We start from the raw sequence: 72,089 nt of genomic DNA, 5'->3' as shown, positions 1-72,089 counted from the left end.
ATGATATTATCGCGTGTATGACCGCGACTGTTATCTTTTCTATCTACGGTGAATTGTCTTGGATTGTTACTTGAATACTGCCATAGCATTATACAATTACAGCTTGCGCAGTGATTATTCTGCTGTTGTTTCAGCGCAACAACGAAGTCATCGTCAAGGTCGAAATCGCGATTATTTTTTTTTTGTCGCTTTGTTTGTAACCAGCGAGTTTTCTTTTTATTATGTCGCTGTTGTTTTCATTATTAATTTTATCAGCTATTGAATCTTCCAAGACAATTCTTCGCAGTTGAGATATTCTTCTGACTCTGGACACAGCCAAGTAGACCAAGTTTGACCATTCGATTCGATCATCAACAATCCAGACAGTTGTATCACTGATATTTATTCCTTGCGATGAATGTATCGTCATTGCGTATCCCAGCGTCCACGGGGATTTATTCATTTTTAGTGCATCTTTGACAGCATTAATATCAACTAACACAATATCATTCAATACTAAATTCTGTTTCTCTGTTTTCCCAGGAATATCAACATCTATATTCTGTAACCGCGTATCAGCTGGTCTATAACATAACGGCACTGACAGCATTGGAAACTTTTCTTGTTGTAACTGAAATAGCTGTTGTTGAAGTGTGTCTCTGACTATCTTTCTACTTGCCACTATCAAATCGTTTGGTTTCCACGCGCTCCAAAAGTCGCTCATTGAAGTTTCAGGAATCATCTCGCGCATAATTTCACATTGAATTTTATTCGGTTGTAATCTGATTAATGTTTTAAATTCCTTCAACGTTGCATCAAGTGCTCTATGATCATCAGACACTTCTTCATAATAATCAACAAAATCTTTTAACCACGAATGTGGAGATACGCCGACAAACGGAGGTGGCTGACCGTGATCGTCGCACATTATCACTGCAGTATTCGCTGTTAGCAGCCAATCAAGAAATGTTTTTAACGTTTCCAACGGCACCGTACATATCTCATCCCAAATTATTTTCTCGGGAATATATTTTGTTCCCATTCGAGATGACGTCCACACACCGCCGCTGTATTTGAAAAAGCTGTGATAAGTACAAAAATTGACTCCTCGTTGTTTCATCTCCCTGGCAAGTCTGTGTGTAGGTGTTAGCACAATCATATCTGAATTTCGAAATAATTCAATCGCTCGAGTTGTCTTACCAGACCCACCCGGCCCGTTTAAATAAACAGTTTTGTGTCTGGTGATTGGATCATGCACAGATGGTGCGTTCGACATTTCTGATAATTCTGATTTCCAATAATTATCCTTAATTGTAACATCAGCGGATTCACAATATTCATGTAATATCTCCGCTTTTATTCTCCACGAACTCCATGATTCATCGTAAAAGTCTTCGACTTTCTTTGTAAAACGAGCCAGTGATTCTAAATATCTTTTATTGATATAAAATGAATCTGTTGCAACTCTAACTGCGGTGTCAGGAAATCGATTTATCATCGATAGTAAATTTATAGAAACATAAGTGAGCATCGAAGATCTTAGATGTGTGTATTGAGGCGATTCTCCGTCGATATAACTTACAATTGTGCCCAACTTTTTCCCGTCGGACAAGTAAGCATCCTCCCGATTACAAAATATATTTCTCGCAACGGCATCAGCAATTATAAAATCCAATTCAGCATCATCGATAATCAGTCGCGAGTGATGTAGTTTATGATCATATCCAGCACCTTGAGTAAATTTACCGATTATTCTTCGTCCGAGATCTTTTGCTATTTTTTCACTATTGCTAAGTTTAATCTTGAGAACTTTAGGAGCCTCACCGATAATGACATCCATGGGAGTATTTGGACTCTCTCGTGCATACTCGCTAATAACTTCATCGAGACTGATACGCTCCGGTGTTGGTAACCAAACTGAGGTCTGCGGTCGATATGATATGATTGCTTCACTGACAGTCAACGAGTTCGTGGGATGCCCAAATCGCTTAAAGTATTCGCGGCACTCGCTCATCCCGAGAAAGCTTCCCGGATAACACGAGATCATATCCACGGAAATCATATCCCGGTAGTCATACCGGGTATTCCACAGCCCGCCATGTCCATACTCGACACAACTTAATTGTATATCCGAGAGAAACTGACTTCTGGTTGGTCTCCATGAATTTCTTTCTCTTGCAGCGTGAGCGGCAACACTTGGAATTGTAAAACAATTAACCAATAACTGCTCGGTGTTTTCTTCGATTTTCACATATTTCTCTGCGAGTTTTTTCATTTGTTGTTGCAACGACTCCGTCCGGTATAATTCACCGTTGGGTTTGACAAATTGATCATACTCGGAATCTTCGGAACTTTTAAACAACCACATCGACACAGGGTCGGTTTTGCTTATCTGCTTGATAGCATCAAATATATTTCCCTGATAATATTTCACAACACGATCCCGCGGAAATATCGTAAGTGCGTTAGTCCAAGCATGAGTGTTATGATCAATGATATTTATTGGAGCCCCGTATCGATTATATTTCGATTTGTATAATACTTCCTTTGTTATCGTTGTTACGGTTATGGGAAATCTTAATGCGCTTTCTAGCTTGGCAACATCGTTTATTGACGCTCCTGTGTGTTTGACCCGCTCAGCCCACGCTGTTATCTTGGACTGTCTTAACGCAGTCAAACCGTTTCCGCGCATCGCATTTTTAAAATGTTCCATTACTCGCTCGGCTACACAATTCAGCGTCAACGACGATTCCATAAATGACTGCGGTCACAGGATACGCTAGAGCGTAATATGGTTTATCAATCCCGATCAGCATTCCTGGTTTGGAATCTTTATTTACCAGAACGGTTTTTCCATTATCAAGAACAGGGTCGGGTTTGTCACGGATAATCCATATATCAGAATCTGCTTGCACAATAAATTTTATTCTGAAAAAATATTTCCGACCACCCTCATCAGCGATGAGATAATCAATAATTGTTTTTGCTCGTGCATCATTCATTGTAGCATCGATGACTTTGTCAACAACATTGACAGAATCGTCGCGGATAATTCGAAATGTCGACCACACGTGAGATGCGCCGTCGTCGCGGAATTCTTTTTTGGCATTCCTGATAATATCAAACACATCAGTCAGGAATTGTCGTCGTAAGTCCCGGGTTAGTCTGTCAAGATCGAATCTCCAGGCGCCAACTGCAGATAACCTCGAAAACTCCTCCATATTATATTTAAGACAAATATTTAAATAAGAAATATTATATATACAAATGAATCATTGCAAGTGGTTAAAAGTTGGATCTGTAACAGTCTGTAATAAGTCCTGCAGGAAGGAATTCTGCGGTGAACACCTACAAAGCATCAAACGAGGAAGCACAGGACCTATACCATGCGTTCGATGTGGTATTGGGGTCAGAGGTAAAACGCAGTTGTGTGCGGGTGGCGGAGGAAAGCGATACCGTGAACTCTAGCGATATTACAATAAAAAAAATAATGGAGATGCGCTGAAATCCGAGCGTGATTATATAACTAAGTTTTCAGACAAGTTATAAATTAGACAAATATATTATTATATAAATGAGCCAAGAATTTGTTCCACATCCAACCATTAAACATTATGAAGCATCTCGCGAGGGAATAGTCAGACACTGCAGATTGAAAAAACCAGTTGGTGTTGTTAATAATTCTGGTTATCTTAGATTTACTGCTGGGAAAAAGAGATATTATAATCACAGGGCCGTGTACGAGTGTTTCCATGAAGAGATCAAAGACAATCTTATAATCGATCACACCAACAAAGATAGACTTGATAATTCTTTATCCAATCTGAGAGTTGTCACACAGCGCGAGAACTGTCAATTCGGAAACGCTGGTTGTTATAGTAAATACGCCAAGAAGGTTGTTTCCATAAATTTAAATACAAAAGAACAAAAAACATTTCATTCAATGAATGCAGCCAGTAAGCATTTTGATATTTGTGTGGCTTCAGTACGAAAAGTCGCAGAAAAAATATATAAATCAGCTCTGTCAAAAAAATAGAATAATCAGAAAATTGTTTTTCATTATCACTAAAATTCTCGGATTTTCAAACGGAGATAACTCCGTTAGGCATATCTCATGCAATTAGTTCCCTCCCTTTGTGAAATACTCCTTGAGATGTCATTGTGGGTACATTTATCCAGCGCGACTTAGTGGTATACAATTATTATTTATAACACTTCCGCGTTCACGGGTATTTTTCAATTCAGAACTTAAATTCAATTCAGAATTTGTTAACTGTCTGTTACCACTACAGAGGTAAATCGTTTACAGGTAACACAACGAGCAGACGGTTTTCTGTGCACAAGGAAGTAAATAACTTCCCTTTATTCCTTAACAAAGTCAAGAATGATTTTATCCTTGACAAAGGCGTAATTGTCTATTTATCTTTTTTTGCGGATAAAATCTATATTTTATTACACTTGTTCGGGGTTATGGTTCATCTGTATTTTCCACATGATCATATTTAAGAAAAAAACAAATAAAACATTTTAAACAAGTCACGCCCATCGCGTGAGCTATTTTTGAGCTTCCAAGTATCAGTCGGTTTATATACGATACGATCCTATTAGAAGACGGAGTCTTCGAAGTTCAACAGCAATCAATACCATCCCGTCATATCCGCCCATGGCGGATGCTTTTTGCGTCCATCCAGGGGTTGATTTTTGGGATGGTATTGTCCCGCTGTTGAGTGTAGAAAATGACTCCGTTAGGATAAGTCGTCTTACTATATGTTGTGCTGTCCTTAGTTACTACTATATGTCTGTACAATACTACTGTAAGCTTGCTAAAATGCGGTGGCAATTTAGAAGCTTTACAGATGTAAATACTATATGTCTACAATGCTACTGTGTAAGCTTGCTAAAATGCGGTGGCAATTTAGAAGCTTTACAGTCCTAGGATAAGTTAGAATTAAGTTATATAGTGTAAAATACTACTGTAAGCTTGCTAAAATGCGGTGGCAATTTAGAAGCTTTACAGATGTAAATACTACATGTTGTGTGTTGTCCCTATATGAACCTTGCTAGCATATCATTAGGTAAGCTAGGGGGTTCAATACGGGGAATGTCTCGTCTCTCTCGCAAACACACCCTCTGGGCTCTCTAGACTGTTATTTGACAGGTTAGGGGCTCACATGGGGGTCGTGTTTCCGCTCCTGAGTTTGGTAGGATGTTATAAGACACCCTAGAGGCTCAAGGAGATGTGATGTTTTTTCTTTTAAATATATAATATTATATATATATGAATTACGAAAATATCAATAATGTGATTGATACTATTAAAAATTTAAAACAACAAGGATTTAATTTATCACTAAATCCTGAAACAATTATGTCCGATTTTGAATCATTGCATGAAGCTAAACGCGCAGGGCGTTATATTCTTCCTTCTCAATATCGATTCATAAAAAAAATCAAAATAATTTGTATAAATCGCTGGTTACAGTAGAAGAAGAAGCACAAATAAATGAATTTGTTTCACTATCTCGTGCAATTGAAAAGATTAGGTTAGCACTGGCAGTCGAGTATGAAACAAAAAAGATAATAAATACTCGCGTTAGAAAATTGAAACATTGTATGTCCCTTGACGAAGTCAAGGATGACAAAGTCAATGACGAAGTCAAGGATGAAATTAAGGACGACGAGGAAGTAAATACCTCACCCTGATGAAATCAGGTACTTGGAAATGAAATCGAAAGTAAAAAAAAGTAATATATTTTTTTTACTTCCTTGATTTCATCAAGGTGACAAAGTCAAGGATTTTATCCTTGATTTCATCAAGGATGACAACAAAGTCCCGGGACAACAAAATCAAGGAGATGAAATTAGCGCGATAAGTCGGTCGGGTTCAATACAGGAGTGTGCATAATTGAGAATTTGATCTCTGTCACATACTATTGCGGTAATACGCCCGCGTCTGAGATTATCTAACTGTTGCTGTGTTAGTAAGAAATCTTCTTCTCCGTATTCATCAATGAGCAATTTAACGTTAGTTTCTTCTTGTGCAAATGCAGCCTTGGCTGCTTGCTCGAGTGCTTGTTTGTCATACACAAAAACATCTGTGTGGTGGTACATATTTAAGGCATATATAAATCCAATCTACGATCTAAATACGTGTATATACTCGAGGATTTGATGTATATCGCAATGCGCGATCACAACATGATCTTTTATCAATATTTGCAGTTGTGCATCAGTCAGTATAAAATCGTCATGACCGTATATATCAACAATTATTTTTTCCGGGGTAACTTTTCCGGTTTTGACAGCGCTATCAAGAAGTTCTTTATTATGTATGAAACATTTCACGCGGTGATACATTATATGATACTTGCTTGATTATTTGTGAAATCGTGAACGATTTTCAATCCTAAAAATCTTCGATTTTCAAGTCGAAGACTTCCGCGATTTTCAATATATTTTTTTATTGTTTAAAATAATTTATTGAAATATTTTTATGTTGACGGTGACATTACTGCTCTCGTCGTCAGTGACATCACTGCTATCACTGATATCATCAATGAAATCATCATCACTGTCGTCGTCGTCGGTGACATCACTGCTATCACTGCTATCATCAATGAAATCATCATCACATTTTTTCTTCAAGGGCATTATTATAATATAATATTATTAATTGGAAATCGTTTCACGATTGAAAGTCCTTAGGACTTGGAAATCCTAGGACTTTACCAGGAGACTAATATGTAGTGTTTCATTTCGCAAATCAAGGGGATTCCCAGACTGGTCTGTCAGCGCGAAATTTATTCTGGTCAGCCATGGATTATGACATCGTAGATAGACCTGATTGATTGGCTCTTGCACAATCTGAAATCCAGGTGGTTCTTTCTTAGTAAATGAATAAAGAATAAATCCTTGCTGGGCTTGATTTGATAATGTCGTGTCTGTGCTGTAACTGCCATCGATGACATCACACACAAGATTGACCGCGACCACTGAAGTTATATTTATGATGCCCGGGGATACATGACGGCCTTGCCCTTCGGTGTTATTGTGTTATTGTTGTGCCTCAGGACAGCTGGTTCCGGTAGTGTTTTTCTGTGTTGTGCGAGTATGTCATCGAAGGACTCATTGATGAGGTCGGTGACGGATTATCTTAGCTCGGGCACGTTATACCAAGGAAGTTTAAAATTTGGTAGATTCGCCTCTGGTATTCTAAAGAAGTTTAAAATTTTTTGCTTACTACGATGTATGTCGGTATCAGTGTGATCAATTGTTGCCTGAATTACTCGCTGGTTAAGATATTCCATGTCATATGCGAGCTGATTTAATATTTCAATCCGCTTAATAATTTCGCTACGTAGCGCTATATCAAAAAGATGTTCTTGGAAGAACCACCGCAGCTGTGTTAGTTGTGTTTTATGTTCTTGATTAATTTCTTTAAAATATTCAATAATACTGTTTAGGGTAATAATCAAAGTTTCAGGGCCCCGGGTAAAACCCCATTGAACAGTGTCCTTGTCGGTGAAGTAAAAATGACGACTAGACGTTGACCCTTTTATGTGATCCAGAGTTTCTTTGCATTCTGGTGTAATTTCATGATATGATTGTTTGTCAGTGACATAATCAGACTTTTTAGGTTCTGGTGGTATTGGTTGTGCTGGTGGAGCGACTTCAGGCCATCCTAATACTGTTCGGATTGAACTAATATATATATCCATGTCGTAGTCTGGGGTGTTTATTTCGATCGCGGATGGCAGAGTTGGCTCATGAACATTTATTGCTATTTTGGATTCCTTTGTTGTAATATTTTTTATTCGACGTTGTAATTCCTCATTGATTTCTTCGATTTGATAAGACCCGGTTGGTAACCCAATGACATTCCAGTCTGGCGTGCCATCGGGTTTATTTTTATATGCAAACACAAACGAATTATTTGCTGGCAATCCACCAAACGATTTTGATCTGATATTGGGCCAGCTGTGATATACTCGTAATTGCGCTAACGCGATTTCGCTTACTGGAATCGCAGTTGGAAAATTAATACTGAATTCTGGCTTAGTTGATGTTACTGTTAACAAAGATGTTCGCGCCGGGCTTGTATTTGCGACTATCTGCTGAAGTAATTCCGTCATTATTTATCTGCCGTCGTTTCAAATCGAAGTTCTTTGTGTAATCGTTGTACGTGGCTGCCATCTGAGCGAATTCGGAATCTGATATTGTTGTATCGTCAAGGCTGGATGATATCAACGACGACAATTTCGAGTAGGTGCTTGTGGCCGCGCTGTTTAACTTTTCATATTCGTGCAATTTTGTTAGCGCACACGAGGATATTTTTTTCGCAATTATATTAGTAACTCCTGCAATGGTCGCCGATGTTGAAATTGTGATTGTAATCGCGATTGCAGTTGTCACCGGAGTTAACGCTGATAATAGCACCCCAGTAGATGCAACTACCGCGGATACCGAATACACTATTGTGTCTAACATGGTTACACGCCGTTTGTATTTTTTTATCTTTGTTGTGCACTTGTCAATAGTATCTTTTAACTCTGAATGCCATTCGCGTACTTGATCATATCTATATTGCTGCGCACTTAATGACTCTGTCATTAGAGTTGTCGTTGATGCCATTTTATTATTTTACGCGGTAACCAATTGAGGCGTTTCAGCTACAAATTTCGAACACCACCAGTAAGATGTTGCGGTTAATTTCTTGTCGGCGGCTTCCAGTATAAATGTTTCTTCGGTTTCCTTGTTTAATATGATAGTCACAACCCCGGAATACTTATCGGTGGAATGTCTCCAGGGATATGTTGTGAAGATTTCAAATTTAGCGGCACTGAACACAGACAGTCTATACACTCCAGTGGCTGTTGCTGTATATTTGATAGTATTATTTTGTTTGGACCATGTTGCGAATCCCGATGATACCGTGTATAATATGTTGGTGATATGCCCGGGAGTAACTCCAGTGGGGACTTTAATCAAACTGGTTTTGCTAACGATCTCAGGAATCCCCGCTACGATGTTTTGCTGTGTTTGTTTGACCGTGTCAATGTTATTTTGTATCAACGCGATTTGATCTGAAATACTTCTATCTGTTCTGACTACACCTAACCGGGCATTAATCGCGTTGACTTCGCTGGCCTTACCAGTAAGTTTTTCTTTGATATCAGAAAGTTTCATGTCAATGATGGGAGGAGTTCCAAAGAACTTATCCGTGGCATCATCGGTTTTTTGAAAGTTTCTTCGAAGTCTTGTGAACGCGTTTACATGAACATCATACTCTGCCCGTAACGTGGTTAGTTTACCGTCAACGGCGCTAGCGCTTGCATCAACATATTGTTTGTTAGTGGCATCTTCCGGCGAGGTTGGAATCGCTAACGCGGTTATTTTGTTACCACTGAGATTGAGATCACCTGTCATTGTATCACCGGTCTTCGCTACACGTTCCCCTACACCTTTTTGTGTGTCATCTCGAAGCGCCGCGATTGATATCAGCGAAACTCTGATTTTTCCGCTGTCAGTGAACACAGGAATGTTACCCGGAGTAGCTCCAATAACCCTACGAATTATTTCATGCCATTTGATATCGATGGCTTTTAGTTTTCCGTGCCGGTCCTGAAAAATAACAACCTCATCTGGGTCTATCCCGGTCAGACTTAAAAGATTATCGATTTCATCTTTGGTCGCATATTTTGATAAATCCACATCGGCGCGTTTTTTTTGTTTTTGTTTCGAGAAGAGATCTTCCGTAAATATCAACCATTATTTGATAGGAAACTGTTTAAATCGACCCATGGTATACTCGTGCACGATTTTGTGAGGAGAAATCTTTGATTTCGAGATCGCATCAAGAACATTTAATACTTCACGGCCACATATCGGAGGATCGGTCAGTGTTTGTGTTGGTAACGTTGAATACCAAACCTTTGTCTTTGACAAAGTCCCTGTCAGGGGAATGTTTTTTGTATATCGAAGAAATTCAACTGGCGGTGCTAACCCATACGAATCAAAATAGATAATTCCACGTGGATCGATCGCGTAAGCAACCCAGTGAGTTCCTGGACCATAGCTGTTATCAAGATTAATAATTCCTGTTTCTGGATTGCGTGGTTGTTGTGGTAATTGATCTCGTATAAAGACGCCTCTGAAATTTTGTATATTTAATTGTTTAACAGCATCAAGCAAGTCAAAATTTGACATCGGTGTGAAAACACTTTGTGTTTTTAAAACCTCTTTGGGTACCATGATGGCGGAGTTCCTGGGAGTCTTAGCCCTCGTCCCTTTTTTTGTACCCTTTTCCTGTGGCTTTCTTTAGTGCCATTCCAGCAGCGGTTCCAACTGCTCCTAACGCGGCGGCTTTAGCGACTGCAGGGGCATCAGCAGCTATCAACGCTGGTATTGCTGCGAGAAGTGGAAATATACCACCGATTTTAACCATATCTTTGACCGCGGATGGAGAGAAATCATGTCGAACTCCAGTCGCTGCTTGTTTTGCTTTATTAAAATGTTTTAGTTGAGTTTTAGTCAACGATAACTTGTTTGAACCGCCAGTAATCTGATCATTTTTTAGTGTTATCGTTGTCCCACATGTGCTCGCGTTTTTCGATTGTAATTTCTTAGCCTGACCAGGAGTCAAAGTAACACTAACTTGATTGTATGACATTTTATTTAATACGAGATTGATCTAACTGTTTACATCTTTTGTACTGGTGCATCAGCGAATATCATTCGGCCGCCAGCACCTTCAAGCAACATTGCTTTGTCGGAAAGTATGACCGCGATTGCTCTGTAATTAGCTATAGCTCCCACGTCTCTATTCACGGTAGCCCGAAAGTGTATATCAACGACAGACTGTCTGGTTAAATCAAGATGCTCTAACGAGAAGTAAAAGATTGGATAATGAGATATAACATCCAATTGTGATATTTGCAAACCAGTATCGATATTTAGATCACACGCTAGATATTTCGTCAATCGTTGATATGCACGTGCAACATGATTATTACCAAAATCTAACAGTATGTTCTCAGACGGTTCTTGATGCCCGTTTATTCTCAGAGAAACGTCAGTGATACCAAGTTGATCAAATATCATATGCGAACGTGTTTCACTACCCACTCGTGCAACATCCTGAAGAGCAATGAAAATATGTCGCGGCGCGGCAACCCCCTGCTGTGATGCTATATGCCATGTGAATAAACCGTTATTGGTACTTTGAGCACTATCTGTGGTTGTTGTAAGCCACGATAACAACACTTTACCACCTTGATCCACAAAAGAAAGCAGTCGCTGTTCTTCAGTAATTGCAGGAGTCATTACCGGCATCCACAGTGATAGTTTTGTTATGTTTACCTTACCAGCGTCACCTAGAGGTCGCCTTATAGCATCATTGTCGTTGGCTTTTCTAACAAGCACGACCGTATGTTTTGCTCCAAAAATTACCTTTCTGACATCTCTGCAAAATCCAAAGATGTGCGACAGCTGAATGGCACATGAAAAATTTCTACGATTACCTTTTAGCATTTGTCTACGTGCAGCGAAACCTAAATTAAATTCTGTATTAGCACCATGAATCACCGGATTCACATCAACGTCAGCTGCGTTGGTAAAGTTTCTTGGTCGTCTAATATCGTACTGATCACTGTTAGGAAAATTAGAAGTATCCTTGGCAAACATCATTGATGGACCAGATGATCTTGTATAATCATCAGAATATCTTGCTAGACCAATTATTGTTGTAGCAACATCGACATCCTTCTGAATCGATTCGATATTTTTTCCATCAATCATTTAGATAGCACTATCAAACAAGGCCATAATTCCGTTATTGACAAAACCGATTTTAACATTGGGTCCGTATTCTGTATCATCTGTTTTTATAATTTCTCCTTCTACTTCAATAAATGCTTCAGCGGGCAGGAAATATCTACTTGTATCTTGAACCTGAAGTTCAATTCGTCCTCGTTTATTTGGCTCTCGTGCGTCATAAGAATAATACTGATAATCACGCACTGATTCATTTTTAAGAACCGGTTCGTCTATGTCGAATGCTGGGTCAGATTCCCGTTTAAACATTGTATTATAAAAGTTATCGTCTAAAACGAAGACCACTTCCCGCCATCAAACTTGTGTTTATTTGTTCAGTCCCTTGATTTATCAGCGCTGCTAGCTTTTGATTTGCGGCTTCATTTATTACTTTACTAACATTTGCAGGCATGTCTGCGGTGGCTGATAATTTTACCGGTGGTGGACCCCGTTTGGTTCTGCGCATTAATCATGCTAGTCTGTCCTTGATTGCCAGGAATGCTTTACTGGCAGCGCTACCAACAGCGCCAGTAGCTTTATCTTTAATAACATCAATGGCTTTCATCGATAATTGTTTTGCGATTGGTATTGCTTTAGGAGCCATCCTCGCGAATAAACCCCGAACAACATCGCCTAACCCGTTTCCATAAGTCATCCTGTATACGGGTACTCGTGAATTTACCACCCTGACCATGACTGGTCTACGATGAGAATTGTGTACGATCATTTTATTTAATTAGTTATTTATTTAACTAGTCGCTGTCCACGAGTTCATCAATAAGTTCTCGGTAGATGTGAGCATCCATGATGCCGCCGCGAAATAATCGCTGACAGATATCAGCTGCTTCATTAATTATTTCTGGCGAGTTATTTCCGGCACGTCTTCCTCCGATGAGAACTTCTAACCGCGATACGTCATTGATAATATTATCAGAGCAGGGAATAAAATCACCCCCCAAACCACTGCCAGTTGCACCAATGTCGGAGACATCGTAAAATTCTTCTAGAGATTGTGGTCGTTTTTTCTCCTCTACATCTTTTACAAATTTTTTATACCGGAATCTTTTGCATTAATAGGTAAATTTTTAGAAGCAAAATATAATAAAGGAGCCCATTCTTCGGGTTTTATTTTTTTAACGTATTGAGATTTTAGATAATTTTTTCTAGAATCATAATCATGTGCAGCAATATCGAGTAATTTATCCCGGTCAGTAAAAACACTAACAGCTTTACTGGTAAATAATCCTACAGGTGTGGACTGTTGCCGCATCGATGAAGCTTGTTCAGGCGGTGAATAGGGAGGTGGAAGCCCTTGTTGTCTACTTTTGTCAATCTCCTGCATTGCCTTTATAAGTTTTGCAAATCATTCGTCGTTAAATTTGACCTTTTCTTTGCCGTAGCGTACACGATACGCCCATTTAATAAAATTGTCATCAGTCGTGGACTTATATTTCATGTTTAAATTTTTATGTTTGTCATATAAACCCTCTAATATCAATTCAGGTAATTTTTCTTCTGGTGTGTTCTTAAGGAGTTTAATAAAACCCGGATCAAATTTTGCAGTCAGTTCAACAATTTGTTTTACTGCTTTGGGCGCAGCAGTTTCGACGACTTCAGTGCCTTTTTCAGCGGTGGGTGGAGGTTGAGCTGCAACTATATCAGTTGGAAGTTTTTGTAAAATCTTTTTTGTTTGGTTGGTTCTTTTTGCAATCTTTTCAGTTTGCTCAGCGGTTTGTTTTAGCACTGGAAGAATACGTAGTTTTGTTATATCATCTGGATCTCCCAGTAAAGCTCTTTCAGTGACCACCGCAGCTTTCTCAGTAGCTGTTGTAACGTGTTTAAATAATTCTTCTGCACCTGTTGCAAATTCAACTTGTGCTTGCTGCCGTGCTTGTAATTTTTGTCTTACACTATCTCGTACAGGAAGAAATTTTTCAATTGCGGCTAGTCGCTCTCGAGTTAGTCTAGCAGAATGTGCTTCTCCGATGTTGGCCATTATTGTTAACTTGAATTTTTAATTCACAGCAGCAGAAACGGCGACGACAAGCAAACTCTGCCAGGGACTTTCACAGAGCAGCAAAGGGGGTAAACACCGCCGAGTGTTTTCGCAAGATAGACCCTTGTACCAAGAAATAGTTGTATAGGTAGATATTTTCAAGAGATAACACTTATAGTCAGCGGAGAAAGCCTATTTTGTCATGTTTTTCTGACTAGAAGGGTTTATTTTGTGAAAAATAATATCTCTATCTAAAATGTCTTCGATAGAAGGTTCTGTTAAGCGAAATACTTTGTGGGATTCGCCCTCTCTGCTGCTTGAACTCTCAAGTACACGCAACTTATTAACGATGAGACGTCCACAGATTGGGCATTTCACCTGAGTTTGCAAAGGCAGCGATCAATAAAACAGCGGTCATCGTAGAGTGGCAACTCCACCATGTAAATAAATAGTAAACAACTTCGGGTATTAGTGCAAGCCCGTACAAGTATAACTGATGTCGACGCTTTACCACGTATGCGACCGAATAGGTCCCAGGTTCTGTTGATAAATACTGGTTGATGATGCCGTTTTTCCGCGTGCGGGAAATCATTGATGAAAGTTCATCCTGCATAAAGCCACCTCGGAAATGCTTGACTGACTTTGCCATAGCAGCTAAGTCAAAAATGAACAACGGGGAGGCCATTTGTCAGTCGTTTCGATAGGTCGATGCTGACTCCAAGCGTCATATTCAGGGCCATTCCGGATGCAGTTCTGACTAATTCTAACGCAGCCGCTTTTACAACTGCAAGAACCGTAGCCACTAACGGAATGGTTGCGTCACCTCTGATTTGGATAACCTTAACGTCGCCAAGATGTTCTTTTGTTTGGCTGCATTAAGCTGATATAGTTGTGACTGGGGCAACCACACGTGGACATTTCCGTTGAATTTTGTCGGAGAAATTCGTAATTTGGCCCGGCAATCGGTTCGTATTGAGCTTTTAATTTTTGCAAGTGTTTGGGACTAAGAAAGCCTTAACTTCGTGATAGGACGTTATTATTTGAAAACGTAATATATTCAATTACTACGAACGATTCTTTGTGGTTTCCACAGGCGCACCAAGGACCTTCATTCGGCCACCTGCCTCCTCTAACAAAAGGGTCTTGTCGAAGTGGATCAGAGGAAAGCAACTGTAACCGCAGCCACACCCACGCGTACAAGAAGTACGTGTCGATTATGAACTGCCTAACAGCTGCAGGTGCTCCAGTGATAGTAATAAAGCATGTACAACGTACTGACGTTGTGCAGGGAAATATGCAGAACTGTGTCAACGTTTTGATGCCATTGCATATAAAACCTCAGATTGTGATATAGACGTGCAATTTTGATTGTCTGTGAAATTAAGCAAACCTTCTTCAGAGGGTTACTGACCGTCGTTTAACCGCAAAGAAATTTTGGTCACTTCTATGTTGGTCATTATATCGGTTCGCATTTTGAAATGCCACAAACACATGTTTTGATGCTGTAAGACCCTGTTTGGAAGGTATTTTCCATGTAAACTGTGACTGAATATGGGTTACGGAAGCAAATCTTTTGTATGAGTGACAGAAACGACAGCGTTGACGCGGTTCCATACTAAATAAACGACAAGAAACTATTTTATATGGTCAGCGAATGAGTTACCAGAGGCATCCATAAAGCAATATTGATAATTCAACTATACCAACTGCGGAAGCTGCCCCTCCCTTAACTGTATCATTGGTGGTTCTCTTGCGGTATAACAGCAATATGTATTTGACTCACAAAAAAAACCTGCGCACATTTCTCCAGAATCAAAATACGTGACTGACAGGATCGTACACATAAACTTCAATGAGTCGTCATGAAATTGTAGTCGACGCTGTATACATCTAAAGTTGAAATTCGGTTTGATGTTAATGACCAGGTCTTCTAAATCTACGTTTGTAGGACCTGCATGATTTTGAAGTCGACTAAGTGTATACATTCTATGATCTGCATTATCGGCTGTATCCTTTATAAACATCATAGCTGGGCCACATATTTCGCTTAATTCATCACTACATCTGGCTAGTCCAACAATCGTCCTGGCAATATCAACATTACCATACATTGCTTAGAGTTCCTTTCCATTAATTTTATAACGAGCGATATTGAACAACGCCATGAAAACATTGTTAACAAATCCAACTCGGGTGTTTTTCTGTATTACTTTTCCTTTAATTTCCAAGAATGCCGCACACGGAAGAAAAAACCTAGACGTATCCTGCGCTTGTAATTCTAGTTTTTATTGAATCGTTGAATTTTGCTATCGTTTTTACATTATTTTTTCGTATAATACCTGGGTTGCCATCCAGGTCAGGTCCGCAACCATAATACGATTCTCATTGTCAATTTTGCAATCGCTAAATCAGCTATGCGTTGTTGAGTGGCTTCACTTTTTATGTTACTATACTGGACTGGCATTGTCGATGTGGATGGGAGTATATCTTAAATCTTTCATGGTGATCAAGTCACTAATTGTCGTTTTCAGTACAGAATCGATCAAAATGCTTGCAATCCCAGAATTTGTAACCGATATGCAATAGCATTTATGATGCTATCAACGACTCGCATTACTTGTTTACATAATGGTGAAGCGCTTCTAGAAAAAGCCCAAAGCACATTTGGCGCGCCTATGGACAATATCGCCAAGGCCAGTTTCGCAATATCTCATGTAAACGGAATTTCATGAGTTAACAACACGCACCGGTATCACACGACCGCGAACTACTGTCATTGTATTTAAATATCAAGTCGATCTCTAATGAACATCATGTTTTGTGAAGGTCTCGTCGCGCAGGATCAATATGTGTGAATCGTTGAGGTACTCCTAACAATGTCGGATGAGATATATTATCAAGAGCTTTTGGGTCCAGCACGTAAGATTCAATTATCCTCAGGAATTTCCCTAATTTCTTCAGGCCAACCAAGAACGGTTCTCAGCGACGAATGTACAATGACAACCGCTTACTGTGTAGATTCAATCAGACCACAAAGCTGTGAATGTGTTCTTCTTCGTATATATATGTTTTAGTCTTGCCACTCACCAACGAACTACTCTGTAGAATCTCTTCATATATCGTAAAGTTCAATCGACGTATTCATGAGTACGCACCATATTAAGAAATGTTAAGGCTATAACTAGAAGAATTTTCGTTCGAACACATAACAGTGTCCGTTTATATGCCTTTTCGTGACTTTACCTTATCCAGATGTAATATTTCTTCTTCAGAACTAAGTCAAAGTTCTTCTTGACAACTCAGATGTGATACATTCGAAACGGAAGTAAACTCAGCTTCGCATATAAATTTATATTATAAGGTCACGTGACAAAACTACAGCGCCACGAAAGGACTGAATAAATCAAGAACATTACCAGTAAAACGCTTTTTCTAAGAACGCTAACGCTCACAAAACAATCTTACATGTTAATCAGTCCATAACATTAGCATGGTACGAAATTGCTGGGCTACAACGTATCCTCACAAATGCGATTTCCCTTCGAGTGTTCGATTTTTTCCAAGTAGTATAGCATACCAGTCTGAGTTAGTATCACACAACAATGGTATCCTCTTTGCAGCGGTAAGAAAAATATGACTGGCAACAGCTTGGTAATAACTCAAAAGTAAGACTTTATTACATACGCCGTACAGGTGTTACCTCCCACATTCAACAGCCTAGTTGAAGTCACATACACGCGATGTATTTGCATCATTTAATGGGGTCGAAATAGTGTATATCTTAAAAGTAAAGCATTTGATCTGAATATGACCCTATACTCTAAATTGAAATATTAATTTGTAATTCACGGACGCTAAAATCAGAACATGGTGTCGTCTTGCTCCAAAGATTAGCCCTAATAAGATAATGGTAAAAAAATTAAACACGAATTTACGAAGTGTTACACGTTCAATAAATTATAGTGCGAGTTAGAAGCCTGCATTTGAAATTGTAAATTTGATAACTAAACTCTAGCAATCATGCTCCTTTATTTATAGAAAAACATTTACAAACTTCAACGATGACAATGAACTATATGCATATAGTCTCCAGCGGCAAACTAAACCGTTTTCGCATTGAACTTTGTACCTTTTTTTGTGGATTGTTTTCTATCTCCTTCCCCGGCTATATTGTTCCGTGAGAACGAAAGTAGTTCACCAATTGGTTCTCCATGGCGACGAATTGCATCTAAGGTCGACTTGTGGGAAAAGGCAGAGGATGCTCAGATTGATTACATCTACTTAAAACGTACTTGTTAAAAAACAGTAATTCTGCTCTTTTCGGAAAAAAATGTTCTGAATGCATGATATCAAATATTTGGGGTGGATCTTTTTTTTTTTTTGTCTTGAAAATAACAAGGCCTCGAATGTGATGGTCCCAATAGGTCGTTGTTATTTTCGTGAGGTGAAATTCACTGAATATCGACCTTTTCTTCCAGTGAATATAGTTTGGTTATCACAGTTTAATTCTAAGATATATGTTATTTTCATGTGCATGACAAATCGTCTTGAAATGATGCATTATGTACAGCACATCGTTACCAGCTGGTATCGACCTAAACTGGTAAACGAATGTCGAAGGCAGGTAACTATGACAATTTCTGTCTTCCAGTTGGTTAATCGGTAAACGTCATGCACCCAACAGCAACGTCATTCCAATAAATGCTAGTTTTGAACTTCCCCCGTGAACTGCAGGGAGTAGTTGGCAACTTTACATTGACGAGATGCGTATGGAATAAAAGTATGAAATTTGTGTACTTTTGATTGCAGATGAGTGTTGATACTTACATCTGGTGTTAAAAACACAGGACGTGTGACGCAGTTACGAGAGATGAAATTGTTACTGACGTTGCGTCATGAAGCGGTCATTATTTAGATTTATAATATCAAAGCTGCATTCGATGTTCTGTTTTTACTTTCATTCATATTGTTAAACACTATATTTTTTAAAATTCATGACTTTTAGTATAACAAGTTGTTGTGGTTCACTTGTCACAATGAGTTCTTGTTGACATATGTTCCTTATGTATACGCCATTGACTGTGATCAGGTGGTCACATTTGCACGTCCTATTTGGATTCTGGTCACAGCAGAAAACCCCGAGTTATTCCGATTGGAAACAACAAATGACGTAATGCATGGAAAACGTATAACAGAGGCATCCGAGTGCATTTTTAAAAGTGTTTTTCAATACACTGTTCTGCTCATTAATCAATTACAATAGCATGTTTCTGTGAAATAATCTTATATTTGTGCTCATTGCAAAGTAAATTTATGAAGCTCATCGAATAATTTGAATCTTTTGTTCTTTGAGGCTCACAAAAATAGATATTGTTTCGCTGATTTAATAAAGTTTGTCTTAAATAAGAACTCATGTAACATTCTCTATTTGGTTGGTTTTTGATGACACCAGTGTCAGTTAATTTTTAGAACGTAGGATATTATTTTTAGGCAAAATTTCTCATATACTTAAATTGCAAGCGTTGTTAACGTCTTATGAAGATTAAATGTGTTTCAGCCCAAAATTTAGTCTGGAAATGTACAATAATCATATCTAGTCCTGATGCAAACTCAATCTCAAAGAAATATGCGTTTGATTTAGGTTATTATTCTGATCTTTACTAAATTTTGAAAATAAGATGCTTGTTTGATTCCATTCCGGCTTCAAATCTGTAACATAACCAAGTTTCTTTGCGTAACGTAATTCGCAATTTTAATATCGCCCGATCCTTTGTACTACGAACCTATAAACAGTTGTGAAAAAGATCTAAAATTGTTTAAAGGCGGCTTTAATATTTTCCTGCTCTAAACTACATGCGTTCCATCAGGAAGAACAAACTTTTTCATGAGAGAGAGAGAGAGAGAGGAAATAACAAACTCACCTCGAACTGCTGTTTCAGTATTTAGATCCTGTTTCTACTGCCTTTCACTCTATTTACGATCGGTTTGTGATTCCGTGTCCAATTATGTCATAATTTTTAGGTTGCTTTAGTACCCAAGAACATCTAGCCCTTGGCGCAGTTAAAGTGGGCCGGAGTGAATGTGTCGGAGGCAATATAAATAGACGGGTTATAGTAATAACAAAGACTTTATTAATTGCAGCTGGTAAAATCGATCTAGGTTTGAGTATCATTCTGAACTTTGCATCCGCAATAAATTGGATCGTAAATTAATTTAACACATTACAGATGGTTAGTACTTCTGTCTGCAGTGACACAGCTCTCGACCAAAACTAACTTGACCGATATGAGAAATGTTTCGATAACGCCATTATTGCGCGACCAACTGCCCCAGGAAAGCTAAACATTACTTCAGCAGTATGAATCATAAATCAAGAACAGCTCAGAATCTCTCAGAAAGGCGTAAAATTAAAAATTAATTTCTTTCGAATAAATAAAATGTGTTGTCACAGAAATCGAAAATATGGAATTTGTTCCTATGAGGGAAATCAAATCTAAAACGAGATTGTGATTATGGATAACTTAAACTTAATGAAATTTTAATTCACAGTTTCTTAAAGTGCTTTGCAAATCTTAGGAAGGATACTAAAAATATTTGAAAAGAAAAACTTGTTTCTTTCACGAGTCGTCGAATATTTACTACGTACAGAACAATTTAATGCATGAACAAGGAAAGAGACTTCATTAACGTTCGTGCAACAATATTTCCGACAGCATTCTTAGTGCCATTTCAAAGTCTATTTGAATATTTGCCGTGTAAGAAAGAAATTGTTTGACTCCTACTGAATTTGTGCGACTATAAAAGTGTGTGCTGAGAGTTTTAAGTTCACTTTAGCGAAAAACAATATTTAATTCTTTTTCGTTTCTCTATATTGATTGCACATTAGCCTGAAATGAAGGACATTTTGAAAATTCGCATTCATTATTGCCATTTCAATATCTTCTCAGAAAGATAGTACGGACGTATATACTTTCTTACGTCACATTATGGATATATATATGTGTATGTGTGTGTGTGTGTGTGTGTGTGTTCTTCAGAACACAAATAAGCATGTGTTAGTATGACACAACAGAAAAATAAAACCAAGTAATTTTATTGACACTGTTTGCACAATATCCGTGGTTTAAAGTTACACTAAAAGAACACCATCAATAACAGCCATTAAATTTGTTTCAATTATGACTTTTTTCCGTTGGTCAGGGGATGCTCAGATAGCCTAGTAAGAGCTATCTTCCTTATTATTTCTATTTCATTATACCGTCTTATTCGATTTCAATAAATCGTTGCGTATTTCAAAATTATGAAGGATTTTAAAAATATTTACACTGTAATTGCTTCTGTTTATTTTACTTCGTTTTTCCTTCGAAATAAATATGACTAGGTATTGCATCTTTACAGCTAATCCAACTTCAATACATTTTCAATACAAAATAGACAAAAATAAAGGGCAATACCCAGTCATACAAGTCAAGTTGTATACTCCCTCCCTCTCTCTCTCTCTCTCTCACACACACACACACACACACACACACACATATGCATACCTTAAGGATTACGTTGGAGAGACGGTCTGCTACAAACTAATACTCTGTTTACCTTTTATACTGATTCCCGTGGTTCGGTGGTTCTTACCTGCAGAGGCGTAGCTGGGGAGGGCGGGAGGGGGGTACATATGTCCCCGGGCGCCAAGGTACAGGGGCGCCAAAATGAGGCTTACAACGTTACATTATAATAATTAAACAAGGGTAATATTCAAAAATGTGATTAAACGGGGAGGGGGCTGGGGCGCCAATTTTATAGTTCGTCCCCGGGCGCAAAATATCATAGCTACGCCTCTGCTTACCTGGGTTTAATTGAGTTAATCCCCACCAGTTTTTCAGGCCGCCATGTATAGCCTGTCGTGTGCTGAAAAATGGCGTTAAGCCTACAGTTAAAACAATCTTTTATACCACAGTATTCATAGATGCTATTTTATACATATATATGAACAGGTATGAGGCCACAATCTACTAATGAGCCTCGTTGACTGAGTGGTTAGCTTGTCAGACTCGCAACCGAAAGGGTACAGGTTATAATCCTACCATCCGAACAGCCTGGGTCAGCTACTTTGATGTGTACTTGAGCAAGAAACTTTACTGCAATTCTCTCCGGATCAGTCCAAAACCAAGCAAAGCACAACACTAACAAGAAATGATTGTACATCATTAATAAGGGTCCAACTCTACACTGTATTGAATTAAATTGTTTTCAGACACGTGATAGAAATATGAAATGAGTTAAGCATGAAAGCAGCAATATCACGGGAAATAATTATGGAGCAGGTTGTGTTTGCAAGCTGAATTGATTGAAAGTGTAGTAAGAGCTAATTGTGTTACAAACTACCATGGTAGACAATACAAATGATGGCTTTGAATATTGCAAACATTAAAATGATATACTACTGCTTATAACAGTTGCAGATTTACGTCTTACATTTCATGATGGTGATATCAAGAGCAACATCATCAACCTTGATATGACGATTTTTAAAACAGTACGGTAGTCGTAGGGAACAAATGACGATTTTAGAACAGTACGGTATTTGGAGGGGACAAATGACGATTGTTATAATAGTACGGTATTCGGAGGGAACAAATGAAGATTATTAAAACAGTAGGGCATTCGAAGGGAACAAATGACGATTTTTATAACAGTACGGTATTTAGAGGGGACATATGACGATTGTCATAACAGTACAGTATTCGGAGGGAACAAATGAAGATTATTAAAGCAATATGGTATTCGGAAGGAAAAAAAATACTATTTTTATATGAAGAAGTACATCACTATGTTGTCATCAAAATTTGCAGCATAAATTGAAGATCTCATAGACTCCACAATGTCAGTCTACAATGATTCAACGCAGAGACAACATTTATTGAAAAACAATTTTTTATCTAAAAACTACGTAATTATTCAATGTATGAACTGCTTTTTAAATCCAACCATTTTAAGGAAAAATAGGACTTAAATTTGAAACCATTCATACCTTTAAAAGAACTAAAAACGTTGTAAATTGCTGTAAAGAAAAAATCCGGGTGTATATGTTCTTCATTTTGGTCTTTCATTTTTTAATCAAGAAAGCAGCAATATGATTGGACAACGTGTTTACAGGTTTGAATGGGTTAGAAGTGGAATAAGAGCTAGTCGTGTTACAAACTAACATGCAAGAGAATGCAAATTCGGTGTCTAAAGATAAATTAACAAAAATTCGGTATCTATAGATAAATTAAAAATATAAAGTATTTCCTTGACGTTTTTGTGTCTTTTTTAAATCAACAACGTCAGAGATGCGCAGAGCACACTCGAAGAGCACCAACCCACCAAAGTTGAATTTGCAGAGTAGGACAGCGAACATTTTTTATGAAATCTTTGCTACAATCCTGACAAGTCAGTGGCTACTCAAATGTCAATCAGTAGCTCAAATAGCTTAAAAGGTTACAAAAAGAAAAGAAAATACACTGAATTAAAAGAAGGGTTAACTGATCAACCTTCTTATAAAATCAAATTATACGGATTGGACGTAGTCCAAACGTCCCCACCGCAGAATCAACCGGAAGTGCAATTAGTTGTAAAATGTTACAAATGCAACAGAAAAAACTGACCGAGAACATGAAAGAACGAAAAGCATAAGATATAGATAGAAAATATATTTAAATCAAGTAAAATAAAATGGTAGTACAGTTGGTGAAATGGGCGGCTTATAATAAGAAATAAACAAAGAGTTATTTTTTAATGCGGATAGACAGAAGCGGAAGCTCGATGTGTTGCAAAATAAAAAGCCAATTCCATACTAAGACTTCATTTTAAATAATTGAATTTAGATTTTAAAAATACAAATGAGTACAACAGCATATCATACCATGTCCTGTGATTGAATTTAATGAATTAAATTGGTTACACAAGTTAACAATGCAAACGCATGTAGCCAGCCAGAGAATTACTGCGCTGAGACTTGGTTATTCAAATGCAAGTCATTCAGCATCTTTGACAACTACTTCAAAATCCGTCGTTGGTGACTTTGAACACATACAAGTCACATGAGCTTTTACCCAACCAGCTAAGTAGATGATTGCAGCGCTTCCTACTAGCATGTACTGTATGAGAACGTACCAGAATTAATCAAACCATGATTATCTCAATATACTAAAATTGCCGCTCGAATGTAAAATATTTCTATCTCATGATAATATATTCAGTCAAGAAACAACAGCATACATACGAGAAAAAAATGAATCTCATCATCACTACTTTCTAAATAATACTACAGTATGACCGGTGATACCTCAAGGGAAGAAAACAAACATTTGATCGATAATGAACCAGATAATAATAAAAATATACACCAGGTTTATGGGGCTCCATCACCTATTGACCCGCTGATGTGTTAGCGGTTTATATACAGGCGGAAATAATTATGGAGCAGGTTGTGTTAAATATTTGAGATATTACGATTCCATCGTTTTAACTAAGTAACAGAAAGAATAAAAACCAACACGTTTTCTAAAACGTAACAGAATAATTTAATTCGTTAGTTATAAAATGAAAATTTAAGAGGAACTTACAGTATTATGAATTAAGTCCAAAATAAACCTAAAGGTTTTACACATGTCCAAAAGAACCGAGTGTCCCGAATGAATACCAGGTCCTCAAATGTCCTGATGTCCCAACAATCATGATGTATCCTAATGGCATTGTTTATAACTCGTTTGAATGAACTCACAATAGTCCCACAATAATATTTTAATCCAAACAATAATATGAGCATTTTGTAATTCGAATACTAATCAAAACAAATGTTTTCCTCTAAAATTCTATCTTAATACAACATTAATCACATCTGTAGGCTGATATTAGATGAAGAACAAAGGAAATAAAGTATGAACTAATCGATCAACTCTCGCTTTATATACAATAGTCCCACAATAATATATTTGCCCAAACAGTAATATGAGCACTTTGTAATTTTAATAACTTTCCAATAATTCCAATAATGTTTTCCTCTCAAATTCTATCTTAATACAGCATTAAACACACCTGCAGACTGATATTAAAACAAGAACATAGGAAATAAGAATGAACTAATCGATCAAATCTCGCTTTATTTTCACACTGCAGCAGTCTTACAAGTCTAAGTCGCAATACCTCCAACGTGATCTATGTTAAAACAAAAACACGTCGCAACAGAACACACTTTACTAAGCCGTCCAATGGGAAATTACCAGAAACTTATAATCAGGTTCCTTATTACGATTGATTTAAAAAAAAAAATTCAGCACCTATTTATAGCTCACATGGAATCTAGAGATACGTGCCTAAAGTGAAACACACATTATAGACATGCATAGCAGAGAACATTGTCAGATGAAATGAATTATAGGAAAAAGATGACCCTACTGGCTATACTTACTTCTTTCTGCAAGATAACTGATTGACAGATGTGGGAACAGCTAGATTGAAAAGAATTGTCTTATGTAATCTACATATTAGGTGCACATGTACAAAATAGATCATCTATTACACAGCCTGTTTGGGCATAGGCATAAACTGTTAAGAAGTTATTAGATTTATTTCAAGACATCCTGAGTACGATTGAAAACAATTTTGTAAAGTTTCAACAATAAGTAACAGATTTAAAAGTGAGATTAGACTATGCTATTGGTGGTGGTGATGGCATTATCTAACCGAGTGACATAGATATGGAAATTGTTAGTATCGTCTGAAACAACACTAATTTGCACAAATTCAGTAATGTGTTTAAATTGGATTAAGCCCTACCATAATTACCGTCATCTAGATCTCAAGGTCTACATTTTTCTCAATGTCAGAAGTCAATGGATCACCTATTACAAAATGTCTATGTAGCAAAAAACACTGAATGTTGTTGCCGCGAGATATCGTAATCATGTGACTAATAAATACTTTGATACTTTCAGATTATGTCTTGATCGTTATTTCTGAGCATATAAATATTATACACATGAGGTATATAGAACCTTCCACGTTGTTCCTTGATTTGCCTGTCCTTGATGAAAGGGACTCACTATGCTACAACCGAGTGATTTCGGCGAATTGCGTCTTTTTGATAGGGAATTCGCGCCTACCCTCATCCCAGGTACAACCGTCTAAAAATCCAAAATGTATGGAAGGTTCAGAAGAAAATCATGCTTTTCTACTATTTGACAAGCGTTGTCGCTGCTGTTTTAATAAATCTGGTTTATTTAGTTACAAAGTGAAGTTGTTTACTAAATCAAGGCCCGCACAAAGCAAGTCTATTGGAACAATGCAAATGATCACAGCTAAAACTAAAACATCACAACACCTAATCCGATCCCTGAAATGCTTTAATATGTTTAGTTACTAAATAGCAAATACCTAAAGTAAAATACGTCATCAAGACAGTTTTCTGTGAAACATGAAGCGTTTGCTATTACTATTGCTTATGTTATGTTCTTGGAAAGGTTATTGAAGTTTACAATTGATCTATCATCAACTATTTGCTCTCTTAGTGCCTTCGGCATGCTTTGAAAGCTATTGAGGTTTACAAACGATCCAATATCAGCTGTAGATATTGATGATGATGTATAGGGTAAAAAGTTTAGTTTCTATCAGCCAGTTCATAATCAACGTTGTTCTTTGCATACGCTACCTTTAAATATTTAGAGGAAACCCGATATACTTAACACTTGGCAGAACAAAAGCAGCCGATAAAGGACTAATCTACAGATCAAATTCATCCTCAATAGCTATTTGGCAATAGCTCTAGTAACAGCACACGCTGGCTATCAAAATCATGGATTTCATTTTCAATAGGATCAACACTGTGATCCAAACAAAGCTTGTAAGTGGATTAATCACAACTTTACCTCCAGCTAAGTCACTGCCTAACAATAAATGAACACCCTCAGTGGGCAAAGAATACACAGGTCTGTTAGTCACCGGTCGTAAGACTAAGTCTGATAACAAATTTACAATCTGAAGTGGAATTTGAAGAAAGCCGCACTCTAATCCCTAAATAAGAACACTTTCAGAAGAAGATGATTTCTCGGATAAAGCCGGAGTACCTGATACTGAAAGACTCTTAGAAGTTCCTTTGTCCCTTATTATTTTAATAGCGACAAGATTCGCAATAATCACCAATACGTTACATAGAACCATTCGACATGGATGATTCATAATTCTCCATAATTAGATCAGAATATAGTTTGTTTGGCCCAAGAAATACAGTTTCCAATGTGTATATGTGACCTTGACCTCTCAAGATAAGAGCAATTGAAATAGCTCTGTCTATATTCTAGTGTTTATATTTTAATTTGCAGCAATCATAAATAACGCGACATATTTCCTTGCCATAAGTACGTAGGAAGAGAAAAAGTTTTCTGATCAGCCTTATCAGAAGTTTGATTCCTATAAGTTGTGCCAGACTAAGAATTGTAAGTACTCGTATGAGACTAACTTGATTCCTTACTTTAAAAAAGCAAAAACCTGCTAGCAGGAAGACTTGTTGACGCATGAAATTTTGTCAATGGATAGTTGTCAGCTTTACGAACATCTTCTTCCAAAGTTCCTACGTTTTGCTCATGTAGATAGGTCTTGACGTCACTATTGATGGAATTCTTGAACTTTTCAACTAATTTGAGTTGTCGTAGGTTGTCATAATCTTTATCGACCTTTATAAAAGAGCACCATCTGTCAAACTGGTTTTTTGTCTTATGCAAATTCATCCTAGGTTGGGTTATTTTTTTTTATTATAATACCTAAACCTCTGTCTATGTCTCAGGTACCAAATGATAACCCTTCAAAATACGTTCCTTAACCACGTCATAATTACCACTTGCTTCTACTGACAGTGAAGTGTAGACTTCACGAGCTTCTTTGCCCAAAAAAATGAAGTCCAAAGTTCACTTGGACATTGAAAAATTTCAGCAATCTTTTCGAAATGAGAAAAATATATATCTACCTTTTTCTCACGTTAAAGGTGGGTACTAACTTAATATTTTGAGCAACATCAAAATCTGAACTTGAGGATGGGAAGGGAGTGATTTCTATTTACCATTGCTAAATCTTTTAATTTAAAGTTTATTTCCATTTCCATTTCTTCTTCTTCTTCTTCTTCTTCTTCTTCTCTCTCTCTCTCTCTCTCTCTCTCTCTCTCTCTCTCTCTCTCTGAATATGAAGTTATCTCTTCTTTCATTATTTACATTTCTCTTTCTTCTTTCTCCCATCGATTTACATTCCTCTTCTCTTTCTCTTTCTTATTTGGTCATTCTCCTTTTCGATTTGCGTTGCATTTGCCTCTCTCTCTCTCTCTCTCTCTCTCTCAAATTGGAAGTTGTGAGAAAATTTCTACAAATGAGCTTACAGCTGACATTTTAGATGTGTTGTATTTAATAACATCATTTATTTATATCTTCTAACTTGTTCGAGTCGCTTTGTGAAACGCAACACTTGCAGTCCAACTTTTAGTAGTCGGACAATAATCAATAGGCCTTATCCAGTTAATAATCAGTATGACTAGTTACAGTCGCTTTGTGACACACAACGATGGCAGTCCATCATTAGTAGTCAGACAATCAATAGACAATATCCAATCAGCATGAACCCGGGGAATTCAGATAAAAATATACCGTGATCATGGTAAAAACGGTGTTTTAATAATTTCTATCTCGATTTAAATGTTTTAATATTCTTAATGTAAATATGTGGTTTATGGGGAAAATTTCGGATGAAATTATAGGAAATGAATTTAATAGATAAATTAAATGCCACTTTCGTATTGGTGCATACACATTCTGCATATCGTGAAAACTGAGTCGATTGTGTGGTGGCTGTAATTCGGTGTCAATGATGACGTTGATGATGATGACGATAAAGTCAATAACTTTCTTCAGGCTGTACAGATATTATGATGATTACTTGGAATAGTGTGATGTTTATAATTTCGTTCTTTTACTTTCATCTGCCACGACTCGCAAGGTCTCGGATGCCCTGCATCAGAGGTTTTATCCAACATTCTGGATAATGTCAGCTACTCACGTGAAGATCGAGACAAAAAGGTCAGGATTGCCACTGAAACTGCGGTGTCATTATACACAGATAATATTTTGAGGAAATATTTATCCAGAACGTACATGTTTGTCAGTAGAGGAGAGGGTCCCATTGGACCTGGACTACATTCAGATATAGACCTGGACTACATTCAGATATAGACTTTATGTATCAGATTGAAATGCCTAAAGTAGTCACTGATATAACTGACCGTCAGCTCAGTAGCGTACTAACGGGGAGAGGGCAGGGGCGGACGGGGCTGTTGCATCATCGTCGACCAGAATCCATTTACTCTCGGTACGCCATTGTGTCTGCCAGACAAGTGCAGTTATCTTATGGCGAAGGATATCCTGGCTATGTAAAATTGCAGTATGTATCCATATCACCAGACTACACTACTGTTCCTGTATACTATACAAAAGGAATGACTCTTGATCCATTAAATAGGTCTGTATTGCAAAGCACATTACTTCATCAGTTCGGTCCTGTATCAAAGTGGTCACGAGAAGGATAGGAATGGTTTCATCGTCGCAAAATGCATGGATGGCCTACACCGAAACATGGGGATATGGTTGTTTTGCTGTTGTTGTTGCAGGGTTAAACGCCATTTTCAGCACAAGATAGGACAGTATAACTGGTGGAGGAAGAATACGGGAAAACCCCAGAAAGAACCACCGACTCACGAGAAGCTATTGGCAAGCTTTCTCTCATACTCACTTTGGCCGAACCAGAGGCTCGAACCCACTCAGACAGAGGTGAGATGGCAGTGATCTGTAACGGTGAGCGCTTTAGACCACTCGGCCATTGGATGTTTTTCCACAGTCGTTGGACATCCACACATCTACGAAAAACACGTGAAATGGATGTTATCATTTTCATTACCTCAGAATACCCTTATAGGGTCTTCTGAAGACACGGGAATGAAAGTTTACATACTACTGAAAATAATTTCTTTTTTTTTAAAAAAACGTGTATTGAACCTGTTGTAGTTGATGTAGTTTCAAGCTACCATTGCAAAGAATGCATGTTGTTGATGTGTGAAAGAACACCACGTGACCTGTAGATTAACGTAAAGCTTCTACAATGTCTCATCCTTTGCATCAGACACCTATATGAATGAGCAAGTAGAGGGTTTTGTCCTGACTACTTCATTGTCACAAATAATATCTACGACTGAAAGTTAATTGGGGAAAACAACCTCATTTAGTCAGGATACTTAGATGTCCTCGCTGATTGCAGATTTCTACTTTGGATAGAATGCTCTTATCATGGGGATCAACTGGCAAATGGGATGGTTTTCACAATACCTTGACTAGACTGCTTATCTTTAATGAGGGTCTTGCTAACCGGAGTTTCTATATTAGGAGTGTACGTGTTGTTAGGGAGTCGATAACTGAGTACATTCCACAATATTATCCGACACTGATTGATCAACCTAAAAAGACTCATGCAGGCTTCTAAGTATTTGCCGTGCATTATGCAATATCCTCTAAAGATTGCAGTGATGGTTCTATGGCCTCAGCTAGAATTCCATATTGCCTCAGTATGTATAATGAATACACTGTTTTGTCCCTTGAGCAAGTTGATTATCTCGTGGCTATAGCATCCGGTTGCCAGTCTCTTGGCATCAACAGTGATGCTACTTCAGTAAGACTAAGACTGTGTGGATTGGGAAATGAGCTTGGGTATTATGATTTAATGGCTGTTTGTCTTCAGCACTTTGGAATGCTATCTTGACCTCCATTCACATCACATGATGTTTACCTGGATTTGATAGTCAGCCTTGAAACCTATGAATGATTATAAGAATGGCCTCTTCTAAGCGTGCAAACTTACAATCAATAGGAATAACAGATTTCAAAATATTAACTAAATGACCCTTACAAACTGTAATCATAATAAATACAATAGACACTGTGTAGTAAACTTCAACAATAATCGTATTAACTATCAGCAGATATGGTACATAAATTTGTTGCAGCTGATAAAAATGTTTTAGAACAAAGATTTGGTACTCAAATACGTAAGACTTGGGGGGGGGGAAGGATTTGAAAGATATTAAAACGCGGAAAGAACAGATTTGTAGTTTGAAATAAAGAATTCTTATCTTATCTTAATAATAAGCTATTGAACTAGTTCGTACTCAAAAAGTAATAAAATGTCAGTATTACAAAAACAGATGGATGACAACAGAACAAAGTTTTCACATGCACGAGAACTGTCCACACAAAGATTCAAAACCTCACCTACTCCTCTACAAACATACCCAACAGTAAGATACAAGGAAAGATAAGTGCCTATTAGTCAAAAATACATATAGCCTATTGAGTTCGAGAGAAAGATGCTTTGAAGACTGACATGGAGAATATTTTTAAATATCACTGGGAGACTCAAACACCTTGCAATCAATGAGAATATTTGCGGCAGATTTGAATAACAAAATTCAACAAAGTGACCAAGAAATTAAAAAGGTAAATGATTGTAAGATAGAAAAATTACATCAGCAAGATCACTGCTAACGGTATTAATCTACCCGGGTTGCAAATGAACAGTGATTTACCTGTATGAACCAACTGGAGGGTGTCAGAAAAATAACATAAATATTAGCGAAGGCACTAATGCATCTATACTTATAACGTAATGTTTCTCTATTACCGATTTGAATGAAAAGATCCAAACGAAAAAAATATTGTTACATTCACTGATCATTGCAGCTCTTTAAATATGGCAGAAGTAGGGTTAATTATTGGAAATACAGTCGCTAGCAGTCTAGCATTCATAACTTACAATTTTGCGTTTAAACTATTGGATCATAACGGTGCTGAGGAAGAAAGAATTTGACACGATATATTGTTTTCTTTCGTTTCTGCGGTTTCCTCACAAGTTTATGACCTTGTCCCAGTATATTTAGTAATTCTCACGTCTCTCTTGACCACTTTATTCAAGGCTGGGTCACTCATTGACGTGAGCAATGCAATAAAACAAGACATTAATTGCGCTTTCAACAAGTACCTTATCATACTAATCAGATTGCTGTTTACACTGGATGGCGAATGTCCATGACACGTCCAATTTGCCTGGTAACAATTAAAAATTTTGAAATTCATAGACCAGATGAAAATGGTCGATCAATGTTGTACAAGTCTTTTACAGATCAAGTACATCGAAGAAAGTATTTTAATTGATACTTGTTCCTTCGTCAGCTCACAGAAGCATATGTTCACACCCACACGTGTGAAACTAAATCGATTGTACCTTAGTGCCCACCAACCCCTTCTCTCTCGTACATTATTTTAGTGGTAGCTAGTTTGTTTATAGAATGTTTCGTACGTAGTGTAGTTTAAATGTGCTGCGCAGAACTCGAGGGAAGGCAAAGTTCGAGGATTAAATTCTCTAAAGACGGCCTAGGCGATGATTGTAATGTTATTTTTGTTTTTTGTTTTTTTAATCATGTATGATCAGTGCTTATACACAATCAGACATTTTTTCAATAAATTATAAACACACACACACACACACACACACACACACACTGCACAATATTGATGTTTGGAGTAAATCTAAAATCTTTTTCTATACAAATGTACTCATCGGTTCTGTGTTTAATACACACGTGCAACTCGACCTTGCTGTTTATTCGTGTTTGTTTATAAATAGATTGTCTGCTGTTTGACTAACATAATATCACACCAATCTGTATATATCCAATGCTGTGTTCATATGGCACGTAAAGTTATACATATTTAGTACAGTATAGAGAATAAAGACGCATATAACTAACTCCGGCCTACTCAAAAGTCGCAAGAATCCGTCTAAAATAGTAGCAGCCGACAATTAGTCTCAATGTATACTCATTTGGCCACAAACGATGTCCAGGCATTAGTGAGACGGTGTGTGTGTGTGTGTGTGTGTGAGAGAGAGAGAGAGAGAGAGAGAGAGAGAGAGAGAGAGGTGGGGGGAGGAGGAGAGCGAGAGTAAAATAGTGAGTGTTAACACAAAATGCACATAGGTGTCAACTCTGGTGGCACATAACATAGTTCCTACAGTAAATTTCGCTTAAAACACACGCTAAAATCTCCTTAATTCGACCACTCCGGTGGCCTAAGTGGTTAGAGCATCCGCCTCGGATGCGGGAGGTAGCGGGTTCCAACCCCAGCCGAAATACCAAAGACTTATAAAAATTGTACTTTCCACTGCGTCGCTTGGCGCTCAGCATTAATAGGTTAGTGTTAGGACTGGTCGGCCAGGTGTCAGGATAATGTGACTGGGTGGGACATCATGCTACATGTCTGCGGCATGATGCCCCGGTGCTAGACATCGCCATAAACTGCCACACTGCAGACTGGAAAAAAAATGTTAAAGCAACGTTAAAAATTCCAAATTACACACACAGACACACAGACACAGACACACACACACACACACACACACACCTTAATTCATTCTTACCTGGAATTTATGTTGTGATCGGTTAATATTATTGACGTACATGTGGTCTTCATCTTGATAAGCTACGTGCTACATCAGAACGAGATTTTTTGCAACATTTACAAGAATTCAAGGAAAAAAATGTGTCAGTACTAATTTTGAAAAGTTTTCAATTTGGTTTTTTAAGATTAGGCATTTGTGATCAATATTTGTGTTAACCAATTTTAGTATTTGGATGTTGTTATGTATATTTGATTTACTTGTATCTGATTTAATATATATTTATTTCAATTTAATTGTTTGTCAGTTTTAATTTTTTTATTTCCTATTACATGATATTGTAATGTAAATTTATTCACTAGGGATGATGCTTTTTTCAGAAAATAGTTTGACCATGACTGTTAGTTTATAAACACCAGGTGTTGATCTAAATCCTGACCTTGTTTCAAAATTAGTAGCAACCATCGTAAACAAGTTCTATTTTATTTTAAAATGATTGATTGTTGTCGAGGTCATAATGGGACTTTGGGTTTAAGATGTAAACAATTTTTTTTTGCTAGAGTAAAATGATTGGTTTTCGTCAGGGTCACACTGGGTAGACGTAATCTTTATCAAGTAGTTAGCTTTTATAAACTTCCAGAAGATGATCACGTGACCCCTTGTTTACGTTTTACAAGACCATATAACCCATGTTTTGGGGAATTAATCTCAGTAGAAGCTGGATGTTAAACTGTTAGTTGTATGTTGTGCTGTTTGGAATTATTTCAAATTACTTGGTTTGGAGTTTTTTCAAATTACTTGGATTCAGAAGGATTAATTCTGTTATTTTTCTGGAAAATTCGTGTGCTCGTGTAATATTGTGGAACAAGAACAGTTTTTTTTTTTAATAAAAATTTATTCAGCTAAATGAAACCAGAGTTATAATTCTTGTTTCTACAAGGAACTGTGGACTTCAACACTACAGATTACAGCATACGCCATCGTCTTCCATCTTGGATTTTTCGTCGGGATTCGAACGTGAAATCAGTAAAACATTTTGTTATTAGGACTACTAAAATTTTATTATTGGATTATTCTTGGATTATTTCTGGATTAGATTCTATAAAACCGTAAGCTCATATTTGTTCATTTTTACAGAATTTTGCCATGGAAATAAATCATTGTATTTTTTCAAAGTTTGTTGTTTTCACTCTTTCTTGTGTTACTGTTTATCTGAGCCTAAACAAGTGACATAAGAATGTTTTGGAGGAAACGCAGAATTTGTCACCATCAGTTCGTTCGTATGTTATCAAGTATATTCTTCTTGATTTCTACTCGTTCTTTGGTTAATTTTTCTAAATTATGGCAGGATAATTTTGCTTTCTTTTTATTTACTTTTTATAAAAAAAATATGTTTATCTGTTTATCAGTCTATGCTTTCTTAATGGTTTCCGGGGCAGCTTTCTAAATACTGAGTAAATACTTCCTGGGGTATAATCATAATTGAATGTAACAAACCTGGCTACTCGCTTTTGGATTTTCTCATTTTCATCGTCTAAAACTTTGCAAATAGTGACTGTACAAGCATATTCTAAAATAAGTCGAACTAAACCCTTGCAAGCTGATTAGTTCGCATTTTGTGGGCCAGATAACAAATTACATCTTAATAGGGCTAGAGTATGATTTGGTACACAAGTCTTGAACTTGAAGGTAGCATTTCAGATCACAATTGTGGCCACTAAATATTTTATTTGAAGGAAGTTTTCTAAGTGCTTTACTATGAATATAGCACACTGGTTTTATACATTTCTTCCCTGTCATTTGCACTATTTTTCATTTTTTTAGGTTGGAAATGAGTGTCCCATTTTCATGTCCAATTCTCTAATTTATTAATATCATTTTGTGATATCTTAGTATCCTCCTGGGTTTTGACTGATCTCTTACATATAGTGTCATCTGCTCAGAGAAGAATTTCCGATTCAGTTTCGGTCATGTTATCATTGATGTGCAAAGAGAAGAGAGATCTGGTCCAAGTACTGTGCCTTGATGAACTCCAGAAGTTACTTTGAACCAGCCAGATTTGAAACCATTTACCACCACACGTTGTTCTCGGAAACATAAAAAGAGTAAACACACACCAAGCTTTTGCCTGCAATTCCATCATGAAACAGTTTACTCTTTGACAATCCATGGGGTGGGGGAGAAGCACTGTCGAACGCTTTTTCAAAGTCTAAAAAAATATCAATTTGGTCACATTTCTCTGTTTAACCCAGTTGTTTCTGCAAGGCATGTTGTTTATCAGATATGACAGAATAACATTTCACGAGTTAGAGCGGACAATATGCTCAAGCGCTTTGTAAATAACACTGGTGAGTGAGATTGGGTGGTAATTGCAGGCATTTATTTACTAGAAACCAATCCTTTGGGATATTGCAAATGTCTAAAGATTGTTGAAAGAGTGTGTAATGGGAAGATCCATTCACAATGATTTTGGTCCACACAGATTCTGGTCCATTATCCAATTTCGGCCAGCGGCATCTGCGTAAGATCTTTAAGTAGCAGTGATAATATCCGTCCCCTATATAAGGTTCTTTCATTCCTATATAATATACATTATAATTACATTCCTCCATAAAAATTATGGTGAAGTGGTGACTGTTATCAATTTTAGTTTCCTGGATAGCAACAATGTCTCGTTTTTCAAGATCTGTAAAAATAAATTAACTCCAACTTCTAACCCTTAATGCTATTTATGTTTGTTAATATCAACTTAAAAAATTTCACATTAAGATTATTGTTCTTGTATTTTCCTTTGCACGAGATGTTACCAAGGCCTTCCTTATTTGGGACATGAAATATATTTTTAGTCTGAATTGGAGTGTATTTTTTTATTAAAAAAAAGAATATTAGAATTTCACATTTAGGACATATCCAACTACAAAGTGTAACTTGAATATCATTATATACTAAATTAGCTATGTGGTTCTGATGAGTAGGCTGTGAGATGGAGGGAACCAAATATTAGGTTGTATTTCTTGATGTAATGAGCTATTGTATGAAGTCTCCGGTATGAGTATTCACTCATAGGATGAGATCACTTTACCGGTATACACACCACGATAGTAAAGGGAAAAAAATAAAAATCTCAAAATTAATATCCACAGAGTGTTGAAGTTTTGAAGAGAGGGGCTTTAATAATACATTTAGAACATAATTTAAGAATATAACACGGTATGCACTGCAAAACGAGTCCATAAACGTGATGAATGTATGAAGGATAAAGAGTTTTCAAGTCATCTGAATCAGGGATCACAACAAAATGCCCCAATGGAAAAACAGATAAGTGTACTAGCAGTCAACTGAAAGCATTAATGGACAACACACACCCATGCCAAAAAGAAGGAAAGTGGAATGTTAAAACCTATCTTAATGCAAGCAGTGAAAATTTCGAGTTATATGCATGATCTTTGAACCTATCCACCCACCCCTTGAGTATATATAGGGTCTCACTATTGAGCAAATCAAATGCCGCATGAGTGTGGCTTGACGTCCACTGTTTAGCCTACTTATAAGGTCCTCATGACAACAGTCGTGACTGCTCCAGTGGCCTAGTGGTTAGAGCGTCTGCCTCGGAAGCGGGAGGTCGTGGGTTTGAACCCTGGCTGAGTCATACCAAAGACTTACAAAAATGGTACTAACAGCTGCCTCGCTATGTGCTCGGCATTAAGAGGTTAGTGTTAGGACTGGTTGGCCTGGTGTCAGGATAATATGACTGGGTGGGACATCATGCTACATGTCTGAGGCATGATGCTCCAGTGCTAGACATCACTATAAACTGCCACACTGCAGACATCGTAGCGATATGACTGAATTTTTTTTAAAGCTACGTTAAAAATCCTAATCACACACACACACACACACACAAAACAGTTGTTTTCTAATGAAAGTTCTTAATGTACAAAACAACAAACTTTCTCTAATTAACTAATGACCACAGATTACAAAACTCTAATTTCACACTTCAATAATTTAAGTTGTTTTTTATATGTATGACACATCAGTATGCCTTTCCAAACAGAATATTGGTCCTTTATGCCATTTACCACAAAACGTGACTTGAACTTTAAATAGAAAAAATTATTTCTATCTCAAATAATTAAACATGTATAACTAAAAATATCCAAAGAGTTCCCTTTGTTAAAAAATGGGAGTAGGGTCCATTTTATGAAACTAATCCAGTCTACCATTTCATGAATATTGTACTCTGTGACATCTGTTCCTGGAAATTGTTTGTTTGAAAAATAACTCCCACCACCAACTCTCCATAAGCAAACAAATAATCACTAAAACCAACTGAAGCTATAAATGGGGATGTAAATAAAATTAGCACACACACACACACACACACACACACACACACACACATATATATATATATATATATATATATATATATATATATATATATATATATATATATATATATATATATATATATATATATATATATAATACCCTGTGTTTTTTAAACAAAGGACCTAGCTGATACCATTATGTTCTACGTCCATGTGCTATATGAAGTACTGCAGGATGAGACACAGATACAATTTTCAGCCCTGCACAATGTCACTTTAGTGGCTGACAATGGATTAACCATATATGTATATATTCTTAGATCAAGTGCATTCATATTCATTCAACAGTACAAAAATCTATAAATAAATGGTGCAAACTACCATGAATCAATGATATAAATTGCTATGAATGCATTTATTTTTGTTGGTATCCAATTATCTTTTTCAAAATATGATAATTCTATTGCTGTTTAAATTGCTGCTTTGAGGATTGAAGACTTTTATTGCAATAGAATTGATTGCTGTTACAAAATCATGAATACCGACACACCACAAGAAAATTGTAAACATTTACAAGAAGATTAATATTATATCTTGCACAGATATTTAAGCATCTATGAAATCCATGAACAGTGGTAATGGAAAACCGATGAATCCATGGTGTATTTTCTCAGATTCCTATATCAAACAGCCTTTATTGGGGACTGGGGCATATTACCACTTACCACTTTTGCTATTGCGCAAAGTTTTTGACCCAAAATATCCACTGACTTTCAAAAGGAAAATTAAAATCCTGTCCTATTCAAATCCAAAATGCTGTTTGCTTATCTAAATTTTTTTCATATATCTGTATTTATAGATACTTTTGTGATTATTTTTTTTTTTTACGGGTAAGTAACAAAACGTTATGGGTACATTCAATTTGATAGGTACACATCTCTACCAAAAGTAGGTTAGTGTGATCTACCATCTAAACTCACGTGATTCTTGTATGATTTCAACAAGTCACTCTGTATTAAGGATACTTATGCATCAAGGAACCTTGAAACCATCATAGGGCCTGATATTCCTCACCATAAAATAGACATTCAGTGACATACTTTTGATGAGACAATGTCCATACTGTCTTTGGATTAAATATTTGTCAAGTAAGCAAGACAGATGATCTTTGGAGTTCCAGTTCATAGTTTGTAGTTAACTCTATACAAATAAAACACACTGATAATGCCTCTAACATAAGTCAAAAATTTTAATGCAGATAGTGAGTAATACAACTCCTTGCATGGATTTGCCTTGTAAAGGCCAAAACAGCAGACCAAAAGAACAAAATTTACATGAAAACAAATTACAAATGTTTTGTTTCCTTATATATATATATATATATATATATATATATATATATATATATATATATATGCATATGCTGTACATATATCTACATTATGTACTGAAAAATCACAAGGAGGCCTCAAAAGGATTGCTATTTCTGATGGCATATTACTCATGGTGACAAATTTCTCCTAAGTTCGTTTAATTCCAAGAAATTTACATATTTTTATCGCACTCATTCACTTTTAAGCATGTAAAAGGAAATAGGAATTATGAAAAGGTTTTTTTTTGTCTTTCCTAGTGTGGAGAGAACTCTGCAATTCTTCTTATATGAAAAACCATACACCTTATAAAAAAAACTGGCAAGGCAATTTCAAATGTTTCAAATGTTTTAACATCATCTCTGTCCAACACTCTTAGCTGGATGCTAATAATAGATTATATTATTTTTAGAAAAGCTGTTCTTTCTTTCAAGGTTTTAAATAATTTAGCACCAGAGTAGCTTAATGTTTTTCAATTTGTAAGGAACAATAGCAGAAGGAGTACACGGTCAACTGCAAACAATGATTTATATATATGGAAAGTACACAATATTTTCAGTTTGCAATGAACATTAACACAAGGAGCACATGTCCAAGTGAAAACAATGATTTATGTATATCGAAGTTCAGACTTGGTAGTTAAAATTTTATTAGCACAAGGAGTACGTTGCCAAGTGAAAAATTTATATATACCCAAAGTTGGAATAATGTATACCCCGAATGTTTGTTCTTTTAATATTATTCCTCTGCAACTATTTTAATGAGGCCTCCTGATTTTATGACTGCATAACATTTGTATGTGATAGATTTGATATAGCTATATGATAAAAATATATTAACCCTATATAATTTATATTAACTTCTGTTAAATTTGCATTTTGATGTGCAGTAGATGTTAACCTTGTAGATGTTTACTAATTACATGTATATTTGTTTTAATTCCATGGCCATAATGTAAACTAGCTGCTAGATGCTTATGTCACCATGGATAAATATTATTATTATTATTATTATTATTATTATTTTTTCTTTACATCCTTTACTGAAGGATAAGGAGAGATCTACTTTGAGTAAATTATATGACGATTCCTCTTCACTGTTTTCTACGTCTCATGATTTATTTTAAGACACCTGCTTTGTAATGCTCTGTTTTATAGTAGCATGTTTGACAGCATAGGCTATATTATGCCAAATGATTTGACAAAATTATTATGGGAACAATGCAAGCCAATATCAAGCTTTTATTTAACTAAATACATGTACCTTCTAGATAAAAGTTGGGAAAATTTAACAGCAGGGACCGATAATGTAATCAAACTGCTTATCTCTTATAAAAGATAAGCCCATGATTGATAAAAAACCTAACCCCACCCACTTTTCCAAAATTGTAGAAAGATTTTATCTAACAAAGTTATGCAAAATGATTAGCCCAACTTTTCCAAAAATTTAGATGGCTGACCCCCATCACCCCAAAAATACACACATGCACATCTTTCATCATGAGAAATATTGTAAATATGTACAGAGAAACAAAAATTCCTTATTGTCCAAGTACAACAGTTAGGATCCTTGATTGTATATATTTGTTTAATTAGTGTCAATTAATCTTTTTAATTTTTTTATATCATCCTGAAAATCAGCCTAACATTAATGACTGAACTAAGACTATATGCACAAGAATGAATGAGAATGTAGAAATGCATATGCATGTCAATGTAATCTATATTGTTTTTTTAAACTAACCACAATTTTTATTTGAGTCAAAGACACAAATCATGTGTTTCCTGGAATGAATTTTATATCAGGGTTTGTGTCAAAGCAGGAGAAACAGTCTTGACCAAGTATCACAGTAAAAAGATTTTAAGGTTCATAAAAAACGAGTCTTCAGTTCCATGTTTGACATCAACGATCAAGAATCTTGAAGAAATATTCCACCTGTAAAATAAAATAAAAACATTAGTAGTTAACCTTTGTTCTCTTGTTATGTTAAAGGACAGAACTGTTTTAGAAATTTAATCTCTTTTCATGTGAATCATGCTTTAGACATTTCATTCTGATAAATGCTAAACAACAAAGCTTCTGTAAGAGGTCACTCCATTAATGAAGCATTAATTTTTCAACTTTATCACTGTACTACAATTATCTCAGTACAATTAATGGTATTATGTTTATTCCTCTTCTTTGTTCATATTGTTAAAAAAAATGAACTTTGTCATCTTTATCCCTGTATAAAATGTTACATTACTGAACAATTGAATTTATCCCAATTTTTCCTGAATAAATGTCCACGTTACCAAACAGTTAACTTTATTATCTTAAACCTTGTATAATGTTCACATTATTGAACAATTAAATTTATCCCATTTTCCCCCTGAATAAATGTCCATGTTACCAAACAGTTAACTTTATCATCTTAATCCCTGTATAATTTTCACATTATTGAACAATTAAATTTATCCCATTTTCCCCTGAAAAAATGTCCATGTTACCAAACAGTTAACTTTATCATCTTAATCCCTGTATAATTTTCACATTATTGAACAATTAAATTTATCCCATTTTCCCCTGAATAAATGTCCATGTTACCAAATAGTTAACTTTATCATCTTAATCCCTGTATAATTTTCACATTATTGAACAATTAAATTTATCCCATTTTCCCCTGAATAAATGTCCATGTTACCAAACAGTTAACTTTATTATCTTAAACTCTGTATGATGTCCATATTACTGAACAATTAACTTTACCATACTTGTTTTTGTATGATGTCCACATTACTAAGGACTTTATCTTGTGAATCACTGTATAATGTGAACACTTGAAAAATGAGATGGTTCTCAGTTTTCATCATATTGTATATGGTTCTCAGTTTTCATCATATTCTATATGGCCTCTATTTAGCAGAAAAAATGTTATGCCTTGCAAGCAACTATTTGAATTATAATGTTGATATTCATAGCAATATTTTTTCTAGAACTTGAAAAAGAGAATTTCAAATCAAATGTCTTGCTAGACAAACTCAATATAGTGGATCAATGTCACTTGTATAGACCTTTCAAAATGCAAAACTTGTGACTTGGTGAATATAGGAACATAAAAAAGTATTCTTCCAAGTTAAAAAAATATATATCTTGTTGATTGCAACTCAAAATCTTATGGTTTTTAATTGGCTTCCATTTTTCCCATGTGACTCAAGGGTATACAGTCAAGCTTGCCCTAACAATTACCCTTATATAACAGTCACCTGATCTTACTGTCATTTCCATTTCCCTCTTTGAAATTTCCAGAGTAAAATTCATGTGTTAAATGCTCAGGTTCTTTCTGCAGTCAATACCCAGGGGATTCATAATCAAATGGTGGCTTCTTTACTGTTTACTCTAGAGTAACAACCATGGAAATTAAAATGTCTCCTTTACCAAGAAAGACATTGACTCAGTAAAGATATGTTACGTGAAATGATGTATGAACATGCATGATCATGCCTTTATTTACCGTACTCAAGCCGATAAGTCAGTGTAACTTTAAACTGACTAACCTTCCTGTTGCATTATTTTAAGAATTTGAATAAGGTCTAGCTATTGCTAGCAAATTTGTTGGTTGGGTCAACATTTGTGGCAAATTATCATTTTATAGCCCACCAACCCCCAAATCCATATTCCTTTTCTGGGAGTGGGTAGGTGAAGAATACAATCATCAATGTACTAATTTATTAATCAGAAATGAATAGTGGGTGACTAATTTTACCATGAAATTGCTTAATTTTATCAAATTTGACTTATTTTAAGAATTTATATCAGTGTTTACTGCTAAATAATAAATCTGGGATCAATATTCCTATAATCTATTCCTACAATTAAATATTGCTTATAATACAAAAGATGAAATTCTGCTTTCAAACAAAGCACCTTACTATCATACAAAAAGACTGTAATTATTGTGAGTAAAGAAACAACAATAAAAAAAAGTATTATAATATTATGAAAAGTCAGCATAAATTTGTAAGCACAAAATTTGGTCAACAAGTCAAAGGCGAAGAATTAATGAATGATAATTCATATAGTGAATTCTCTGAATAGAAAATTTGCCAATTGCCTGAAATAATAATAATAGAATAAGAATAATAATGATAATAATAATAGTATTCAGTGCATGCTATTTGTTCCAGAACCAAATATGAACAGTGAAGCTGCATTCTGAGGTCACCTGAAATAAAATATTCAGTTTGGTCTTTTTCCCATGGGTGTCTGCTATTGAAAGGTTTGACTGAAGACTTGTATTAAATTTTCCTGTACTGTATCTGACAGTGAGGAAAATACAAGTACCAGTCACCAGAATCAGTGACATAATGTTTTCTTATCTTGAAAACCTTTTACCACTTAAAATATCAATTTACCATGAAGTAAACACAGCAATATTTAAAGAAAAGGCATCATAATTCAGAATGCAGATTTTCAGTTAAAACTCAGAAACTCCAATGAAATCAAAGATATTTACATCTCAAAGTGTAAACCAAGATCTTCCATTACATATCATTACGATTCCCATCAGAGATGCTTTTCCATCAGCTAACACAATGTCTTGTGATTTTTAAGATTCATAATACCTAAAAGTCATGATATCATATTTTTATTGTGTCACGCAGCGGTTTAAATGGCACTGTTTCACTCCACTGATTCAAACTGAATTTTGACATGTTTCCCTAAATCAGGCAATGAAACAATTAAGATCGTTACTCTGGGTAATATTTTATATGAACCAGTAAACCTATAATAATGACCTCTGCTTCACATCAGCAGATATGAGATTTACCAGTTCATAAAACTTAACATGTATGGTACCTTAGAATAGTTCAGACTGGAACCTCTGTTGGCACAGCACACTGTTGGAGATGTGGGTTCCAGATATTTGCAGACTGATGCGTGTTACACATGCTTAAATATGTTTTATGTTAGTTACATATAAATTTAGAATCAGTGGTAACTTAAGTATGTTTTATAAAACTAAACCAAGTGACATCTTGATGAAGTTAAAGCTACTGAAAAGAAATTATTATACTGTACAAGTTCATTGTATTTCTCTCCAAGGCATTTGTAATGACCTTCTAATTTTACAACTTTTCTCAAAAACTGTCATCAGGAAAACATTACCTCCAATAAAGCATCTTCTGGCAGGTCTGTACAATGAACCGCATTCTTCACTTTGTCATCACCAAAGAGGGCTCGTAATGTCCGAGGCCGTAGGTGACGAGCAATTTCCTACGGATCAAAAAGAAAATGCAAATGCATTATGCTTCCTATATGAAGGCAAGTCTGTACAGTGGACTGCTTTCTTCATTTATGACCAAAATGGGCTCACAGAGTCTGAGGCCAGCAGAAACATGGCTGTTATATCTCACTTCCCACTAACATGGGCTTGATAATTTACCCTATGACCAATTATACAAAACTGGCTGTTGCTAACAATGGAGATTTATTTGGGTTTATTATCTCATTAATCCAGTTGCAGTGAAGCCTGTCTATTAAAGAAGCCAATAAGCCATAAACTGTTTGTTTTGATGATGTTATACTATCTCTCTACCAAAAATGTTTTGTAAATAATTACTTCAGTTGATTCTCTATCAATTGGTCATACTTCTGGTACATAAGTGAATTCTCCCCAATTTGAAAATTTCTTCAACATTACTGTGTACATCATTCTATTGCTGACTGCGTGACATCATGATGTATCAAATTTGATGTTCAAATTTAACTACTGCATATAAACACCATGGCTCAGGAATATTTTGACTTACTTCTCAAGGAAACGCCAGCAGGATACAGACTCAGTGTGTGAGAATGAATATGGTTGTAACAAATGGAAACACATCTCTTTAAAAGGCACACTAACATTTAGGGATGTACAGAAGAAAATCGATGCGTGTTCTTAGCGTATTGATTTGTCAGTAATGATATACAGAGTATGCTGTTTCAAGCAAAACATGTATTGATTCATTATTGATAACACCAAATATTTTCCTATGGTTGATATAAATAATGCATTTCAATTTAACATGTGATGTTCAAATTTCCTCTTTATGTTTTGTGTTGTCTGTGTATAAGACAAGACTCTCTGATGTTTTATGTTATAATTGTGTTGTTTGTTTTTTTGACAAAACTCTTTGATGTATCATGTTATAATTATGTTTTCTTTGTATTAAAGAAGACTGATGCCTATGTTTGTCACTAAATGTAAATGAGTCTTAAAAGTGTTTACTTTCTCCACATTGCTTTCATGACTCGGGGGTTTAGGATTTTGATTCTTCATTGTCAAATTCTGAATCTTGGGAATTTCAGCCAATGAGTCAATGACTCTTCAGTTTCAAGTCCTAAGGTAAACTCTGTGCTGATTAGTGGTGTGCACTCAATAGCCGTAATTGCCACATAAATGACTGACTGTATTGTAATTAGGTACTGATAAATATTGCTACCAAGCTGTCAGTGTAATTCATCAAGCCTAAAGTTTTATTATAATAAATAATTTGTCCAACCTTTACCTTAGTGTGAAAAAATGAGAAGGATTGTGTGTATGTCCAGACAAGAGACAAGAGTCTGCACCTAAAGGATAAATAATGATGACAACGTATTCAAGTGGAAAGATTAATACAGCAGTTGATCCATAATATTTCATGCAATCAAAGCATCCACAACACATTGATAATGAATTATAAATGTCATGATTATACATTCAAAGTCGAAATGTGCCCAAATAGAGGTCTTTGCCCACTTAATGACTGTAATGCCAAAATGAGTCCAAACAGAGCTCTTTGTCTATTTAATGAGTATAAGAGCTGGCAATTTATTTATTTATTTTGAGGTGGTGGTATGGAGGATATAGACTGTGAGTCAGACAGGGTATTTGTGCATTTAATTAAGTGAAATACAATGTTTTAAAAAGGAAATAAAGATATAATATTAAGCTTCATGTTATTTGTCATACATTTGATAGAACATTTCAAGTACAACGGTTTCATGCAAACTTGTCAGCTAATGTTGAAAATTCACAAGTTTTTAATTTTTTAAAAATCTGTACAATTTTGGTAATGGTATTGAAAACAGTACCATGTTATATCTGGAACTACATTATAACAAAGCATGTTTTAATTAGAAAAACTGTCTACAGAATCACAACTTTTACCTAAGAAGAAAACAAGAAATATATTTAATGTCAAAATTCAATATAAAACAGAAAGCAAAGGATCCTGTTTGACAACAGAAAATCAAGTCAATACTTATTTAGTGTATATTGTAACTCAACACAGGCTTTGATACACTTAGGTGAACTTTCAATTAAATTATGTATGAAATAAAATTATATATGAAATCATGGGTCATACTGTCTCAATACTGCACCACTTCTCCCTTCATTTCTTTTATCTATAACCATTTTCTTAATATTACTGTCCTTTAATAATGCCAAAAAAATTTAAACTGGGCAAATACCAGCAATGTGGCTTGGCCAATCTAGGACAGGAATATTTTTTATTAACCAGGTGCTTGTGTAGATAGTAATGTGTTTGGTGTCATTAACCTATTGAAAGATTTAGGAATCATCATGAAAACTTGTGCTGTAGGTAAACAACATCAATTTTCATTTAAAATGTCCACATAACATTCACTTGTCTTATTTTCTATGAATATGCACAAAGGGTGGGTGCCTGCAATGAAATGGCAGCCTCATATGAAACTCAGGACCCTGTTTTGGATGTATCTTTTGTCCAGATTTTGATGCTATTAGGATAAAGTAAGACAGTTCTTTCATCAGTGAAGAAAATACTACCTAGTCATTATAGTGATGCCCTAAGCACCAAGATGAATGTCTCACTTTTTACACTAATGTCAACATTTCTGACGAAATTCAATTTCTTATTTCTTGATGCATTCGATGCAGTTTAGTTTTATGGTTTCAATAAAAACTTTTCCTCCAAATCATCTCCTGCATAATGCTTTCAACTTTTGTCAGATTTCCATGACTTAAAATTTTTATAAGTTTCCTGAAATCTGAATTGAGTTTCCTAGGCCTTCCTGTTCCTTTATGGTGTTCTATTACCTGTTCATTGTAACTATACCACACAACTCTGTACAAAATGTATCTGGAAATTATTCCAAGGTTTTGCAATGACTTCTGACTTAGTTATTCCCTGCTTGACTTTCTCCTCAGTTGACCGCTCCAGTGACCTAGTGGTTAGAGCATCCACCTCGGATGCGGGAGGTCATGAGTTTGATCCCTGGCCGAGTCATACCAAAGACTTATAAATATAGTACTAACAGCTGCCTCGCTTGGTGCTCAGCATTAAAAGGTTAGTATTAGGACTGGTCGGCCTGGTGTCAGGATAATGTGACTGGGTGGGACATCATGCTACATGTCTGCGGCATGATGCCCCAGTGCTAGACATCACTATAAACTGCCACACTGCAGACATCATAGTGATATGACTAAAATTTTTTTTAAAGCTACGTTAAAAATCCAAATCACACACACACATTTTCTCTTCAGTCAGTTTTCTGCTCTCAAATGCATCTATTTTCATACATTCACTTACTAATGTAATCAACTTATTCTCAGGGGAGGCAACTCTAAAAAAAATAATCTTGATGTGGTAGTTTTAGTTGCCTTCATTGACGCAAGCAAATCAAGTCAGACTGTCCGAGTTGATATTTCTAACAAATAATGTTATAGAATATATTAAAATTTCTTAATCGTTTCTTGAAAAATTATCCAACCCATACAAAAATGAAGAAAATTATGAAACTGTACTCTAACTGTGTAAGAATAAGGCAAACAGAGACACTATTATGCAAACATACATGTACATGTTATGTGTTATTTTTTTACTTAAGGGCATTACAATACATTATATGTTTGCCAAGTTATGGTGGTCAGAAAAGGCAGACATATGGAAAGATGGAAGATAAACATAATTCATAAATGGTCCTTGCATTTTCATAAAAGGCTCTTACAACACCTGCAAAATGTGTTCTACACAGTACAGATGTCTAGATATTCTTATAACTTACAGGATCAGCTGGTCCAACCATCTCTCTGAAAGCAACAGGTGCATTTTGTGCCCTGATCTCCATCGCTATGCTAGGCCCTGATGTCAGCTCATTTACCATAGCATTATACTCCTGAACGACTCCCTTGTAAACCTCATAAAACTCCTCTGCATTAGCCTTCTCCATGAAAAACATCTGCAGCATGGAAATCTCAAAACCAGCCTCTGTTACGGCATTGATGATTTTTCCAGCTTTACCTAATGAACAGAAGAGAATAACAAATATTCTAATTATTGACATTAAATAAAGAAAAATAAATCCACATTACACATCTAATAAAAACTTCTCTCTAGATGAGAAATGTATTATCATTTGCAAGGAACACCATGGACAGATTTTAAATACAGCTGTTTACAATATGGAGGTGCCAGCTCAAACAAATCATTGATTATCAAAGACAAAATTATGAATATGGTACTGTTAGGATGGGTTTGGCTGTGACATGTTTTCTTATTATATTTCTCTCTTGACCAGTCTAATGACAGGCCCAATTAAATCTTTCACAAAATATGGGAATTATCAATGAAGAAATTATGTATATTGTAGTGTAAGGATCAGTTTGGTTCTGACATGTTTTCTTGTCATCATATTTCTCTCTTGACAAGTCTCATGATATGGCAAATTAAATCTGTCCCAAACTATGGGGCTTATAAATGAAATGAAGAATTGTGTATACTGTAGTGTTAGGATGGGTTGGTAATGACATATTTTCTTGTCATTACAATTGTCTCATAACATCTCTCATAATAAGCGGAATTAAATCTTTCACAAACAATGGGGTATATTGAAGAACAACTTGTGTAATTTAAAATCAGCTTGCTTCTGAATTACTTCTACTCACCATCAAGAACTGCATGTGGCTTGATGATGCAGCATGTGCAGTCATCAAATTTGGCAGTGTTTTTACGAGAAGGCCCAACACTGGGAAAGAAAAACTCCAGTTCCCTAGCTGCTGATGCCACGCTGTCAGAACCATGACAGGCATTCATGGTCTTGTCTGTGTGTAAAAATAAAAGAACAAATAAAGAAATAAACATATAACTGAAATTAAATATACAAATTTATAACTTGAACATAAAAGGATCCAGCATGTAAGGTAATCAATGACCAAATAATGGAAAACATTAACGTCATTGTGATACTATGACCAACACTGTAAAGCAGGCATGTGAAACCTACTGCTTGCTGGCCAAATGTGGCCTGCAACTTTGTTTTTAACTGCCTGTTTAAATCATAGGATGTGGCTTTAACAATCTTTTGTATCTCATGACTTTTATTTTGGATTATTATCTATTCCTAAAAAAAATAAAAGTCCCTTTAAATGTATAAGGGAAACAATTAAAATGCCCTCCCCATCTCATTGCCAGAATCATGGATAACCATATTCCTTCAAACAATAAACTGTTTATGGAACACGTATGCCTTGTCACAGTTCATGAAGCTACCTAAATGAAAAACTCAACCAAGGTGTGATGGATGGGCAGCTATACATGGGTTAACACTGTATGCCCCTACCACTGCATAAAAAAAATGTGTTTCTCTTTTTTTAGTAGTCTTTGAGGGGCCCCGAGTGGCCGAGTGGTATAAAGCACTCTCCGTTACATATCACTGCCATCTCACCTCTGTCTGTATGGGTTTGAGTCTCGGATTCGGCCAATGTGGGTATGTGAGAAAGCTTGCCAGTAGCATCTCGTGGATCGGTGGTTTTTTCCGGGGTTTTCTCTGATTCTTCCTCCACCATTAATGCTGGCCGCCACGTATAGCCTATCATGTGCTGAAAAATGGCATTAAACCCCACAACAACAACAATAACAATAGTAGTCTTTGTACTTTCTTCATTTGAAATATTAGCAAATTAATTAATACATTTGTGGGTTTTATGAGAAAGTACTTGAGAATCCACAGAAAAATGGCTTGCTTATCATCCAAAATAGCCTTGAAAAGTTACAAACATAAAATAAATTGTTGAAAATCTAGATCACTGACACTGATATAACAAATTATATTTTTTTAATACTTGTTTACTCATATGTAGAGAAAACAAATCAAATTGTAAAAGCAGAATAAGAATATATCACCCTTATTAAAAGAGAAAACCATTATAAAGTCTACACCATGACAATTTTAAACTATTTGTTTATTTTTATTGGTAGTAGATGATGGTAAGAGATTAAAACAACGCAGATTCTGTTGCTGCATTTGAAAAGATGTATTTTTCAATGTTTCCATTTTTTTGATAATTGTTGCTATCTAGAAGAAACTAGGCAAATAATGTCACTTTGCATTCATCAATGCATAAAGTATGATTACAATGTTGTGTGACTTATGGGATAGCCTTACATTGTATATGTGGATGTGGTTGCTTGGACTTTAATTTTTCATTCATATGTTTGTTCTGAGACAATGAATGAAACATCTGTATGTTTTGGGACAGACAAGTGTTTTGTGATCTAAAACCATGAAAATATGGTAAGTTCCATATATTACTGACCTTTTCCAAACCTAGCTCTGATGCTGGTTGGGTTTTCTTTTCTAGCCACAGCACTGTCTGTTGGACCAAGCAGTTCTCTCCATCTTCCCACAGTTCCTTCACCCATCAGCTCAAATGCTATCACAGGACCACTTGTTATATAGCTAAGGAGATTGCTACAATGGTACAGAGGTTACTTCATGTTTAACCAAAATAAAAAAATAACATCTTAGAATTATAAATCCAGTGAAATACGATAATTTTGGGTATGGATCACCAAACAAAGACTGTTCATGCATGTGCACACACAAATACACACATAGAGAATCTTAAAACATACAAATGAAATGAATGCAGCAAACAAAACAATGGTATATGATAGCATGTAAAGTGAAAATAGGCAACAAATTTAATGTGATATTGCAACCAACTCTTGTTGCATTTAAATATTTCATTTTTCTCTTCTGTAGCTCATTAGACATTATAAACAGTAAATGAAACCTTGATTAACTCTATTAATGAACTCATATACAACAAAATATTACTTGTATTTATGTAAATGTAGATATCAAAAACTGTTCTGTCTTTGTCAACAGTACAAAATGTGAAGTGACAGTAAACAATCTTCATAATGAAGAAGTTTGGTATAATGGAAGTTACACTTCCGTTCCTACAATATTTTTTCTCCTAATTTAACTAGAAAAAAAACATCAAGCTTCAACCATGGTATAAAAAACTATTTTTGAAAAAACCAATTTGATATGCTGATTGAATGATACTGAACATACCGTATATACTCACTTATAAGTTGAGCCGAAATACAAACAAGAAAAGGGTGCCCTGAGTGGCCGAGTGGTCTAAAGCGCTCTCCATTACGGATCACTGCCATCTCACCTCTGTCTGTGTAGGTTCGAGTCTCGGATTCGGCCAATGTGGGTATGTGAGAAAGCTTGCCAGTAGCTTCTCGAGGGTCGGTGGTTCTTTCCGTGGATTTCTCGGGTTCTTCCTCCACCATTAATACTGGCCACCATGTATAACCTATCGTGTGCTGAAAAATGGCATTAAACCCTACAACAACAACAACAACAACAACAACAAAAAGCAAACAAGAATGATCCTGAGCTGCCATAGCATAATGTGCCTGCAGATCATGGTCTATGTTGTTTGTCCTACTAATCACTCCTAACAAACTGCACAGACCCAGATCTACCAGTGCATTATGCAACAGCAGATCTGGGTCTGTACAGTTTGCAGTTGGACTCATTTTATAGGCAAGTATAAATGGTAATAGTAGGGTTATATGCAAAGTGACACTCACTCTAAGAAAGGTTTTCCCTGATGTTCTTGATAAAACTCAAAAGCTTCATTTCTGTTCAGGTGACACATCTTCAATTTTGTTATCTTCATGCCACTGCTGTATATCAGGTCCAGAATAGAGCCCATCTTGGCAACTGCATCAGGTTTTATCATCCCCAAAGTTCTGAAATAGGAAATAAACACAGATGAGCACAGAGGAAGATTGATGAATAGTCAGCAAGTTGAAAATATCTTCATACATGTACATCATCAGCTGTGTAGCAACTGCCTAAGCAACCCTGTAACCACCACCCAAATTTCCATCAAACAACATTTTTAATTGGGAAGAGGGCCCCATTATTATGTGGGTGGGATGTGAAGCCCAAAATTTCTTGCTACAACACTGACATACATATAATTATTTCATTCTTTAAAATGAACGAGTAAATAACTCTGAATATAAATCATATACATACAGTGGAGCTGTTCAGCACAACCTGTTCCTTATCTTAAACCAAAATAAACACACACACAATGGAACTGTGAATCTACAATCCATTCCTCATCTTAAACCAAAATGCACACACACACACACACACACACACACATAATGGAACTCTATAACACAATATTAGGGATGAGGAACACCACTGTTCCTCTTGTCATGGGCAGGCTAAAATTGGCTAAGTAAAATTAAACTTCGCTACATACTCATCCCTAGGCCAAAGTGATGCAGATTCACACCTCAAGAATAAATCTGAATGTATTTTCTACCCTTAATAAGTTCTAAATTTCAACACCACTTAACATCACTTAGTGTGCATCAATTATAGTTAACTTTTGCCTACTTTACCTACAAGCTGTCAATCTAGAACATGTTGCAAATATAAATAACACCATTTTTTACACAGGTACTGGATGAGAACTTAAGACTAAAAAAATGGATAAAAATCATGAATATACTCTGTGGCTGTTTCACACCAAGACCTCAATTTCTTTATAGTGTTCAGATTTGCAGTGACATTTTTCAGTAAATTAGGTATCAGTCTGATGTTTAGAAAATTTCCTTGTCAACAAGCCATCACACATCTTTAAAAGTCAGACCTCTGAGATATTAACCAACATAACACCAAATTTATGTGATTTTTTTTGGATTAAGCAATGAAAAAACTTGCCTAGGTCACTGATATTTTCAATACATTATCATGGCAAATGGAAGACACTGGCAGATATTTTCTTTTGTAAGTATAAAATTACTTTTGCACAGGAGAAATGATGTCAACTTACACTGGAAATAATTATTTTAGCTGTTTTATCCAATTTCCACCAATGTTTACATTTGCATGCTGTTCTTGGTCAAAATTTAACTGGAGCTATGACCTAGAAATGTTCTAATTATTTTGGTCAATCAGCAGTATTCTTTTTAATGGCACCCATGAGTAGCTCTCTAGAATGGACATTTACTCAAAATGGATAATTTAGTACAAAAGTGGATGGAAATTGAGACCACTCAAAATTCTTTCTTCAAATGTAAGCTACTGATATTTTACCTGTGAAGTGTAATTACATACTTGTATAAACATCTGCTGCCTCATTGCTTTGGTGTGGCTATATATTAAAAGCAGCACATTCTTGAAAATACAGGTGATGTGGGACAAGCATAACAATTATCAGATCTGATTAAAAGTATAAAATTTTGCCATTTTGGTTTGTTTACTTCTAATTTATTTAACTCATAATGATGTTTGATAGCTGCTTGAGAGGAACATTTATTGACAATAAAATTGTTCCAGAATACTAAAAGGTATCACTGTAAATGTGATTCCCAATTAAAAAAAATCAAAGGCTATGCATGCAAGAGCAATATCTTGAGTTACAAACCTTGTCTCTTACTATACGTTCATCTAAGGGGACATGTATTAGAACATATTTTTATTGTTTTGACCCATTTTAGCATCAAGCATGAATCAGGTACCTGTGTTGTTTTTAGTAAAAGTGTTAGCAGTGTGCTGTATTGAGTATAACGAGGACAGGGATGAGTAACTATTGCAAGTCATAGGAACGAGTACTTGAGTAACTGTCAGTGCTTGAAAAAACATTCCTGAACCATACAATCCATTCCTTACCTTACACCAAAACACACACATGCACACAAATTGTAACTATTACACAATCCATTTTTTTATCTTCAATCAAAACACATATACACAAATGGGAACTTTTAATGCAGCCCATTTCTTATCTGAAACCAAAAACACATAAACCCACTGAAGCTATTTAACACAATTAATTTATTATCTTAAATCAACACATGCATATTGTTACCTATTTAAGGGTAAGGAATATACATGCATTTGTGCATACACATCCACTAGAACTGTGTAAGATAATCCATTAGTTATTTTAAGCCAAAACACACACAGACATCAGCTGTTTAATGCAATCCATTCCTTATCTTAAACCAAAACAATTTACACAGCATTTCTGAACATGTTGTATAAATAATTATGTACTTCTCTTTTTTCATGGTCAGTCGGTTTCTGGTGAAGTCATCTCCATAGTCCACAAAGGTGAGTTGTCGTGAGAACAGGTTTATTGTGCTACCAATGTATAAATCTTCTAGACCAATGTCATCTACTTTGGTTCTCTTCAGGAACATACGGTGATTTTTTATGTCAACCTAAACAATGAGACAACAATAACTGTATATACTTACTTATAAATCAAGTCCAAGTGCAAACTGAACAGACCCATGTCTGCCTTCACATATTGTGGTGACAAATCTGGGTATTTATGTTGTGCTATGAGTAATTAGTAGAACAAACAATACAGACCCTGATTTGTCGGTACATTATGCAATGGCAGATAAGGGTCTATGTTGTTTGCAGTTGGATACAACATATAAGCAGGTAAAGACAGTAACTCTGGAGAAGTATAACATGACAGATTAATTAAATTGCTTCAAGAACTGTCAATAAAGAACTAAACATGAACTAATCTCTAAAGAAGCAAGTCTGTGAACTCAGTGTCATTCTAAGCATCAAAGATATATTCATAAAGAGTCATTCTTTGCAATCATTTTAAATGAATAAAATATGCATGATTTATTCCCTGATTTCCAGAAATTTTTTTTTGACACAGGCCCAGGGCTGGTGACTTAAATAAACTCACAAGCCCTGACTGAAATTTGAATATAAATTCAATAGGGTTCAAATGGGTAGGAAGGTAATGAAAGTGTCATTAGTGTTCATCTCTACACTCACTAGGGACTGGATGGTCCTTGTGTTCAAACTTCTCTGCTGGACTTTCTGAGTGAATCCTGGTCAGAATCGAGTCGACATATGTTGTTTGCCATATGTGTAAAGAATTAACAGCCCCCCCCTTTTGTTTTTGCTGGCATGCTTCACAAAGTAAAACTCTGTCAAACAAGAGTTCTGAAATTTATATTGCTGGGCTTTGCTGACAGCTAATTGCTTCCTAAATTGGCTTCAAAAAGGAACTACACTTGAACACTATTCTGACAAATGAAATGATCATGCTTTGCATTCTATATAAGCAGTAAAATCTGACTTCAAAGAAACGTTGCTGCTGTTCACAAACTTATCAAAAATATAATACATACGGCTTAAACATTCCCATTCAAGGCAATGGTATGTCATAACTGTTGTTCTTGTACTCACATCTAGCATCTCTTTGATTTACCAATAATGAGTTGTTCCACTTCCTGATCCTACCTATGCCAATCAGCACAATGGGCTCAGCCACTGCATCCTTCAAACACATCTCACTAGCTATTGTGAGCCAATTAAGTAATATGTGAAATGGTGGTTTATACCTGACCTCTTTGCATCTAATTGTTACTATTTAAACTGACCAAGGGATAGTTTTACATCTAACTCCAATCATGACTATTTGCCATTTATATATGCTATATGTCACAGGCATATACTGAAAGTCATGTTTTGTTTTTTTTTCTATTTTTGAAGATTACTGAAAATCGTGTTTTCTCAAAACATGACCATGTCAAGGGGTTTAGGAGTATGCCATGCTTCTATCTGACCAAAACCAGATCTCAATTTTATGTAGGACAGTGGTGATATGACTCAGAGTTATGGCAAGTATGTCAACATCTTGAAAATACATTTACACATTTCATCAGCATGATCAAAGTTTCCTCAGGCAAACAATAATTCTTTTGACAAGCCTGATGGGCACCCAACTTAGAATACAGGAGAGGCACAATCTAAAAGTAGAGGGGCCCTGGGTGTCTGGCTATCTGATTTTTCGAACACTGATGTCTGACACAATATTTCATATTCTACTTGTCAAAGTGAGCATAATAAATAAGAGTTCAATATTTGTTAAGTGCATGTTTTCAACAGGATCAAAGGGATAATAATAATAATAACAATAATACTTTATTTATAGAGGGTGACTCATTAGTCAAGGACTATTCTCCCTTGAGGCACTTTAAAGGAGAGTATAACAATGTGCATTACATGAAAGATAGCAGCTTATTTTAACATTTTAGTATTAAAATACTAAATTCCATTATCTATTAGAAACACATATGTGCTCATGATATCTCTTCTTAAATACTGAAATATTTTCAGCGGATTTTACATGCAGTGGAAACTTGTTCCACAGAGCTGTACCAGAGTATTGGAAGCTCTTTTTAAATTGCTCTGTTCTTGGTTTTGGTGCTTGATGGTTTCCATGTGATATTGATCTCAACTGGTATTGTGTTGAAAAAGTCCTGAAGATACTAGTGGTGCAGCTCCATATAGACATTGATGTATAGTATTATGTAGATAATATGGTTATGCAAAAACGGCATCAGAATTACCTAAATATTGTCATTTAAATGAGGAAAAGAAATTATTTCCACTTTCCAGTAAAAGAAATACAGTTTTCTCCCTACACATTCATAGGTTATCAATCCTGATACGCTTAACACATACCCCCAATACCCCATGACAACTTTTGATTTTAATGTGGACATTCTTATTGATATACACAAATACCAGTGACCGAACTCCTGGACATTTCCAGTTTACTGGCTTTTATGTTATGCATACAATTCGACAAATTAAAATGACTGATGATAATTGCTTGATGAAAGAGTTAGCTTTCAGTTTCTAGTGTTAATTAGTTGATAAGAGTATTGCAAATCTCACCGAGGTACATCTTTTCATTTCTTAAGCTTGATGCTATACATCACCTTCTTACCAAAACAAAAACAGCAGGCCACATGCTTAGAATAATATTTGGAATAATTAAAAGTGCTTTTGGCCAAAATAATGTCACAGATATATCAGAAATTGAATCATACATAAGAATTTTGAACTGCCATGTTCTAACTATTTCCTGAATTTTCAATAAGAATTCAAGTCACTTATTAAGTACAGTTACGATAAGCAGTTCATGCCTAAATCTAAATACAAAAGAATGGAAGTATCTTATATGATGTATACTGACTGAATTTGTGGCAAGTGATTCAAATCTAAGAGAAATTTATTTCAATTCTGACAAAAAAATATGGATGATGATACACTCTCAACCATTTCTTTTTCTTGTACCTGAAATAGATTATCTACAAAGATATTATAGAACTATTAGTGGTATACAGCATTGCAAAAGTTTCTTTGACAGAAGAAAACACTTAATCCTTTCATGAGAAAAGTTGTTTCCTTTAAATACAGGAGGCTCAAATTAAAACCATAAAAGAAATAATGATTCTGTTCATCTGCATTTGAATGGAGAATTTGTATATTCTTGTTGTTTATAATTGACAATAATAATCAGTATCTTAAATTTTATGTGTTTCAAAGAGACAGATATTATGGACCATGGCTTCAAGTAAAAAGCTTTCAAAAATGTTTTGGGGCAAACAAGAGAAAGATAGCTGCATGGTCAAATAAGGCAGTGTCACCATCATGTCACAAGGAATCACCTATTCAATGAATAGACATAAACAGGTGAAAAACTTTTGACCAAAGTTTTAAAGAACTTTTAAGCACAAACAAATTAACATAAAAACAAATGAGTACAAACACAATTGGATAACTTCAATACAAACCATTTCAACTGACTTATCCTTGCTATAGTAGAGGAACTGGTATCTTCTAATTAAAGCAGCAAAGGCGTCATACCACTCCACAATAAAACAGTATCTGTCATCACTTTCAGCCTAAAAACACAAAATTTCAACTAAACAAATATTTAAAACTGATGATGATCAGATTACAATTTTGCTATAAATAATTAAAAGACACTTAGACAAAATGTTCAAACTGTATGGTTTCAAACTTTATCTATGCTTTTGAGTTTGGTTTGATTTATGACTATATACTAACCTCAACATACAGAGGTAGTAAACAGATATATATATATATATATATATATATATATATATATATATATATATATATATATATAACAACAAATGTCTAATGGAAAATGTCACAACGATAATGCTAAATAAAGCTTTACCTCATTCAAGAATCATGTCTGTGCCATAAGTATGACAGATAAGCAATTTAAAAGCTCTTGATATTTAGCCAAGTAGCTTCTGTTAAACCTGATTACTGTGAATTACATTTAATGTGCTAGTCATATACTTTGTTTCAAGGTTCAATATAGAGAGGTCCTACAACTACTCTGGATGCTTGCAACTACACAATGACACCACAATGGAATAACAATGAATTAGCTGAAACAAAATCTTATAATGATATCTGCAGTTTTATATACCTACCATTTTAATCTAAAAAGTTAATACATGTGTACTGTACCAAGTATGTGCCTTTATAGATGTGCAGTGTATTTTATCAGGATTTAATAAATGCATGTCATAAATAACTTCTAATGTATAAAGATAAAACTTAACAGTTGTTTATCCTTGTTACTGGTGCTTTGGCAGTGATTATATGCTACGACAAAAGCATCATAAGAATTAGCACTGCATTTAACAGCACAGACATAATCACAGAATACTGAAAACTGCATGTACGCCACTGTACAACTTCACAAAGTGCAATATGTAAAATTCTGTTAATAAATGTGATAATGAGGTACTCTAATGTTAATGAATAAGTATTGAAAATGGATTAAAGATAACTCTGAAAAGCGAAATAATGGTTAAGTTACTGACGCGAACTTGTAGCTTGTCAAATAATTTGGCTAACACATTTTACAAGTCATTTTTTTTTTTGTCAACCAAAAGTTGCTTCAAAATTCAATGAGGCTGTTCTCCACTTACTGCGAAATATGGGATGAAATGAAACCTATACTATACTGAGTACTGTACAGGTATACTGGTACTGTAATGACGATGGATTGTGCATGAACACGCTCGAAGATGGATAAGCAACAAGGCAATAAACTTGCTATATCACAATAAGGAAAGAACAGAATCAACATAAAAGAAAGCAGTTGTTATCACTGTTTGTGTAGATTACCATTCTGAGTTTTTATGACGTCGAAAACGGATTCTTTGCTCAAGTTCGTTTGAAAACACACTCGCTTTGGCTCCCTACAGTTGTTCTTGGCAACAATTCCCGTTTCGCTTTGTAAAACTATCTGTGATTGGTTCATTGTATAACTTCCTTCAATTGACTGGTTTTCTATATGAAATAGAATCTAAAAACATGATACAGGTGATTGTGACTATCGCTGATTAGGACCAGTCTTACACGGACCAAATTATGAGCGGATTCGGACAATTTGAAATATTATTAAGTTTTGTCTTAGATTTAAATGTGATATTTACAGTGGTTAAAATATAAGATTTCTCGTTCACTTATTGATAATGTCCCTGCTTGTTACGTTTTCATAGTATGCAGTAAACTGTAAGCATTGTATGTATGTTTTTTTGTAAATAAGTTAGTTGGTTGTAACACAGGAGTCTGACGTTTTATCGATAAAGTACGGCGAAATCTCTGACAATATGAAATCCCCTTATCGGTAGTATAAATAAACACAAGGAGTGCAAGCGTGTTTATATATATTACCGATAAGGGGATTTCATATTGTCACAGATTTCGCCGTACTTTATTGATAAAACGTAAGACTGCTGTGGTTGTAAGAGCTATGGTACTCTTGGGTCCCAACTTGGAATAGACCTCTCACAAATTATGGGGCGCTCACCAGTTATTATGTACTTTTGAGAGAGTGACGTATGTAAAGTGAAGTTGTTTGCAGTTAAAACATGTACAGTGGAGAGAATGTTGGCATATCTCTGCTACTTTAATGTGATATGGCTGGCATTTCTTTGGATATTGTACTTTTGGAAATTTTAAATGATCTAAGCACACTGCTAACTAAAATGAATGCTCCCTTGTGCTCCAAAAATCAACCTGAGTTTGTCTAAAGTACACTATCCTTATCAGCTATTAAAATAGGGAAAATGGATTTTGCCACACTAGACAATACCAGCTTCTGAAAGTGCAATGAATGAACTACCAAATATATAAAATGTAAAAAAAAAAGTAATCTGCTCTTTTGATACAATTTACCTCTGAAGTTCATGAAGTGAAAATGAATAAGTGGAGCTAGCACTTCTTGGAAAGGTGCACATCTGGAGTAAGGCCAAGCTGTATACTCGATATCCCATATGATATTACACCAAAATAAAGGGAATTAAAGGTTCTTTGAACTATGCCTATGATATAGAAGGTCTTTTTTAAATAGCCAGTATAACCAGTGAGGAAAGCCAGGGAAATTCTTTTTCTTTAAAATTCTAACCCATGCAAAATTGGAAACTGTAGAGTGCCTCCTATATGCATGCCTGAGGTTCCATCACCAGAACAAGGTTAACTGAGTAAGATGTAGCAGGTATCACGGTACCAATTGTTTTTCCATAGATCTCAATGCTAATGTTTTGTGAAATAAATATACTTTCTGTCCTACCTCACCATGTTTATCACACACTGTCATAGAGAACAATGTTAGATTGTCAATTTGACAAGGACAAAACCAGGTACTCCATTGCATTTAAGAGAGATAACTCTGCTGGAACTTGACAGGGGTAAGAGTTATCTAGTCACAACAGACACATTTTCAGCCATGTGTAACACATTTTTAAAAAAAAACCATAAAAAATGCAAAAAATGATTTAGATACAAATTAACATCATCTCACATGTTGCCAAACAGAAAGTACAACTCCTACAAAATGCACCAATCATGGCTAGTGTTGCTGTTTATTTCTGAATACAGTGTTCCATACACCTTAAGCTCCGCCAACCTGGGGTTGTACAATTGGTACCATTATACCAGCAGAAGCTGCTGTATTTATGGATGCCACGCCACTTGTAATACTAGCAGAAAATCAGCACAGCATTGTTGTGTGCCCCCATTTTACGTCAGATTCATATGATGGCCTATAGCAGCCAGCAGAATACAAAATCAAAGTAACATGAATTTGTACATGTGCACATTTTATATATGATGGATCTACATATTAAAATGAGAGAGATTTGTACATGTATACATTTTACTAAAAAGTGTAAGTGACTGATCTACATATTAAAGTAATAGAGATTTTTACATGTACACATTTTGCTCAAATGTGTACATGTACAACTCCCTATTACTTCACAAGTAAACCAATTAACATTCCTTGTACAGTAATAAATTAGAAAGAACAATTCACCTTTCTGATAACCTATCAGCTTATTTATTTGTTCTTCTGAACCCAGTTACATTGGTCTATATGTTAGCAAGAAAGCTGGAGAAAACCAAAATCACAGTTATAACAAAGTTGTTCTCAGTTATAAGTAATCATGTGAGTACACCTCTCTCTCTCTCTGACCATCCATCCATGTATTTCATTTATTTTACTGTATTTAATACCGTAATTGGCCTTGATGATGGGAAATAGTTTACCTTTCATTCTGTGAAATGAATATGAGTTTGTGATTTTTGAAGGTGTGGAAGCACTAGCACTGTTCTACCAATGAATGAAATTAACTTCCTATTTATGTCATTGGAAAGGTAAAATAATTTCTACACAAATTAAAAAAATTGCTGAAATTATTTTACTCTCAACAGAACAGTACTCTCCGATGAATACTAACAGCTTTGTGCAACTTGTATTCATATGCAGTATGCTTCTCTATTTATTAGGTCAGAAAGTTAGAAGGCTTTCAAGGAAAAGAAAAAACGTTCATTATTGGAATTTTTGCTTCATACTTCCCTGAAGGATATTGGGAAAAAGTCCTGTCTTCCTATCAGTCCAGCAAACACTAGTCACCATTTTTGTTCTCCAGTTTTGCAGTCAGAATACTTATGGAGCAGCCATGTAAGTTTTTAATAAATAGCCTCAGATGTATCAAGCAGTAAAAGAGTGCTCTCTCTGTCTACTTTTTTGGTTTTCCTCACGACATATAGCCTATATTTTAATTATTGGTATAATGCTGATTCCTGATTTGTCTGGATTTCCTTGAACATTACCACACTGATAAATAAGAGGTTCATTTGATGGATTACTTATGATACAAAAAACTATATAGATATTTCATGGAATATATTCTTTATTTTGATTTCAGTGAATTTTGTCTGCACTACATTGAGAAAAACTTCACATACAAGGAAATATTGGATTTATTAGAAAATCATCATGGCATGAATCTGAGGTAAAATGCACAATACATTTTGTAATGTAGTTATTTCTCACATTAAATACAGTCTGATATGTGTGTAACGCTTGTCGCATTTCAATCATAAATACAGGTTAGGCTTTTGCATTTCATGAATATTTCAAGTCACTATGACATGTACATGTACATATTGATATGAGTGGGCAGATTACACATCCTACATTAAGATTTCCAAAAAGGAATACCATTCATGAACATTTAAATTAACAATAAGAACAATGGCTGATCATGGTTGTAAGAAAACTACCAGAAATTTTGTTTTTGTTTTTTAAAATTAAAATTCTTTCTTAAATTACTTCTTCGCTCGTTATATTTAAATATGCGTTGTGTACTATTTACTTCAGTCATCGTCAATACAAATTTGCCCACTTTCTATGTTACTTCATTCATAGCATAAGTTGCTATATAAATATAGCTCATTGTAAGATTCAGCATTGGAAAACCCTGAAAAAGATGGCAGTTAACATTCCATTTTCCTGCCCAGATCTTGAATTCCTAAAAAAAAGTTCAGTCATATCACTATGATGTCTGCAGTGTGGCACTTTAAAGTGATATCTAGCACTGGGGTATTATGTCGCAGACATTTGACATGATGTCCCACCCATTCACATTATCTAACACCAAGCAGATCAGTCCTAACACTAACTCTTAATGCTGAGCGCATAGTGAGGCAGCTATTTGTATAATTTTTTTTAAGGCTTTGGTATGACTCGGCTGGGGTTCAAAACCCACGACCTCCCACATTCCGAGGCGGACAAGCTTTAACCACTAGGCCATCGGAGCGTTCTTGCAATAAAGTGAACAAAATTTTCGCACCTACTTGATTGTACCGATGACTGTGTCACATTTGTTCAGCCCCAGTTAGTAAGTCATGTATAAACTAAGGTATTATTACTAGCCATGGTTTGATGTCTGAATATTGCCACAGGCTAGAGTTAATCTCCTTTGCAAGGTTACCATGACCAGAGAGAAGACCCAGAATCTTGAATCGGCACAGATGTTAGATCGCGCGACTTCTCACCTGTGTGTTATAGCTTAGTCCTAAGGTCAGAGGAAACCCTTCCCCACGTGGACAGACAGCAAGAGGGATATTGTCTGCTAAGTTCTATTGGATCGGTTCACAGCAGTATCGAATCAGAATTGAGGTAGAGGGTGTGATTACAACTTAGATTCAAATTATAACTTCTTACAAGCAAGGGAAAATTTAGTCTCGCCTAGGAAGATTGCTGAGCAGTATAGCGTTACTCCAAGGAAGCCATTCGTAATTTGGCTGTAAATCTTACAACAGATTCTAATGGAAGAAAGACTTTGAAAAGGTAGCTTTTGGGGGGACTGAACTTCAGCTTTGTTGAGTCCTGAGTCTCCAAGAGGGGGGGAAGGAAGTGAGACTTGCTGAGCAGTCAGAGTCAACAAAGTCTAGTCAGTGGAGAGGTGGATGGATGGTGGAGGAGGAGGAAAAGTAGTCTGAAAGAGAAAATAGATAGGGAGAAAAAGGAGTTTATTGAAGTCGAGGAGGAGGAGAAGGAATTCGGAAAATGTCAGGAGGAAGAGGAGAAGGAATTTGAAGGAATATGAGATAAGAATGCACAGATGAGTAGAATACAAGAACATTTGGAAATCTATCTCACACTACTAATCAAGTTATGCAATAGACTATTACAGGGTCGAGCGGAAGGAGAGTGCTTGGGAAATTTGAATCATTTGACTATTTAATTGTTATTCGTTGCATTTCACTTTTAGTATATTCAATCATTTAACCATCGGCATTGCTGACTGGGGGCTCAGAGCTGTACATCTATCTTTCACTAATTTAACTTCCAACCAAAATCGAGCCTGGGTGGAACTTCTATAATAATTTAAATAAAATATTGGGAGCACCCCGCCCCAATCATAACTACCCTCACAGACTGTATGAATAGTAAATATAAGGAGAGAGAGAGAGAAAGGAAGTTAGATTTGGAGCAGGGAAAGAAGCAGCATCTACATTTATAGCGAAACAAGAGCTCCACCTCAGGGGATGCTGTGTAACAAGAATTTAATATGGCCAGCCTTATTTCATATTTTAATTTTTTGTACGTTAGTATGAGATATGTGCTTCTTTGAAAGAGATACTTTGTAAGTGTGGAGATGAATCGGTTATATCTCAGTGTCTATTGATGATATGTTCTGTGTTTATGGCATTGGCACTGAGTGTAGTTATGAAGGGGATGCGCTTGTTGGCAGAGAGTTTTGCATCTGATGAATGTGGTTCTGTCAGTGGCTTTTTTTCTAGTTTTCTTGGTACCTTTCTCCATATCTTTGTGCCTGTATCTTCTTCGTTTTAGTTGCCCTTTGAGTTCCATCAATCTTTTTTCTGGACATTCCTCACCTGCATATGCTTAGTACCATATATGTGTCTTTTGTTTTGTTTGTGTGTTTGCTATATATATACACATCCACTTACAAGCCTTTTCATCTGAACGACCATTTTCTGATCTTTATGCTAAATACTAAAGTACTACTTTCAGTACCAACACCATATGAAAGAGACTTAAACGTGCTGGATTGCCATCAAAGAGAGGACCCACCATTTACATTATACATCAAGTGAAATTGATTGTTCAGGTAGACTTTCATGAATGAATATGGTAATTAATACCGATTTCTGAACTTTACATTTGTTTCCATGATATGTCATTTTCCTCCGTAAACAGTTACATTTTTGCAGGGGCCCCGAGTGGCCAAGTGGTCGAAAGTGCTCACCGTAACAGATCACTGCCATTTCACCTCTGTCTGCATGAGTTTGAGTCTCAGGCTTGGCTAACGTTGGTACATGAAAAAGCTTGCCAGTAGCTTCTCATGGATCGGTGGTTCTTCCCGGGGTTTTCCAGGGTTCTTCCTCCAACAATTATACTGGCCGCCATGTATATCCTATCTTGTGCTGAAAAATGGCATTAAACCCTACAACAACAACAGTTTTGCATGTTCCAAAACAGCTGATATGATTTAATCATAATGACCACAATGAACATGCCTTAGACTCTTTCCGTCATTTCAGACATAATTTAATCATAATGACCACCACAAACATACCTTAGACTCTTTCATCAGGCTTGGCTAATATTGGTACATGAGAAAGCTTGCCAGTAGCTTCTCATGGGTCGATGGTTCTTCCCGGGGTTTTCCAGGGTTCTTCCTCCAACAATTATACTGGCCGCCATGTATAACCTATCTTGTGCTGAAAAATGGCATTAAACCCTACAACAACAACAGTTTTGCATGTTTCAAAACAGCTGACATAATTTAATCATAATGATCACATCGAACATACCTTAGACTCTTTCTGTCATTTCAGACATAATTTAATCATAACAACCACCACGAACTTATCTTAGATTTTTTCTGTCATTTTATTTTTTTTCAAAGGGCCATATCTTAAAGAGCTATATGTTAGAAAAATGATTCTTCAGATAGAATTCAAAATGGCCACCACCACTTAACGTGCTTGAGGTAGCTACTCTGGACTATGTGCCGTTTCTCATGTCATATGTAATTCTTGACAGTGCTCATCTACATTGGTGGTTTCGTCATGCATTGGAGAAGAACTGTTAGACTTTTTAGTCGATTTCAACCACTCGTACTACAACCGTCTTTTGCTTCCAGCATAACATCATCATGTTATCCCTGCCAGTCTACCCATTTATACTATGATGGACCCCCTTCAGCTGCACTAAATAGCAAGTCCTTGGCGCTCGATACTACATTGTGCACTAGACTTACCAACCCGGGACTACATTCAACTTTACTTAAGATGTAAGCAGCAGTGAAAGCAAGAAAAGATGTTAGGCAATGAGCCAAAGTGTGTGGATCTAACACGCTCCGGTTCCTCCATCAAGCCATTTCCACGCCAATCCTTCGAAGATGGAATTGCTGTCATCACAAAGAACTACATTATTCACCATCTTCAATACACTACAACCGCTCAGGTGACATAGTGGTTAGAGCGTCTGCCTTGGATGCAGGAGCTCACGGGTTCAATCCTCAGCCGATTCATACCAAAGACTTGCAAAAAATGGTACTTGTTGTTGTTGTTGTTGTAGGGCTTAACGCCATTTTTCAGCACACGATAGGCTATACATGGCGGCCAGTATTAATGGTGGAGGAAGAACCCGGGAAATCCCCGGAAAGAACCACCAACCCTCGAGCTTTCTCACATATCCACATTGGCTGAATCCGAGACTCGAACCCATGCAGACAGAGGTGAGATGGCAGTGATCCGTAATGGAGAGCGCTTTAGACCACTCGGTCACTCGGGGCCCCAAAAATGGTACTAACAGCTGCCTTGCTTGCTGCTCAGCATTAAGTGGTTAGTGTCAGGACTGGTTGGCCTGGTGTCTGGATCATGTGACTGGGTGGGACATCATGCTGCATGTCTGCGGCATGATGCCCCAGTGCTAGACATCACTATAAAGTGCCACATTGCAGACATCGTAGGGATATGACAGAATTATTTTTAAAGCTATGTTATAAATCCAATCACACACACACACGCTCAATACACTTCAACTATCAATTTCAGACATAATTTAAAATGGTTCAAACCTCACTCACAGTGGAGCAAAGGTCACTCCATTTTTATGCCTCAACCACCCTCCTCCTAGTAGAAACAAAAAACATGACTGAAACTGTTTTTGCAGCAGTTTTCTAACCTCCTGTAGTATGGAAATTTGTTAGTGGAAACCTGATTATTCTTGGACATTTCAGCTTTCACTTTGACTTATCGTGGAAATCCATACACATCAAAATTCCTAGATTTTATTCACATTTTCAACCTCAAACAGCAGTTAGCCAGTCCACCCATCTTCATGGTCACATTTTAGACTGGATTCTTCATTGGCCGGATGATAATGTTCTAACGTCTTCATTGAACAAACTTGCATCTCATCACCTCTGCGTCATGTGCCATCTCACCATACCAGTCCCTAACCCTCCATCTCTGCTACTACGAGAAAACCTCTTTATGATAAATACCGGTACTCCTGTTAGTTTCTATGAACATCCCATCATTGATAATTGACTTGGTCATGTTAACTAATCTTTCCTTATATATCAAGCAATCATGGGCAGAGCAAGTCATACCCATTACCATTGTTTGGTTTCATTGCAGGCACTGTATCAGGTATTGCTTTATGCCAGTATTGCAACAAGAACTGGATTGTTTGCAGGAGACAAGGAACAACCACTATATTTCACACAGTAGATAAGCAGTCTGTCCAAATGCCAGACCTACAGTTCTACAGGTGCTTCCGAAAGAAACTGGTAATTATTTTTAAGCACACATTGATTAACAGTGTTTTGCTGTAATGTATAGAAGTTGTGTACAGTACATTCCTGACATACATGCATATTGCATTCCTGAGAAACCTCATGTATGTCGAATTCACACCACTCGATTTGAATTTTCTCATATGAAATAATAAAAATATGAGGGGTTGCAATACTAAGGGTGAAATATATGACACCAAAAGTACCAAAATAAAACCTTTTCAACCAATACTTTATCTATGATGTTACAAAAACATATAGTAAACATCTCAAGGATTCCTTTTTGGAACTCAGGCTGCGCATCTCGTAAGGTGTTCGCGTATATATGGGAATGATGCTCGTCTTGAGGTGTATTTTCTGCTGGGGTGTTCATATTAATTCATATCAATGCGAAACATGGTTCAATCAAGTACGCATAAGTTGGGAATTAACTGTATTAGATGTATTTTGGCTGTAGTTTATAGGCGTTGGCTAACTGTTGTTAGTGAACTGCTATTTCCATTGTCACATTGTGTGTGGTTTGTTCTGAGGTTTATATTTAAGTGTCTCTAGAATTAATACATGCAAGTCAATGCATTTAATACAAAATGGATTCATAGCTTGCAAGTGCCTTTGGAAAAAGAAATTTATTTTCACCGTTCTGTTATAGAATAAAGGCAGTAGTCATATTTCCCATAGAGTCTTCACTAACGCCTTTTAGTGTATCTGATGGGGATGTGGATATACATGTATTATGTGAGAAATATAACATTATGTTATTCTTTCCCTTCGGTTTACAACATGGTCTATGCATTACAATTGCATTGAAGTCCTTATGTAATTACAGTTATTAATGAATATTGTGCTATAAAAGAAACCATGTAACATGATATTTGATAACATGTATCATTAAAAAGTAGTTGCGTCTTCCTCTAGAAACTCTAAGTATCCAACTTATACAGATTGAAGAAGTGAAAGGAATTAATAGCGAAAAGTGAAATGCCAGAATTTCCAGAGGTCCAATAGGTGTCACTGCAAAAGACCCTTATACAAACATTAGGTTTAAGTTGCTTGCTGTGTTCATTCGTCGTCTTATTCGTGCACATGCTTAATGCCAATGTTAAATGTTATTTTTTTTCACAGATTGGTGATTATGTGATTCAAAAGTGGTATTTGTATTGGTCCTGCAAAAATGTCAGTATTTCTTTTAATCAGTAATAGTATTGATTGCCAACCTTAAACAAAGATATACATTGGTTTTTAAAAATAACAAATCATAGTGAAAAAGTCAAGGGTTTTACTGTCAGGTTGTTATTCCTATATTCAACACAATGAATGAAGTTCTCTGAAGATAACAAATAGTGAAAAATACCAATTTCTTTTTTGCATGATAAGCCAATAAAATAAAAGCTGACATACTTATATAACCAGATATGTATTAACAGAGTTATTTTTAATATATGCAGGTTTCACAGATTGTCTTCACCATGTGATTCAAGACGACATAGACTTCACATTTTTTCAATGTCAAGAACCAAGCAGAAGTGGGTCACAAGTGTTTGACTTGCATCCTCATAGTGTATTTCACAGAATGGGCTGGAGTGATGCGCAGAATTGGAACGAAGCATTGCAACATTACTTTAATATCCTGGAAATGAATCTTTAGCAATATTTCAATAACTACTTTGAAACGATGAAAACTACTTTCCATCCCTCAGTCCATACTTTAGAGTAATCTGCAGATCAAATGCATTGTCATATACAATCATCTGATTTAATGTTCTTGAAATACAAACAGTCTTAAGAATTAAGACTTAAGCCGCCGCTTTCTTCCTTTAAGATCGGAAATGTACAGCTTCTTCAGTTTACTGGAATGGGCATTTAAACTTACAATGCATGAATTTATTGTTGCAAATAAAGAAGCATGATAAAGACTGTTGTGTATATTTTCTTTCTCTTAACGACCTAAGGTAACATGCAGCTCTTCTTGCTACTGTTGTGTGTGTGATTTATTACTTTAACCACCTGGTCAAGAAGTTTGAAACTTTGGTCACATGTTTTCTTCATTACACATCCTAAAAACTCTTGATCCAGTTCACCTCTTGTTTGGAATGTAGCATCTCGAGACATGTCCCTAGAAAGGGGTCATACGGTCAAGAGGTATTCTTGACACATTTTAACTAAAATTCTTGACACCTTTCAACTACGGTAATAATATATTTCACCAGTTGCATATTTGATAATGTTCGACAAATGTATTCCATTACTGGAGTATCACATGATCATATAATTTACCTCAGTATCGTTACGTCACTTCGGTTATTTCCATACATGAAGCAACTGTACCATGAATTAACCTCAACTGCAAAGTTCATTAAAGGTGCGTTTGTCAGCACGAATAAAGTGGTGCTGAAATTACTCTGGCTGTATGATGTGTTCCATTTGGCTTCATTATCTGCGATCAGTTTAAGTTCATGTTTCAGTGAAAGAAAGGCTCGAATTTGCAAATAAGGGGCCTGAGTGGATTTGATATTGCTAACATTGCTTATGTTGGTTTGTAATGTTATCTATACATTGGGAGCAGGCAAAAATATATTCACTGAGTAACAGGTTAGTGGGTATGTTATAAACTATTGATGTTGCTGGCAATCTATAAAACAGGAAGCAACAATGCATACAATTCTGCAGGAATAAAGGTAGGATAGATTTTATTACATATTATAATAAGGCATTCTCGATTTTTTTCATATGCAAACGAAATACAGAATGCATATTGAATTGGGTACAACTAACCCATAACGAATGAACACAAGGCTCTACAGGTCTTTCCTAGTGAAGCAACACAGAAGTAAAGGGTGTCAGAACACTTTACTGACTGATGTTGTTGTTGTGGGTTTAACGTCATTTTCAGCACACAATAGACTATACATGGTGGCCAGTATTAATGGTGGAGGGAAAACCCCAGAAAGAACCACCGACCCATGAGAAGCTACTGGCAAGCTTTCTCACATACCCAAATTGGCTGAATCCGCGACTCGAACCAGTACAGACAGAGGTGAGATGGCAGTGATCCGTAACGGTGAGCACTTTAGACCACTTCAGCTCCTTTACTGACTGAAGATATCCTCATGCAAAAGTCAAATATTTAAACTAATATAAATGTAATCAAAGAAACCGGTCACATTACACGCAGCAGCAGAGGGGGCAAACAGACCACTTGTCTGAAACCTCATTTGCTTAAAATATAAGCTTCTTCTGAAATAAAAAAAATAAGGTCACTGACTAACCTGATCGAGAGTTTTTATCGAAATTTGTATTTACATACCGGAGGTCCTGCCCCCTCTGCTGCTATCAATTTATCCAAAAATTTTATAAAGTCCAATACGATATCTTGTTCTAGGATCATGTAAATTTATTGTTATAAACCTGTACTGGGTTGATTGTACTTGTGAAAAGAAATTTCTGAATTTAATTATATCATGTCACCGCTACACCAAGTTTGACGAATATTTTGCAACATGTGCGTATCAACTCCATTAAACAAAACTAAAATATTACAGTTATCTCTGATTACTTTTGGTATTTGTGCGTATCTCTGAGTAACATAAATCACATCAGTGTTTTTATGTCTGCCACGTGAAAAAATTCTGGCAGGATTTGATTGTTTGTCCAGCATCACATCATTGTATACAACTAAATTATTAATAAATCCGTTTAAAATATCAACGCTCGGAGCTTCATCAATATCGGTTATAAACTCTATAACATCATTATCTTTGTCCAGTAATCTTGCGTTTTCATTGAAATCTTTAAGTACATCATAACATCGTTGATCATCTACAGACGGGGCTACTAAATACAACTTATACAACTTTAACCATCTCATTATCAGATTAAGTAATAATTGCGTCTTACCCAATCCAGATGGACCTATTATTATCATTCTGATCGAATTTGGCAACGCAGGATGGTGTTTAACTGGCTCTTGTTTTCGTGTCGCTGAGAAATCAATTATATCCATATATAAATAATATGAATCTATATTGTTTACGTTGCAAAGTTAAAACTCCAACTAATGATCTATCTACGGTCACAACAAAAAATGCGAGAATAGCATATGGTGGAAGGTGTGCAGTATGTAATAGAAAAAAGTTTTCATTTTTACCCCAGAAAGATGGTGGTGATATTGCTAAATTAATGTCAAATTTCCCAGGAACCCCATGGGCTAAATACCCTGGAGAAAAACATCTACCAGGATATAATTATTGTGGTCCTGGTACTC

At 35.9% G+C, this 72,089-nt stretch overlaps 1 protein-coding gene and 1 long non-coding RNA gene across 6 annotated transcripts; one reads left to right on the top strand and one right to left on the bottom strand.

The window, feature by feature from the left end:
- Positions 1 to 38,866: 38,866 nt before the first annotated feature.
- Positions 38,867 to 59,442, bottom strand: LOC149769947 (nucleoside diphosphate kinase 7-like). The gene is made up of 9 exons (XM_089949626.1): positions 59,325 to 59,442; positions 57,944 to 58,054; positions 54,378 to 54,544; positions 51,887 to 52,048; positions 50,590 to 50,744; positions 48,940 to 49,095; positions 48,060 to 48,295; positions 44,154 to 44,261; positions 38,867 to 40,940 (listed from the first exon to the last, which is right to left on the bottom strand). Exons 1-9 carry the CDS (start codon positions 59,325 to 59,327, stop codon positions 40,908 to 40,910), a joined length of 1,131 nt encoding a protein of 376 aa, XP_089805752.1. The 5' UTR covers positions 59,328 to 59,442; the 3' UTR covers positions 38,867 to 40,907.
- Positions 59,443 to 59,553: 111 nt separating this feature from the next.
- On the top strand, positions 59,554 to 69,759 carry LOC149769946 (uncharacterized). 5 transcript variants are annotated; one of them, XR_016419003.1, is made up of 5 exons: positions 59,554 to 59,714; positions 61,992 to 62,166; positions 62,414 to 62,500; positions 67,671 to 67,822; positions 69,274 to 69,757. It is a non-coding gene; the product is annotated as an uncharacterized LOC149769946 (long non-coding RNA). The 5 variants fall into 5 exon arrangements; XR_016419004.1 differs by having other exon boundaries at positions 59,554 to 59,723; XR_016419002.1 differs by lacking the exon at positions 62,414 to 62,500 and having other exon boundaries at positions 69,274 to 69,759.
- The last annotated feature ends 2,330 nt before the right edge of the window (positions 69,760 to 72,089 follow it).

This window comes from Sinohyriopsis cumingii, unplaced genomic scaffold, assembly GCF_028554795.1.
Source record: "Sinohyriopsis cumingii isolate HCF-2022 unplaced genomic scaffold, ASM2855479v2 utg002964l, whole genome shotgun sequence".
Lineage (NCBI taxonomy): Eukaryota > Metazoa > Mollusca > Bivalvia > Unionida > Unionidae > Sinohyriopsis > Sinohyriopsis cumingii.
Note: the sequence above shows the minus strand (reverse complement) of the source record. Positions and strands in the feature narration are given on the sequence as shown.

Coding starts and splice junctions, on each gene's coding strand:
- LOC149769947 (XM_089949626.1), bottom strand. Junction 52,049..54,377: donor CTGACCATGAAAAAAGAGAA/GTACATAATTAT, acceptor TTCCTATTTCAG/AACTTTGGGGATGATAAAAC. Junction 40,941..44,153: donor CAGAAGATGCTTTATTGGAG/GTAATGTTTTCC, acceptor TTTATTTTACAG/GTGGAATATTTCTTCAAGAT.